A 72089-nucleotide genomic window follows, 5' to 3' on the forward strand; every position below is an offset into this window, starting at 1 on the left:
GCTGTTGTGAAAAAAACAAATATTTTTGAGCTGTTTGGGTAGAACATGGCCTTTAGGCTGCTAAAGCATTTTTTAAGACACATTAAATTAGAAATAACAAACAAGAAAATAATTAATTCTATGCATCCATCCAGGGAGCCCAGACCTCCCTCTCCTCGGCCATCTCCTCCAGCTTGTCCGGGGGAACACCAAGGCTTTCACAGGCCAGCTAAGAGACATAATCTCTCCAGTGTGTGCTGGGTTTGCAATCAGAACAACATCATCTGCGAAAAGCAGAGATGAGATTCTGAGACCCCCTGAGAGGAAGCCACCCCCACTTGGCTACACCTAGATATTCTGTCTATAAAAGTTATGAACAGAATCATGCAGGTAGAGCACCACTTTGCCCTCCTGAGTCGCCTGACAGTTTGCCACACACCCGAGTTTTTTATTCAGCCACTACAGGAGCCACGTTCCACTTGGCCTGTCAGTACCTATCAGCTGCCTTCGAAGTCCCAAAGCCCTGACAGTTCCCTTCACCTCTGGTGTCCATCATCTGGTTCGGGGGTTACCACCACGACAGGCCGCAGCTCAGTGCCGCAGCTTCAGCAATGGAGGTGCAGAACACAGTCCATTCAGACTCAATGTCCCCAGTCTTCCTCAGAATGCCGTTGAAGCTCTGCCGGAGGTGGGAGCTGAAATCTCGCAGATGGGGGATTCTGCCAGGCATTCCCAGTGCACCCTCATTGCACTCCAGGTGTGTCCAGCATTATATTCATATACATATGCACCCTTATGTTTGAACATGGTGTTTGTTATGGACAAACTGTGGTTTGCACAGAAGTCCAGTAACATAATACCGCTTGGGTCCAGATTTGGCAGACCTTTCCTCCCAGTCACGCCCTTCCAGGTCTCACTGTCATTGCCCACTGAAGTTTCCCAGTAAGACAACAGACTCCCGAGTTGGAGCACCCTCAAGCACCGCACCCAGGGACTCCAAGAAGGCCATTTGGCCCATAAGTGCAGATGACAGTCAGGACCCATTCCCCAACCAGAAGGTGCAGGGAACAAACCCTCTAATCCACTGGAAAAAACATACATAGTGTATGTACATACTGTACATACACTATGTATATATATAAAATAATAATAATAAATACAAATACAGAGATAAAATTTTAAAAACTATTAAATAAATTAAAGTAAGATAAAATAAGACCCATGACATTTTTCTTAAAACCCTTCCCATCACAGACCAAACCAAATGCCCTCGCTTTCCCCGAAGGTGACACCACCGAGACTCAGAACTCAGAAAGCATCGCAGTGATTCAGTGATGTGAGTTATGAGTGATGTTTCTTTTCCTGCCCCAAGGAAGTAAAAGCACACATGGTGACTGTATATGTTACACACACACACACACACACACACACACACACACACACACACACACACACACACACACACACACACACACACACACACACACACACACACACACACACACAAATCGACATTACAAACACACAAAAAGGATGTGGACAGATGGGAACAGTGAGCCTTTCCACAACCCCCTCCCTCATCCAGCAGCAGCATTATTCAAAAAATAAAAAAATACAGCTGCAGTTTGTCACTGCACCAGGCTCATTTTTGTCACACATTTTAGATTTGATAGATGTTTTTGGTTTTTATGTTGTACTGCACTCGGTTACGCTTCAAGTAACCTATAGTGGGGTCTTTTATGACCCCAGTCATATATTACTACATATTACACAACAATCTTTCATAATCTTAGACAGGAATTGGCCCATTGCTGGGGCAAGGATAATGGAAAGTTGTTTGGAGATATATGTAAGCACTCCATTGTATCTCTCTCTCTCTCTCTCTCTCTCTCTTTTTTAATGTAACAATCTTACAGTTGGAAGACTTACAGCTCCAGAAGCCTCGAGGCAGATACTTTATGTCGAGACTGTCAATGAAAACAGCTCAACTGACACAGATCAATGTCAGCAATAATCCGCATAACAGTCAGCTTAATCCTTTATGGATAGAAAAAGACTGAAAACCATAATTAATGACATTATTTATGATATAAATGTGCCAACATTTTACAATATCTCCCATGGATAAATGAATCAGTTTAGGTATGAGAAATACAAACAGAAAAAGAAACATCAGCTACAGGATTGTTTAAAAAAATCAAAGTATGTGTGTGGATGCTGAAACAGATATCAGCCTGACTGTTATTATTTGTTAACTGGGCCACCCCCAGCAATTCTACAACATTAGTACACAGCAGTAATGTGAAACTCCATTATTTCATTGCGGTAATGTCCCCCTCTCACTCTACTTTAAATCACCAGCATGACTCCTTGTGGTCAAACGAGGCAGTGCAACCGAGCCATCTTCACCTCCGCTCTGTGTTTCATGGTGCTCTGTGTGCTTGCAAAGGTTCCCTTTGGTGTATTTAATGCCAAGACATTGCAAGTAATCATGCAACATGCCAAAGAAGAAAACGAGAAAGGATTTCCACTGAATTACAAAAAAAAGTAGGGAAGATTGGTCACACACTTATCTGTATGCATTATTGTAGGGTCTACCTTACAATATAAAGCGCCTTAAGGCGACTGTTGTTGTTATGGTGTGTTGTTTGGCACTGTATAAATAAAACTGAATTGCACTGAATTGAATTGTTTAAAACAATTTCCTGATTGCCTTTTTTAATCGATTATTTTACTTTTACTTGTTTATTTATTTATTCGACTGATCCTTTTGGGAAACAATTTTTATCTAGGTCAACAGGAAGTCAGAGCAAAGGTTTGGGTCTATTTTCACACTCATTCAAAAGAACACGTCATCCTGTGCATCAAATGAATTAGACTGAGCACCAGAGGCACAACTTAATCTGTAAGACGATCACAGGGTCACATTAAGGGCACGCACACACACACACACACACACACACACACACACACGCACCCGCACCCACACCCACACCCACACACATAGTTTAATTAGATCAAATTAAAGCAAAGTTGTCTGATGTTGGTGTAAATAGTCTTAAGTCATTTATTGTCTCGTGTTCCTGTTTGGAAAAGTTGAAATTCTTTCTGTTAATTTCCCATTTCCCCCCCCAATTTACAAATGTGCCATATGTGGAACAGCTGTCACGGAGGATAAAAGTATTTATCCCATTCTGTTTTCCTCTTTTTATCTTTCCATCTTTACTTCCTCTCTCTTTATGCTCCGTGCTTTAATTACACACCCACGGACAGACGTCACCAATTAGAGGCTAGACGGTGGCAGCAGGCATTGTGGGTAATCCTGATGGTCTCAGTGTCTCATTCTGAATCAGAAGGCGCTTCTCCAGCTGGCAGTCTAAAGGCTCTGCACAGCAGGACATCCCTAAACCCACATCAGTACCACATCACATGCTTGTGCTTTGGACAAACACACTCAGTGAGAGGACAGGCCCATTCATAATCACAGCACACAAACAAGCAAATTAACAAACACCTTTACTTAATGCCTAAGTAGTGCACAGATGTACATATAGGTGTCCAGAAATCTAATACCCGGATGTGAACAATGTATTTATAGATCAATTACACCAGTAGGCAGCTTTAAAAGGTTCATGACCTACACAAACTCTAAATAATAAACTTCTATTATAAAGAGTATTCATATTTTACATATAAACATCTCCTTTAATGGCATCACCGATTTCACTGAATCCGCTCAGTGCACTAAATGTTTATTCTTCTTTCTTTAATAGCAAAATGATATATAAAAGTCAATAATCTCTCCATAAGACAAAACTGATATTCAGAAATTACTAAATATTCTGGACTAGGAAGCATATACAAAATGAATGAAGGAGGACCCAGAATTGAACTGTGTGGAACTCCATATCAAATTGTTATGTTTTGGTCTTGAACTTATTAAAAAACACTAGTTAGTGATTAAGATGCAAACTAGACCACTGTGTATAATTAACAAGCTAAGATGTTGTTTGATTTGAATAGACTGTGCAGGCTTCTGTTCCAGTTTAATTTGGATTATTAAAGTACTTCTTTGAAGGGCATTGTAACAGAATGATGCTGAGAAAGAGCTGGCTGTCTCTTTTGTACGGTATCAGTTGAGCAGGGAGATAAACCGAGAGGAGAAGAGAGGAGAAACTGGAGTAACTTTGTTGTGTTATCAGGTGTTATCATGAGGACTTAGCTGAAGCACCAGAAAGACAGAACTGTTAACAAAGCGACAGAAAACAGAAGAAAAGAAGATGTTATCAGAGTAATGTGTTTTGGGTTTTTTTGCGAGATGATGACTTGATCAAAGTTAAGGCATTGTGTGCGTGAGTGCATGCGCGCATGCGTGTGTTCATGCGTGCGTGTGGGTTTGATACAATATGAAGGGTAATTGGGCTTCAAAGCAGTACTGGCACAGACCCAGCTAGTGATTTTAGTCCCTCAGACAGTTGATGAACAGACCTACTTACACACACGAAAACACAACCACACACCCACACACAGCTAAGCCTATTACAGTGACGCAAAGAGTCGTGCAAGAATATATAGTAACATCCAAAACACAGTGCACAGATGCGACTTTGTGCTCAGACTAACATCTGCTGTTTGAACCTGGGACCTTTACATGTTCTCCACCTGTTTGCAGTCCATTTTTTAAGAAATCGCGGTTAATGACATACACTAAAATTCCCAGAAAGTTGAGATCTTTAAAAACAATGACATGAGCAGTGGATTATAACGTGAAAGTTTAAAATAATCATGTCGAAAACTTGAAGTGGAGCGATTAGATGCTGCAAAGAGGCGTGAGGCCAGAACTGCGGCAAAAAAAAAAAAAGTTAAAGGGGAATGCTTTGTCTTGTCTATTGATCTGCTCGCACTGAGGTGTCATTTCAGAAGCAGAATAATGGGATAAACAGTGCTGTTTGTCAGGAGTTTCTATAGCCATCCATCTACAGCTGTAGAGCCTGCGCTTGTAATACAGACATGAATCTGACCCAATGTCTGTGATAGATTTTCCCAAAGCTGTGGACATGGAGGCATTCAAACCCTTTAGTTTGGGTCAAAAGTTTGACCCTTCAAATATGTTGCTTCATATCAACATATCTGCTCATAACTCTAGATAGAGGAAGAATCTTTGTCGGGGATGTCAAACATAAGGCATGGGCCCTGGAAAGACTGATTTGGCCACCTGGATGGCTTTGGAACACACGAAGGATGTAATTCATTTTTGTTTTACAACTTTTCCTATGGATGAAGACTTCCCTCACAGCCATTCATACTACATCAAAGTATTAAAGTATCTACTATTGAACTTATTAAAGGATTAGATGTGTAAGTAATTAAATGTGTAAATAAACTTCGTCACAATAACAAAAAGTGGAATTTCACTGATCCGGCCCTCTGAAGATCAAACTGGGACGTGATCCAGGATGTAAAATGAGGTTGACACCCCTGGTCTCTATGCACAATACAATACTATACATTATTTAAACAGCAGTGTCCAACATAGTGATTGTGGGCAGGGTTTGTGTGCAGTGGGAGTGAGGCAGTCAGTGAAAGGGCAGTTGTGGTGGGTCAGAGTTTGTATGTTTGGGGGGCTCAGAGGGAAGAGGTGAGTGCAGGTCTGGAGATCATGTGTGTGAGAGCAGGGAGTGAATTCAGCATCCTGACAACCTGATGGACGAAGCTGTCTTTCAGTCTGCTTGTTCTGGCCCGGAGGCTCTTCAGTCTCCTTCCTGATGGCAGCAAACTGAAGAAGCTGTTGGACGGATGAGTGGAGTCACCTGTGATGCAGAGGGCTTTCTGGATGAGGCGGGTGCAGTAGATCTCCTGGAGGGAGGGAAGAGAAGTACCCACGATACCCTCCGCTGCTCTCACTACCTGTTGTAACCTTTTTTGGCAGGACCCAGTGCAGGAGCCATACCACACAGTGATGCAGCTGATGAGGATACACTCAATGGTGCCTCTGTAGAAGGTGCTCATAATAGGGGTTGAAGCTCTTGCTCTCCTCAGTTTGCAGAGGAAGTAGAGTCGCTGTTGGGCATTGCTGACCAGTGATGCAGTGTTTTTTGACCAGGAGAGCTCTTCTGAGATGTGCACACCCAGGAACATTTTTAAAAAGCTTCACTTTTAAAAAAAAGTACATTATATTTGTGAAATATGACATTTTAATATTATAAAATGCCACGAGTGATTTTTTAAATATTTTCTAAAAGATCCATGTGAGTAAATTCAGCATGAGCTTCAGTCCCTCTAACAATATCAGATGTAGTGTTTATCCTCATAAGCACTTAGCAGTTATTACCAACTGTACTGACTATTTAGTCTTTACCTATAAGTATCTCCAAGTAATGGACAGAGTTCATAACTGCTGTGCTTAGATGTGTGGTACTAGAATCAATATTACCATATTTCCCTCATTAGTGATGACATTTACATACAAAAAATAGATGCAAACAGAATTGTTACCTTTTTTGTATTTTTCAAATGAAATGATGTTTTCTGAAGTTCTAATAGAAAAGACAAACAAGGGAAAAAAACACTTTGCCTCTTCCTTTAACACATGAATGGGCTGGAGAGAGAATTCAGTGACACCTACAAAACAAGGACCTCCTCCATGTATTGAGCGATGAGCTTCAGAGTGTCAGAGAAGAGGTAAAAGTTCAAAGTCTTAACTGTGGTTCGGCACAGGAGTAATCAATCCAACCGAGCATGCAGAACAAACAAAGGAGCAGGCAGAGCAAAAACCAGGAGACTGAACTGGGTCAAAAACACACACAGACTGTCACAAGAAGAATGCCGGGCCACTGTGAACGTGATAGATGTGGCGCAGAACTGAGGCAAAACGCAGTTTAAATACACAGGGGAGACAATTAGACACAGGTGAAACACATTAGGATGGGGAAGGTAATCACACAGGAGAGCAGGGAGGAGGTGGGCCTGAGACAAAAGACAAGGGTAAGTGACAAAGTGAGACACATGAAAACTGATGAAAAATGTGCAACGAGAGCAAAAACAACAGAACATAACTTATAGAACCAGCTGGGATCTCACACTCAGCCATTTCAGTGTGTAACAAATTATTCATGTCATCTTGTGTATGGTATATACAGCTGCACATTTGTAGCGTGAACTTGCTCACATATTTTTTATATAGAGCTTAAAAAAAACAAAAGGAGCAAATTAGATCAGGTTCAGGTTTCAATGGGGGGAAAAAAAATGTATGCTGGATATTTACACAGACTGGGTAAAGTGTTAGGAATGAAAGGATGCCATGGTGCCCAATGGAAATGAAAATGATCAGCCTACAGTGGGCTGAATTCAAGATGCTCTGTGTGTTCACAAACACAGGGCTGCAATGACGGATCTGCCAATTCTGTTATTCTATGACAAACGCCAAATAGAGGATGTCGCGCCACCATTATTAAGTCTGCTTCTGATTGTTCAGAGACATTTACACTAGTGTCCTGCTGGAGGTTATTTTGTAGCTCTGGCAGCGCACATCCTGTTCGTCCCTGCACAAAGCAGCAGATACCAGTCTTGCTGATGGGTTAAGGACCTTCTGTCCGGCTCTCCTAGAGCAACTGCCTCTCTTTTGGAATCTCCTCTATGCTCTTTAGACTGTGCTGGGAGACACAGCAAACCTTCTGGCAGTGGCACGTATCAATGTGCCATCCTGGAGGAGTTGGACTACGTGTGTGACTTCTGTAGGGTCCAGGTATGTCCTCATGCGACCAGTAGTGACTCTGAAAGTCGTGAAAAGATGAGGTGCGCAAAAGGTCCTCCAGGTCCTCCACCTGTAAAACCATTCCTATTTGGGGGGTCTCTCACTATTGCTCCTCGAGTGCACCTGTTGTTTTTTCCATTAACACCACAGCAACTGATTAACAAACTCCTCTGCTACTTAAACTGACCAGTTAATATCAACAATCAACCAGACGTTTAACTGACTTGATGCTGTGCTCTGATTAACATGTGTCCCTTTCATTTTTTTCAGTAGTGTTTTCCAGAATACATGAAATCTGCATACAAGAAAAACCTACAGCTGCTGTTAGGTGACATGCATTTGAATGCAATCAATATTTTCTCAGTGTGGAAAGTGGATTATGGAGACTTCAATGTGTTTGATGGGTTGGAAATGATGGTACAGATTACACCATGTACAGTAGATGAGAGTTTAGATTTGTATTTAAAAAATGTTGCCATTATACTCGTGAAGTATCAGCGTGGAGAAAATGTTACAACTTGTTGCATAATGTGCAAAAAAAGGTCCTTTATACTGCACCATCACCAGCATATTCCATTATCAGGTTGATGGGATTGATCATTATATTATGCAAAGTAACTAGATTACGATACTGTAGGAAGAAAACCACAAATCATTCAGGGTTCTGGATGTAAGTGGAGTGCAAGAGAACAACAAATTATGACCATTGAAGTGTTAAAAGACCACAATTGACTTTTTAAGGATTAATTTGGTGCAGAGTAGATGGTTGTTTACTGATGGCTTCTTAATGAATACACCACATTTGGACAAATCTGGATCTTGCTCATAAAAGCTTGTATTCCCTGCTCGGTGCTGTCCTTGGTCCAAAAATACAGAGAAGGTCAGACTGATTGACTTCAGTGTTCTGTTATTGAGCCCTGTCTGGACAGCTTGCTCTGCAGGCATCAGACCTTGTTAATTCTGTCTCAACAGGTGCTGTTGACGTACTCTGGCACCGAGCTCACTCTGAGGATTTGACGTGTGCAAACAAGGTAGAGTACATAAAGAAGCATGTTTGAAAGAAGGTAAGCAGGTGTGCTGAGCTGCCACAAGAAAGACAGTCCATCAATCGGAGAAACAGAAGCACCAAGATTTGAATTCTTCTGCTTCCCGGGAGTTAAAGGAGCTTTTCGTTGTGTCTGAACAGCAGCTGCAGTATGGAGCCCATCTCTCAGACCATGGAGGCAGCAGATGCTCATCTGCAGAGGCGTGGGTGGAGGTTTGTGACCAAACGGGGAGCTTCATCACAGTTCGTGGGGAGCACCATGATGATCATGACCACTTATGCCGTCACCACCCTGACTATGAACCTGGGGAAAAAAATACAGGAGCGAAGATCGAGACCGAACGGCAACTAAAGATGGCCTCATCAGAGACCCGGACTCACTGCCTTCACCCTGTAACGATGTCGGCAGCAACGCCCGGAAGAGATCAGAAATGGTTGGCCTCAACTTTGATGCTTCATTCAACTCATCTCAACTTTACTTTGTGAAGCTGGGAGGTGGTCTTTCACCTTAACCTGAGGTCATTACCATAAATGAATGATGACAAATGGACATGAATACATCACATGCACTGCTGCCGTATGACCACAGGGTGGAGAACTGGGACTACTTTAGGACCACCAGCCCGCTAGAGGCTGAATGTGTCAGACAGTTCAGACATTAAAAAACAAAGACAGTGGCATTTTTTGAACCCGTTAAATGCATTTAAAGAACGATGATTAGAGCTATGTCGATGTTCTGTGACTAACAAGTAGAACTCTGATAATTTGTCCTTGTATTCTGAGTTTCTTTCTTTTTTTTAAAATCATCATAAAGTTGCCTTTTAAGTTTAAAACAAGCCTGTGTGACAGCGGATTGTAAAAACTGTAAAATATCAGGTCGCTCGAGTGTTTCTCGTGAGACAGAAAATTATTGTAATGCTGTGCTGAATCACTGACTTCAAATAAATCATAAAATATATTCCAGTTTCAAGATTTCTCTTTTGATTTCTGTTCATTTATGATCATCTAGCAAGCATTTCAAGTATATAAATGAAAAAGTTTTGGAGGACACAAGGTGACAGGTGCTTTGAAATGTAACTCCTAATGTAATGAATAAATGAATCATAGTGTGATTCTGTCTTTATCCATCTGCCAAACACTGGACTCCTGGTGACATTTGAAATGTGTCCTGTTAGCAAAAAATGCCAACTTAATTATTTAAAAAAAAAAAAAAAAAAAACCAACAAAAACAAGAATTTGGTATTTGACCAGTGACATTTCTGTCAACTAAAAGGTCACTGAATTTGACCTTTTGTTAGAAGCAGCACCGAGCAGCGGTTCATTCTACCATTTAAACGGTTCAAATTATTATAAACGATGCCTCACTGAGAATATAATGCGAGATCATTTTTTCCTAAATAATGAAGGAGCTTTGAATGATTTCCCCATGTTTACAACATAATGATATCCTGATGTTGTCTTCATATAAACCACAGGGTTCCTATTTTCCACTTGGCTGAGGTTGGTTGTCACATGGCTCGTTACCGCCACATTAGAGGACAGTGGTGAATTCTGTCGACATCACATTTTGACTGAAACTTGTGAAAAAGACAAAAAAACATGTTTAAACTCATGGGATAAATACAAGGAGCATAAAACATATTGATTAAACTTATTTCTAAAGTAACTGATGTCTCTATTTACATTTATTAATCGCCATTTTTTACTGAAACCCCACTGATAACTATAGGAACAGCCTATAAACTCCACATCATGACAACCAAACCCTGCTATGGGGTAAGTAGTCACAAAGTGACAGATGGCTAACTACTGGCACACAAGTTGAACTTCCATCATATGAATACAACATCATTATATACACAAGGTCCAGAAACCTCTTGATTCTCTGGGTCTGAGCTCATTTAAAGGTGGACTGAAGTCTAAGTACCCCAAAACCTGAAATTTGTTTTGAAAATCTTTTATTGCACGGTTCAAAAGCCAGCATCTGTGACAGTTATGGGAGCACATGGCACGGGTCGTTTGAGAATCTGCGAAGGCACCATTAATCCTACTCAGATGCTGCCCTCCAGATGACATCTTTTCTCTTGCCTGCTTCCTAAGACGGTGCCAAATGACATTCCAACAGCGAAAAAAAGAGTCCAAATATGCCCAGACCTGCCACTCACTGAGCACATTTGGCACATTATGAAACGAAAAAAGCAACAAAGGAGGCGGGAAACTGTTGAGCTGCTGAAACAGTATATCAAGTAATAATGAGAAAACAGCTCTTCGAGTGTTGTTAAAAGAGGAGATGACGCAGCACAGTGGGAGGAAAAAGCCCTTATAGTAACATTTCATTTAAGTGACCGGGTTTAGATTGATTGAAATTTATTCTGTGGACACTGTGTTCACAGTTAAGACAATTAGACACTATTAGGTACAGAGGAGTGGATATTGGTATGGTATACCTCCCACACAGCCAGCATTTCAGTGCTTTGGTTTTTTTTGCCTTGGTTAAATTTGCACATGTGCTACAGTGTTGTGCAAAAGCTTTATTGGTTCTGATGACGCAGTATCACCTGGGATCAGTCTGATTATCAGGGAGAGCAGTGATCAGTCTGCAACAGCACCATGGAGTCAGGCTGAGATCACACAAAGAGACAGACTAAAGCCACAGGAACACTGTGTGCGAGTGTACTGAGGAGATCTGGTGATGTTGGTGGTCACAGCCAATATTAATTGTAATTATGGTTTGCTCTTTGCACATGCCATCAAGCTGATAATAAAAACTGTTTGTGAGTGCATCCTCAATTATAGCTCAACTCTGCTCATTTGCTGACTGGCTTTCATGCACTCGGGTTGATGGGAAACACTGATTGTTGTCGATTTCTGCAGTCACGTTTTCCTGTTTACTTCACGTCTTTGTCCAGTTATCTGGGTATGTTTTCATGAACTCACAAATGCAATTTTCAGTCCAGCTACTTGAGCTATTAGCGCAGCCTTTCTGGTGCCCCCTTGGCCACTGTAGCACCCTCTGTTAAAAACGGCTTTTGTGCACAACATAGACCAAGAGTTTTTAGAAAGCTTCTCAACCCCCTCACCCTTTCTCTTTCCAAAATTTCATGCAGCTGCAGGACTGCTTAGAGCGTCTGCCACCCCGGGAGAAATCGGTCAGTGTATCAAATCAAAGAAGCCCTAAATGATGGAAATGAATGTTTGGCACTCAGTTAGTCAACAACGGTGGGTGATGCTGCTTTGCCAGCTGAGGGCCAGCCTAAAGGCTCAAACACAGGCAGAGACCCAACCCTGTTAAATGAGAACGACAACAAGGGTACACGGAGAGCAGCCTCTGTCCTCCCTCTCTCTCCCTTCCCCGAATAGCTCCTCACAAAGGATATTGTTATTCCCTCTCTAATTACCAGCTGAAGAGCTGTTTGTCCACGTCTCACTCACTGCGCTCTCACCCCCAGAAATAAAGTGCTCTGTGGTGATGACCCTCAGCAGTTATGAAACAGTCTGGTGGACAAAAGGGCCCCAGCTAACCCTCATTGCCTTCTTCAGCCGGTACAGTTCGCGTCTCAGCTGAGTCTCCACCGAGACCATTTCATCTGCGCTCAATCTGTGTGATTATTTGACGGCCAGTCTGTCTGGTCCCTTCCTGTCCCTGCACGGTTTTGTTGCCAAAACCAATCATGTCTAAGACGTGTCACCAGTTTCGCAGTCTTGGTTTTAGGCTGATGTATCTAGGCCACAAGACACTCTCCATCTGCTCTTATTTGGTGGAAAGCCTTGGGAGGGCACTCAGAGAGAGAGATGCATCCAGCCAGGGATTAGGTTGGTACAGCAGGTCCAAGGGGAGGTGAGATTAAAAGCCAGGAGCAATAAAACACACGGTGGAGAAATAAGTCATGTCTGTCTACCCAAACTGAGGCCATGCACTATGAGGCAGTCCTTGAGCAAATGTAAAATTTTCCGTTGTCAGCCACTGGATAGCAAGAATTGATAACATGCTTTTAGAGAATTCAACCTCTCCTAGTACTTCCAGCAAGGTCACTGACTCCTATTTTTTATTTTCTTTTACACAAATGACCCACATGCATCCACTAAAACATAAGACAAAAATAAGGTGCACTAAACTCTGCCTTTGAGTTTGCAGTGCGCAGCAGCTTCCCGGTGAGTTCACGGTGTTTTGTTCCCGCAGAGATTTGTGTTCTCTGTCCTCAGCATATCATGCGGTATTAAATCTCAGCTGTACCCTCCTCTGACCCTGTCATCTGAAAAAAAGAAGTCCTGACCTCACTGTGTGTATGTGAATATGGAGGACAGGTGTGACTCAGCACCACCTGTGATTGAGCCTGTGAAAATAAAGGGCAGTTGAGTTGAACGCTCGCGTGTTTTAATGACATTTCATTTCTTCCGTGTTTCCAACCAACGGCATTACTCGGAAGGGTAGAAGGAAAGCTGATAACAAGGAGGATTTGGTAAACATCCTATTGGGAGATTAACAAGGAGGGAGTCCGGTCTTTTCTGTGTGTGTGCGTGCGCGCATGCAACGGAGGGAGGGATGGAGAGAGAGAGAGAGAGAGAGAGAGGGCTTCCCAGAATGGGGCAGAGCAGGGAGGGGGTGAGTTGCCTGCTGGACGGGACTGAAACGTCCTTCATATAAACCGGTGACAAAGTGGCGAGCAGTGGGCCCCCGGGCGGCAGAGATCAGAGCCAGCACACAGACGCAGAGACCGACAAGAGGAGACCGAAGCACCGAGCAGCGCGCACGGCGGTGACAGGAACCACAGCAACACAACGAGGAGACCCGCAAACAGAGGAAACTAATCCGGACGGAGCCGCATTTATTCCCGCCTACAGGTAAAACCCACATGGATGTGCGGAGAGACTAAGCTCCACCGGGCTTTTGTAATCTTGAGGTACAATTTAGGATGAGAATATCCACACAGAGCACAGAGGGTCACACCTCTTGTAGCCTACCTGTTCGCGCGATGTTGGATGGATATTTTGCAGCAGATGGGGTTTTGTCTTGTCCTGTCTATAAACTCACTAATGAGCCCGCAACCCCACCCCCTTCCCCCATAACTGCGCTTTTAAATCTTTGACTCGCAGCTTTTGAAGCATTAAAAATGATCTGCGTAGACTTTTATTTGTAGTTTTGAAGCCTTCACGTGTATTTTGTTTCCTTCTTAATAATTGACAGAATAAAAATAAATAAAGAAATAAAATCTGAAAAGCTGTAAGGAGAGGAAAAGGTTATTTCTACATTACATTTTCAGCCTCTCTCTCATGCGTAAAGTCGGGGCCACCTGTTCGGGGCCATGTCCCCGCGTCCAGCAGATATGTTTAATTCGCGTCATGTAGGCTACACATCGACCACAAGCCTGTCAGATTAAACGACTACGCATGTCATCCATGTCAGCACAGTGCCTTAGTTCCAACTAATTAGGCTCACCCTGTCTATACTAGGTCACCACACGGAGAGCTCAACATGGAGCTAAACAGCCGGCGCTGGTATCTCACTTATACTCTGTAACTCAGCGTATGCCATATGACTGACTCTGTGGGTGGATGGAACAGATTCAATTACAGCCTTTGCATCCATTATGTTTGATTCTCCCCTCTAGCAAACCTTTCAGTTATTATTGTTATTATTATTTGACGTAGTGCAAACCATTTAGTTCTATTTTTATAATGATTCGGGACTGTGTGTTTTTTTTCTATGCTGAACTCTCCTGTTCATGTGTTTGTATCTACAGAGATGGACCTCACCTCATCCCCTTCGCTATTAATTTGCGTGGTTTTGGCGGCCGCCCTGATTGGCGGGACCCGCTCGGAGGGGGTGTGTCTTCAAGATGGTAAACACAAGGCCACGCCCAGCCCGGAGCCACACCTGACGGAGTGCTCCCTGTATGCAGACAGTAAGTGATCTCATCTTCATAGTCTATAAATCTCAATGTTGGAGAACAAATCAAATCTCAAATTAAATCTAAGAACAGGCCCACGTTGATGTGTTTCTCTCTTCTTGCTGCTACAGATAGCTGCTGCACAGAAGAACAAATCCAGGACATGTCTCATGTTCCTTCTGTCAATAATCAGAATGAACCCTGGGACAAGTGTGGGTCACTCAGCCCAGAGTAAGCCTTAACCACCCTTCTGGTTTCCTCAATATGTTGTTCCTCTGCTCTTTTAGCCCATTGTTGCCTCTTAATGGTCATATTTTGCTGCTTTAGTCATCCATTTGTATATTTATCAGTATTTTCAGTCTCATCAGACTGCTGTTTTCAGAAAAAAGCTGAAAACCACCAATTAATGACTGGTGGAGACCAAAAATGGAGCTAAAAGAGAGTCACTACTGAATTTAAAGTCATCAGGTGTCCAGAAATACAACTAGAAATGACAAGTTTGAACATCAGCTGTTTAAGCCGAGAGATAATATGTAAAATAAGTCAATATTATAGTTGTTTTTATTTCTACACATTAGCTTAAAATCACTAGTGCTTGCTTTTATTAGCTTGTTTCCCTGTTTTGTTATTATGTCACATTTAATGGGTTTGTATTTGATCTAGTTCTTCATTCGCTCTGTATAATCTATGGTTAACAGTAAGGGCCTGTGCATGTAGTCAGTACAGGATTTTAGTGCGTTAGTGGAGCCAATAAGGATGGATTTTCTGAAAAAACAAACAGCACCTTAGACAAAGAGGCTGCCAGTTTACAGACAGCAACAGCAAACACATGATCAAGTAGGTCAAATTGAAAGAGGCATTTAAGTAGCATTAGCCAAAGCTGGGCAAACATACTTAAGGGATCAACAGCAGCAATGATACTAATCAACTGCTCGTACTCCCCATCTTTATTTAGCGTTGTTTTCTTGACCTGTCTTGTGACCGGCTGTTCCGAGTCTAAATACAGACTTCGCTGGTCAGTAACAAACATGACCTCTTGTGTCTCCCCAGGTGTGAAGGCTTCCTGAAGCGCGTGTCGTGTTTTTACCGCTGCTCCCCCGACGCTGCTCGCTGGCCTCATCCTCAGCGCCGCTCGTACATCCAGGCTGTTCCTCTCTGCCACAGCTTCTGCCGTGATTGGTGAGGCTGCCAAGCACGTTACCAAACAAACTAAAGTCTAAATCCCCTGTCAGCGAAAGGATCCCTATCTTGGACAACAGCAAACTGTGCTAAGATAGAGTGTCCAATAAAACTGTATGACACAGATGAAACTGTGCTGCATGTATCAACCTATTTTTTTAAGAAGGTGGCAAACATATAAAGCCTAGCACAAACAGCTTCATTTCATGGGTCCTATATAAAAAAAGAAAAAAGAAAAAAATGAGACAACACTGGAAAGATAAGTGAAAGTGTTGTAAAGAATTAAAGGGCTTCTCTCTGCAAAGATTCTTAAAAAAATACTTAACATTTTGGAAATTATGCTTTTTGGCTTTTCTGTTAAGAGTTGGCTGAGATGACTGATGCTACTAGAAGCTTGTTAGCTTAGCACAGACACTAGAAAATGTGGCTTCATTCAAGTATATTTGAAAAATATATATAAGTTCAGAAAGATGCTCCAGAAAGTTAAAGATCGTAGAGTCTAGCAGCTCATAAAAACACCACTTGTCACTTTCACACTGGATTTTTGTGAACATTAGACAAACAACATAAGGATTAACGAGCTTACGATGTGCTATTTCCAGTCTTAATACTCAGCTTATGTAAGAAGCTGCTGGTAACTTTATATTTAGCATGAAAGTGAAATCTTTTCATTTTAAGCTCGGAGAGAAAGTCACTAAGTTGTTCTCCTTTTTATTTGTTTTTGTTAAATTTATCTAGCTCAGGTAAAAAATTTAAAAAAAAATCTCAAGAGAAATCATTCACATAAAAGAGTAATTGGTTGTATTTTTTGTCATTTAAATTTTTCAACATTCACATTTGTTCTTTCAGGTTTGATGCCTGCAGGATGGATTTGACTTGCGCCCGTAACTGGGCCAGAGACCCCAGGGGACAGAACTGCACTGGAAACTGTGTTCAGTATCAGCAGGTAGGCTTTAAGCAAGATTAACAAGTTAACCGGATATGTTGAACCTAAAGCTGTTTTTGTGTTTAGACTGGGTTTTTTTTTGGGGGGGGGTTTCATGGCAACTAATAGAAAATGGATAATAAAACTGATTAGTCTACTGGATTTTCTTGCAGAGAATAATCAATAAATAAAATAAATTTCACTTTGAACAGCCAAAAATATCTCTTTTATCATAAGCTAGTTTTAGAGATACAGTTAGGGCCCTTCATGAGTATTAGAGTCTTTAATCACTTTAAGTACCCAAAACTCTCATTGGTCTTTAAATATCTGTGTAACTAAGGACATTCTTGTCCTAAACTTTGTAGCAAAAATTAGCATGCTAAAAACTGCTAATATGCTAAAATGCTAAACTGATGGTAATACACAATCATTCCTGTTTAACATTAGCAAGCTAGCATCACATGACACCGTGAGGATGGTGGCATAACACCAGCATTGACACCTATGTGTAAAAAATGTAGAATAGAATAGAATAATCCTTTAACTGTCCCACAAGGGGAAATTTGGGTGTAGTCACGTGCTTTATTATTAGCAAGCAGAGCACAGTACAGTCACAGCTTAGGTAAGGTTTTCTGGTAAGCAGAGGTGGGTGTCAGAGACTTGAATCCCGCTGAGTGACCTCGGGGCTTGTCATTTGAGATCTTTGTTGCAGGCAGAAGGTCAGAAACTGTGGCGTGGTGCCTTAGTGGTATAGAGAGACGGCGGTTAAATGAGGGGTTAACGGCACCAAGGCTGAAGTGTGAAAAGGCTGGGCCCTGCTTCAGTGGGCAGAGGCCAGCTGGGTGATTGAAAAAGAAAAAGAGTGACAAACGGGTGCTGGTGTGCGCAGCTGAGACCAGCAGCAAAATGACTCACACTTCACAGGCAATCACACTCTATCTATAGACCATGTCCAGTGGTGCAGTGGTGCCTGAAGAAGTAAATATACACATAAAGGGACCTGTTTTTCTCACTTTTTTATTTTTATTTTTGGATTCTCACCTAATTCATAATTCAGAAAAATATCTGTTCCATCTTCGACCTTGGTGCAATCTCTTAGTCCATCTACTGCAAGAAACAAGTTGTTTTAACTCCTCTCACATCTTTCAAGCAAGCTTTCTTCTGATTGAGCCAATCAGGCTCTTACAGGCTCATATTCCCCCTCTCTACAATGTCAAATTTGTCCTCTTTGTTACACATGAAAATTAGACATCTGTTCTCTCGCTTTGCTAGTCTATTCAATTACAATTAAATTATTTATATAACACCAAATCACAATAATAGTCGCATCAGTAATGCAGAGAAAACTCGAGGCGACCCCCTATGAGCAAGCACTTGGAGACAGTGGGAAGGAAAAACTCCCTTTTAACTGGAAGAAACCTCCAGCAGAACCAGGCTCAAGGAGGTGCAGCAATCTGCAGAGACTTGTTGAAGGTTGGGAGTATACAATAAAGTACTGTAGTTTATATAATAAGCCAGAGTTTGTCCTGTTACGAGGGGCTGCTGAGAAACATTAGTGGTCCTAATTCATGAATCTGAGATGTATTTACAAAGATGTCACACAGAGTTTAGCTCATCGTGTTTTAAAGTGAAACTTGACTGTTTTCAATAGATTTTTCTGACTATCTGAGGAGAAGCAAATACTTCCTGGGTCCTCTGATTGGTTTCCCAACATCAGACAGGGATATCATGCCTTTGCTATACTTAGAAGGGGAAAAAATAGCACTTCTACCTGTTTCTGCACTCTCCAATGTCGGGATGTCTGTTGTGCATCAGAGGGGATTTAGATGTGAATATATGCAGAGCCAACTAGAAAATAAGTAGGTATACACCACACACCACTCGTATATCTTAATATATCTGAGAGTGTGCTTTCTCTTGATTTCACTCGCATTTATCTCAAGCACGAGAGAGGAGAGAGGACCACAGTGACAGATGAGAGCACACCCACAGCCATCAGGCCTATTAAGGCTGTCTGGGGGATATTATATGATTATTGGAAATTACACATTTGTGAGAAGAGAGTAAAAGCAAAAAGAGACGTTTGGGGAGTGTTTGAGTGTGTCTCTGTCACGGTGTGTTTTCTGTGCTTTTATTGGCCCATTTTAATGTAGGGCAACACTAATGGTGTAAAAAATACTTCCAATAAATTTAAGCAGCTCTCAAAACAGTGTTTCAAACAGCTCGTCGGTACGCGTTCAGTGTATTCAAGCAAAATAGCCCTCTTTACAGGGGCCACAAACAAGTGCCCGCCTCCCGTTTTTGGAGGTCAAAACGGTAACACTTTGTGTTTTCCTCCTCAGCCAGCAGAGATGGAAGATTTCACCTCAGACCTGCTGCACACAAGCAGCCGCTCAGACATCACACTAAAACACTCTCAGCTCCACTCCACCCAGTGTTGGTGCACGTGGGTGTCTGCGGGATAAACACACACCCTCACAGTTATTATTTGTAAAAGCTGAAAGCGGTAGATGTCGATTTGCATAGAGACAAGCGGATACTTTTAAAAGCACGCATAAGCACCCGCAGACACATCCTTTGCATGCAAAAATCCCTCTGGCACGCTCACTGTCTCGCTCTCTTTTTGTACTCATTGGTTACATTATTTGCCAGCCAAGGTCTGATTTATCTCAGCATTAGACACTTTTTTTTCTGCTCCTGATGCAGTGGGAATGAGGTTATGTCTACAAAGAACAGCACAGAACGTCTGTGCTTGAACAACAACAACAGCATCTGTCGATAAGATATAGTGAACTAATGGTTTGTAGGGATTGGGGGGGAAATGCTATAGATTTTAAAGATACCAGTAGAAGCTTAGCTTAGATAAAAGGGAAGAAATGGTAGCAAATTTAGCTGGACCTGTGTCCTACTAAATTACCTGTATAATTAAATAGTAGTAATACTTATTTTGCAATATATTTACAAGGTTCTTATGTGAACATGTCCAGAAAAGCTCAATAATTGCCCTTTAGTAATAGCAGATATATTGCAGCCTACATTCACTGTATTGCTTTGTAAGTTTGTGACCCTGAAAAATAAGAAAACAAGAAACCACAAACCTACACAGTAGTTAGGATTTTTAGTGTTCTGTCATTGAAAGATAACAATCAACCCTGGCTCAAAAAAAAAAAAAATAGAGGGAAAATGATGTGTTGTTTGAGGAATTTAGTTGTTGTTCATCATAGTTGCTTTTCTATAAATGTGGTGGTGTTTTCATCATTGTTTTATCTGCCTGTCTCATGGCTCCATCTAACCTGTGTTCCCATTCTTAAGTCTAGCTAAAGTAATTAAGTACAATACAGTAATGCTAAGTCAGCCTTAAAAACAAATGTAATTCTTTGTCGCTTCTTCTTCTCCTTCCATTCATCCACATTTGTCATGATGTCATTTATTCGAATTATCGCATTGTCATTTAGCAGCTTAGAGCTAAAGCAGGAGTGTCAAAAATAAGGCCCGAGGGCCAAAATTGGCCTGGTAAAGACACCAGTTTGCCCCTCTGGACGGTTTTGGAAAATGTTTGGAAACTGTATTTTCATGGTTTTTCGAATGATGAAGACCTCATACTGCACCAGAGTATTAACCAATAGATAAACAGTTACTTGCAGGAAAAGGGGGCGGGTATTTTCTTAAATTACTGAACATTCTGTCCAATGAGCTACAAGACCTTTTTGTGTAATTTTACCCCGCACTTCTTACAATTTCAGCCCAAAAAGTCATGCTAACAGATTTCTTAAATTGCTACAGCAGCATTTCTTCATGACACATAAAAACGTGAGATGTAGTGTTGAAACTGCACTTCTTTGTGCACTTTTCTTCTCTTATGTTAGATATCTCAGGGGTTAAATGTCCAGTGAAACTTATTTACACTGACAGAAAGGCAAGTTTCTCACTGGTCCGGCCCTCTTAAGATCAAAGTGGCTCACAATGTAAAATGAGTTTGACATCCCTGATTTAAAAGCACTATCCTTTCAAATAATGGACATTACAACTGTCATTTTACTATAACTGTATGTTATGAATAATTTGATCACAGATTCTAATTGTATTATTCCAAATTTCATTTCTTCAGTCATTCATATACTGAGATTACTTTTTATTGGTTTAGTCAAAAGACTCATTGTGATCATGGCTTCAAGCTAAAATAATTTCTTCCGTAGCTTTTTTTTGCACATCACATCAGGTGTAATGTGTTCGGTTTCGGACAGTGAAGGGCAGAATTAAATAAGGGCGTAGAGGACAGCACAGAGCCCCAGGAAATTTCTCTATCTCACTTATTTGATCACACCATGTCATCTAAAGCCACTCGTCCTCATACTGAATTAGCTTTGGCAGCAAACCACGTCTGCCTGAGGAATAGTGGAAGTGTTTGTGTGAATGCAGGAGAGTGTGTGTGTGTGTGTGTGTGTGTGTGTGTGTGTGTGTGTGTGTGTGTGTGTGTGTGTGTGTGTGTGTGTGTGTGTATATACCCTTGTTTGTGTTATAGGGTTGCTGCGATAAGACCTAAGTGTCAGACAGAGAGCTTGTAGTGGCGAGAAATAGCCATCATCCTGTTTGTCCTTCCAACACGGTAAACATATTACTTTTTTTCTTCTTCTTCTTCTCTGAGCACTCTGTGTGACTCAGTCTTAATCCCCCAACAGACAGGAGGATGAAAGGAAGCAGACGTTTGGGTGGGGGTGTGCTACAGAGAAACAGGGGAGAGATGTACAAACAGTGAGTGCAGCAAAAAGCAAGGGGTGGTGGAGGTGGGAGGGGTACAAGAGTAGGTGATGGTTACTTGGCAGCACATCTTAATGACTGGTTATGAGGCTGTCACTGGGGAGAGAGATCGAGAGCTTAAACACAGAAAAGCGTGTGTGTGTGTGTGTGTGTGTGTGTGTGTGTGTGTGTGTGTGTGTGTGTGTGTGTGTGTGCACAACTGAAACTTTGCTAATTTGCTTTCCTAACTATTTCTAAGCTCGTAGGCATAAACCATTTACAGCTAAACGGCTTAAATGTTGAATTGTGATTTGGTGTTACTTGCGCAGTATCCCCCCTTTAATCCGCATTTGTGTCTTATTAGAAGAGGAGCGCCTTCTTCCTTTTTTTTCCCTTTTCACGCCCCAGAAACTCTGGCGCTAATGTCAGCAGTAACTAGACTTTCCCCTCAGAGTATAACTTTATAAAGACAGAGAGCACGGTAATGAATTTCCTGTCAGACGGCGACACAAAAGGTGCTGCCAGCAAACTTTTCAGATTAGCGCGGATCTCTCCGTTCTGCTCTGCGCGGCTTGTCGGGGACTGCAAAGGTGGCACCGAGATGAATTCTTTCAGATACAAGTGCGAGCTTTTCAAGGTCGTGTCTTGTGATTTGCTTTCAAGGCTGGTGTAGGTGAAGGGAGGCAGGAGAGGCAGACAAAAGCAGCCTGTGAGAGCAGCTACCCAGCGCCTGCAGCTCCCCTCTTACACCTGGAACAGGTGCTTTGTTCAAGGCCAGTGCTGCTCTGAGATGGAGAAGTCAATAAATGCTAATGTTACACAGTGGCGGCGTGTAACAATAATGCTTCAGTTAATGGATTTTACACTTTTACATAAATCGTGTAATATATGCCCTTTATCATACATCTTTTGCACGATTAAATCCCAGAATCTGAAATTTTGCTTCCTCGTAAATGTGCTGCTGGGCTACATATGAAATGCTGTGTTTGTAATATGTTCTGTTTTATTTGAACGACAGTTAACCCTTGTTATTCTTTTCTGAACCGAGCATCTTTTATCATATTTCAGGCCTGCTTTCAGGAAAAAAATGGGTGTGTTTCAGACGTTGGCGATCTCTGCTTTTAAAGCTCACCTTTGGTCGTCAATCCATGTTTCTTGCCACATATTGAGGTGTCAAATCTCATAATTAAGGGCACATGGGGAGGTCGTTTTTATGGGGGAAAGAGTTAAAAGAGTAACACAATTCTGCAGGTCTGACATAAAATTAGAAAATTAGATGGAGGAAAACCAAAAAGCAAAAAGCTGTGTGAGAGATTACACAGCTTTCCTTTCCAAGCATACCTGGGCAAGATGAAGGATTCATAGCTTCACTTTTAAATACTGTGCATGACTCTAACAGTTACTGTGGCTGGTAATACTTGTACACTACTACTGTTCAGTGGTAAGTTGTAGGTTTTACTTCGCTACATGTATTTAATAGCAGCTCAAACTGTTAGTTCCATTAAGGCAAAAAACCATTTTGCTTTTAAATGTGGTGCATTTTTTAATCTATGACACATGAGATTGTTTTTAAGAAAATGTGTCCAAAAATGCACATTTGGATGTTTGTTTAACCCTGTAAAGTCTGAACCCTGAAATAATTGCCTGAATTTTTTTTAAGTTGGAGTGTTTATTGAACCTTCTGACAAATTTAGAAAAAAACAACAACCAAAAAACATAAATTTGCATAAATTAGTTTTAATTGTATCATGTTTGTTATACCTGGAATTTTGTGCAATTTAAAAATCACACTGATGATGTAGAGGCTTTAAATATAATACATGTTAAAGATTTAAATGGTACATTTTCCCCTAGGATTTTATTCAAGTTAGTCTTTAAATGATTTAATCAAATTAAATAAAGAATTACATATAATACAAGAAATACATTATTTAATTTATTCACAAGGAGTTTGTCTATATTACTTTGTATTTTTGCCTTCTAAAAATAGTTTCATTTTTTTTTAAAAACTTAAAAAAATATGTTAGTTTTAAATTTTTTAAACTCCTGTGGTTTAATTTATTCTATAAATCAGACTCTTTTAATCTTAAAACCATGCAGAAAAAATGATTTTTCGTCTTGCTCCTCTGATTTACATCATGATAAAAAAAGAGATGTAAAAAAATCCCATCAATGGAAAAAAAACACAAAAAACTTTGACTAATGTTCCAGCAAAATGAAGAACAGCTAGCTCTAAAGCCAGCACGACCCAGTGTTCGGATTTCTGTTATGGAAATTTATGCAAATCTGGGCATTAGCAGATTGCGCTGAATCTGAATATTTAAACATTACAGAAAACTGTGAATAGAAAAAAATAATTGCCTTATGCTTTGAGGTGGTATCTAGTTAACATTTTCCCCTTTTCATTAATTGAATTTTTTTAAATAAAAAGCTCTGCACGTCCACACGGGTGTTTTCAGTCTTGTAACTGTAAGGTAGCGACTTTTCTACCATTTACGTAGTGCTAAATCACAGCAGCTGCCTCAAGGAGCTTTCTATTGTAAGGTAAAGAACCTACAGATATAAAGGGGAAAAACCCCAACAATCGAATGAGTGACCAATTGGCAAAAGTGGGAAGGAAAAACTCCCTTTTAACAGGATGAAACCTCAGTTCTGTTGGAGGTGAGTGCAGAGAGGCAGTATAAAGCTCTTCTGTGGTTTGTGTGAGGGTACCAGCAGAAATGATAAAGATGTAATAAAACACTTACTTTTTGCTTTCTAATATTTGGTATTAAAGCTGAATTCTGAATGCTGGCACTAAAAGTCGTGGTTGTATTTCTGTGGATGGCAGAGAAAAATAATCTGCGTAAATTTTGTGTTCTGCACACCTACAGATGTACCAGCACGGCAGAGATCTCTGCGAAAGCCTGTGGGGTGACGCCTTCATGACGGTCGAGGATGAGCCGGAGGAGGTTGGAGAGGCCGGAGAAATCGGAGTGGATGTCGACGGCGTTCGTCCCTGCGGCTGCCTGACTCTCAGCCCCTCGGACAAGGACGTGATCGCCGCTCTCAGAGCCCAGCAGGACGACCCGGAGGAGCTGGATACCACCAAGACCGGCTTGCCTCAGTACCGGGCCCCTTGCCAGGCCAAGCTGCCCGTGCAGCCCAGGATGGGAAACTCCGTGCTGCGTAAGCGCTCGGTGGAGGTGGAAGACGTGGAGGGGAGTGGCAGCGGTTTGTAGATGGTGATACATGTATTCTTAGAGATAATCCTCTAGATCATCATATACAAAAATCAATCCCTTGAAAGGGAGTTGTATCCTTTCTCCTCTAACTAAATCTAAACCATACAAATTTAAGCTCTCATTACTATCTTCAAATCGCAGGCATAACTTCTTTGATTTACAAAAATGATCTGATTATCTGATTTAAGTGACAAGCTTATGAACACCCGATCGATTCTTTGAACAGCCAGGATTAAAGGAAACACCAAGAAAAAATTTGCGAATGAATTTAAGAAGACTTCTCGAAGCTGAAATCCTCGATATTTTTGAAAGGGCTCAATAACAAATACATTTAAGACATCCCATGATGGCTGCAAAATGTTTTTATTGCCAGCTAACAAGAGCATCTTTAGTGGGAATTTGCTTTTATGGCTCAGTGTAACACTTGGTCACGTGGTAAAAGTCCTGCAGTATTAGCACTTCTGCATGAGTCAAACATGTTAAACCCAAAGTACTACTTTTCATGACAATGTTGAAAACAATATATCACCATCCCGCTACTTATCTCAACTGTCTGCTAGCTGGCTTTGATCTGTGCTTTAGTCACTTGTTAAATGCATTAATTAGTCCTGTGAGTCCATAATGTGCAGTCTGCTTGTCACGGAGTTTATGATAGTGGAGAACGTCAAAAGTTTTAATCATAATTTTGAATGTATCTTAGATTTTTCTAACACAGTTAACTGACCTGAAAGCAAGTGTTCTGGTTTGAGAACAACAGCGCCTAATACCTGAGGGGAAGGTTTAGTATTCAGAAACAACATCGAAGTAAATCAGCAGGGGCAGCATCCGTACCAGATAAGGTTGCTCCGGTAGTTCGGTCATGTATCACCGATGTACTGTGGGTGTTTTATAAGTAGGCCATGTGGTTCTACAGTTGGGAACTGTTAGATGTAAATGTTTTATAAGAAAACAAAAAGGGAGAACTAATTTGTTTGATTTACCATAAGCTTGCTGAAATGGGTGTTTCTGTGCTTTTCTTTTCATTCTCAGTAAAAACATTTCTAAACATTCCCGATGTTTCACGTTCCTTTTTTTTGTGGTTTCTCTCTCTTTTTTCTTTTAGTTTAGATAGTAGGTGAGATTTCATACATCCTTTCTGGTAACAGCAGGTATCTGCATCCACAGCATCTTTTAGAAAAGTGCTTTATTCATGCAAATGTGCAAACAATTCACAGGTCAGAATTAGATGAGCAGTTAAGAAAAGAGTTAGGGATTATTGGAGTGATTATATCATCAACAATTTCGAGGTTTCCAGGTTATTGAAAAGTTTAACAGTATTTAGCTATAGTGACTCTTACATATTTAACAGGGATCAAATAAATCCAATATACTCATTATTAACCATCAGAGAAAGAGTCCCTAATGTGGAAAAACAGGGAACTGTATAAACTAACCATTAATATTTACGACTGTAGGCTTGTGTTAACCCTGTGATGGTGTGGGGTCCTGTCCAGGGCTGTCTCACTATGGGTGAAGGAGATTACCTCGGGACTTGGAAATAGGTCTTTTCATATCTTCATTTTTTTTTAGTTTTAAGCTTTTAAGCTTTTGACTCTTTCAGGTCTCTCCATAAACTTCGCCGCTCCTTTCCCTACTTTGAAATGCTCCTTACCTCTTATTACACCACCTGCTTGCGTGACCACCGCGGGCTTCGGAGCGTTAGGTCGAGTGGCCTCTCGTCTTTGGAACGCTCTCCTTGCACCATATTCACAATCAATCTCAAATCAACATAGGCTTTCTGCTCGACCAGATCCCATTTCCCATGTTATGGTACTTGATGTATCAAATACTTCTTAAGATATTGTTTTTTTTGTTCCAGCCAGCTGTTTTCAGGCCCCCTTTTTCCTGCAAATTGAAATCTGATGTAATGTTTGAACATGAATATCTTAAAAACTATAAAAGATTTTTTTTATTATTATTTTTTAATGACATTTCAACTGGTTTCTTCTACAACGGAAAATAAATGAAAGTATTGGCTAGTTAAGTTATGAAAACAATATTTTAGCTGTTCTATAAAGTCCCATCTTTGAGCACGCACTACTAAATACACTCCACATTGCAACAGACAGCTAGAGACAGTGTTCGAATGGTTGGGACGGCACAGAGCCCTGCAGAGTTCTGTGCAGCCCTCCGTGGATATGCCTCCCTAGACCATCACTGATCCACCACAAAATTGTTCATGCTGAACAGTGTTACAGGCAGCATGACATTCTCCACGCCTTCTCCAGACCCTTTCATGTCTATCACATGTGCTCAAGGTTAACCTGCTCTCATCCTTGAAAAGCACAGAGCACTCTAGAAATCCACAAACACGCCCACTGAGGATACAACCCTAACTTTAACCCTAAACCTAGGCAATCGGGGTAACAACAAAGTCAGTTAGTAAATGTTATTTCTTTAGCACATTTAAAACCAAACTGCTTTACACTAAAATAGAACAGAATAAAAAGAGTCCTAGGAGCAGAGATAGACTCTTTCCAAAGGTTAGTCAGAAATAGTTTGTCTTCAGTTTCAATTTAAAAGCAGTTATAGCTGATGACTGAGGTCACTCAGAGGTCATTCCAGAGTTTTGGTGCAACAACAGCAAAAGCATGAGCCCCTTTTAAACTAAGCTTCAGCCATGACATGATCAGGAGTGATGAAGATTATTGATCATGACCCTTGATCATCTTGATGGAGCGTATGGGCACAGCCTGTGTACTGCATATACAAGCAATGCTACTTTATACAATTCTGTAATGAGCTGGTGCGAGGCTGCTAACACTGAAGTAACATGATCGCTCTTTTTATGTCCCAATCAGCAATCTCGCTGCACAGTTTTGGACTAATAATAAACAGGCAAGAGATGATTGACTGACTCCGGTGAACAGCGTGTTACAGCGGTCCATTTTAAAGGCATGCATATCCCTTTATGTCATTATTAGATGATGTCTTTTTTGTTTTTGATTAAATTGTTCTTCTGAGTCATGGCAATAAGGGAACACACTTCAAAAACTTTTTTCTTTTTTTCCACCAAAGTCTTGCACACTTTTCTCCAATATAGAGCGTTAGTGTAGGGTCGGGTGTGATGACTTAGCCCACAGAGGATTACTGGGCAGAGCAGGCTGAAGCTGAAAAGCAGGCGTCACTTGCTGGTAGCTTTACTCCCGTTCCTCCAGTCTTACTTCTTTCCTTAGTGGCTGTATATGCAATACTCTCTTCCACCTGACAGGACCCACATGGATGCTTTCAAATCTCCCATCACAACACACACTAACATGATGGTGTCACATGCGTGAAAACAATACAAATCAGGATAGAGAAATCACAGTTACTGAATTAGTTCAACTTGATTATAAATAAGCCCTTAAATTAACTCAAAAACAAAGAAATCATCAGAGAAATGAAAAAAAAATGTTTCTAGTTTCGGGCATTTTAATGCTTTTTAATTACTTTGTGCTTAAGGGTTTGTAGTGTTATGCATTTTTACTATATTAAGTTCTGCATGCATATCAACACCATTGTCCTGCAGCCCTTTTCTAGATGATGCCCACTCGCCGGGTTTCTGATTAAAGGCTTAAAGGACTGAAATAACACAAAGATTTCTGGGGAAGCAGATCCACAAGCTTTCAAAAAACATCAATAGCTCAACAACAATCTATGAAGGAAAAGTAAAGCTTCATTTACTGTAATTACAGCTTATTTACATTTTATAAAGGATGACTTGTGATAAAGTGATTGAGCAACATTTTGTGGTTTGATGGAGGAAAGTTTAAAAATGTGTCACAGAACATTTCTTGCCTTTATCAGAGGAGGTTAAATTTGTATCTAGTATCCCTGTGAATAAATACTGCAGTGCAATCCTTCCTTCAAATACCAGAACCCCCCACTGAGCAGAGCTACGCACAGATCTCTGCGTCGTGTATCGGGAACCTCAAAGCTCTGGAAACAGACAGCCTGCGGCAGCTGACTTCCTCCTTCTGTGTTCTCGCTGCTCGCTGATGTTTGAGCTGAAGCGTTACCTTCTCGCGCATCACCAATTATATTCCCATGTGTTAATTTTTCATGAGTAAGGAAAAGTTGTTTTGGCTAAATAAAGATTCATTTTCACATCATTCTGTCCCTGAACTCATTAAGTCAAACCCAGGAGAAGCATTCATAACCGCAGGCCTGCAGCATCAGCATCTCAAAGCGTGGCCTCCACCTCTTCCTCCACCGCTCTGTCTGTGAGATGTCTTCTCACCACTGTGAGCCCCTAATTTGCTGATGCTTCATGTCAAGTGTGGTTACCCTCCCACCCAGACAGCTGTCACTCTCTCACCCGTCTCCAGCCCATCGCTTTGAGGGAATCCAAATGTTCTTATAATGAATACATGTAGCCGAATGCTTCTCAACAAACAAGTGGTATAATTATTTACTTACTAAACAATTTTTAGTCATATGCTTGATGTCAGTGTCCTTTATGTCCTTATTTCATGTGTGATTGTACTATCGTGTTTTGGAAGTGCGAGGACATCTTAATACTTGCCAGAGAGACAAGATATCTGGGGTTGCTGAAACTTAAGAGATAAACATCTAACACATCTAAACGATATTCTCACCAGTGCTGATTCCAGGACATTTCCAAGTATAACAGTATAACGAGATCTTGTTTCTTGGCGCAAGCTGTCCTGATCCTGCAGATCAGACAGTTTCTTTGAAGAAATATGAGCAGTCCATATACTGAAAACTTCTTTTCTACATTTTGCATCAATGTTTCTAGCACTGTGAGGCTCTGATTTAAACAGAAAACATACAGGCTTGAACTGGTCATGGTCAAGGTACAGTCTGTCGATTCTAAGGTTTTACACATTAGGACAAAATAAAAACTGTCTAGTTCTTGGCAGGTTTTAATATGACAAATTATACCATAGCATTATTTAATCAAAACTAAGCTAAAACCTATGAAAACCTAAGTACATAATTATTTCTCTTGGAATTAGTGCAACAAATCAAATGCACTTGATTAACTGATGATCAGGATGTGTGAGCACCTCTATAAAGGCAGGAGTTCTGTCACTTTGCTGGTTTGCAGCCACAATTTTTACAGGAGTGGAGCAAATTCAGCCCGAGGTCACACCACGACCACAATCCTCAGAGAAACTGAAAAGAAACAAAAACACAGCCGCATCTCAGACTCTTTTAAAGTTCATAACAGTCCAATTAGAAAAAGGCTGAATGAGTACGGCATGTTTGTGTCTAAAAAGTACATGGCAGCACAGATTGGTTGCATCCGAACAAATCAGACCATCAAAACAGATCAGACCAAAGAGGCCACAACGAAAAGCACCACATTTGGCGAAAACCAAACCGCCTATCAACACAAACACCTCATACCAACCGTCAAACACAAAGGTGATGAGGGCTTGTTTTGTTGCTACAGAGCACATTGAGACAACCGTGGGGCGATCTGTCCAACAGATAAAGTTTAGCTGAAACTGGATCATGCACCAGAACGATGATCCCCAGCACGGCAGCGCACTCACAACAGGACGACTGACAAGGGAAAGAACCAAGGTCAACGTGCACGCCTCAATCTGGCTGAAACTCACTGCTGTAGTGGGACCTTAAGAGAGCTGTGCATGAACGAACCTGAAAAACTCTGAGTGAAAAAACTGAATGTTGTTCAATACAATACAATACAACGTTATTTGTATAGCACATTTAAAACCAGCGGTACACCAGAGTGCTTTGCAGTAATACAATAATTTATAGAAAGGAAACATTAACTGGGAATAAACGCACCAACAGGTGGAGAGCACTAATTAGCCGCAGCGCAGTGAAAATATGTAAAAGAAAATACAAACACAACTCGACTAGGAGATTATTCAACAATAAAATAAAATAAAATGATTAAAACTACATAAAAGAACATCTGCAGGATACAGACACTAACTAGGGAAGGCTAGATTGAATAAATGGGTTTTCAACCGCGATTTAAAAGATTGAACTGATTCAGACGCACGAATAGCAGTATGGAGATTATTCCAGAGTTTGGGTGCAGCTATGGCAAAAGCACGATCACCTCTGTGCTCTGTACAAGCTGAGAAGTTCAACAAGATAAAGATTTTAAAGAAGACTGAACCAAAGTTGCTCCACAGCAAAGCAACTAAAAAAGTCCCACAGGAAACAAGAACTCCACAATGTTGCTACTAAAGGTGGTTCTACAAGTTTTTGATACAATGTTTCTCCATTTTGGCTTTTTTCTAATACATAAATAATGACACGGTGTAATATGTTTGATTTTGTAGTTCATCTGAGCTTCTATTTACCCCATTTTGAGACCTGCTAAAGACAAAATTATTTTTATTATGTCTTGATGTGTAAAACCTCACAACTGGAAGATGTCGTACTTTCTTTTTTACCATGACTACACACATAAATCAGAACCAGGTGATTATGGTGGCAGTGTGGCGTATCTCTCTAAAAGACTTTCTAATTTAAAATGACTAATTTGTGGATTTCACACATGAATCATCTTTTGTCGAACAGTGGGTTCCCTCTGCAGGTGAAAATGGAGAGAACGCAAACTGTGCGTCATGTCGATAATGCCACACAGCACTTGACATTTGTCTGTTGAAATGACAGACAACGAGGCACAATGTGAGCGACTGTGTGTGTGTGTGTGTGTGGCTGTTCACTTCGCCACTGCAGCTATTTCTGCGGTGAACTGGTGCCTCTTGATGATGTTAGCTAATAACATGTCCTCTGTGAAAGTCATCATCATCACAGTAAATGACAGAGCAGAACAGAGAGGGTCACAAATGACTCCGCGTGGAATTGAGCTGATGACTGCAAGTGTGCCAGCACTTCAGTGATAAGATAAACTTTGACATAATTGCAGCAGCATTTATCTTTTCAGCTTGGGTCATTCCAGACCATTGACAAGTCTCGTGTCTGAAACAAACTGTAACATAAATGAGATTATCTTTTTTGTTTTGTTTCGTTTCTGCAAAATCAAAATCTGACCTTCAAAGGCCAGAACACGAGTTATCCGTTCCTCTGCCTATCACTTAAGTTCATCTTCTCTCAGAAATACATGCACAGAGGAGCTGAACGGCAGTTCTGTGCATCCCTGTTCCATTCACACCCTCCATCAATGGATTACCTTGACATCAAAGGGAAACTTTCTGCGGGGAGCTGCGTTTGATATAACGCTGCATACAGTACAAAATGGAAAATATGCTGAACAGTAAAAGCAAAGGTTCTTCTTATTCGTGATTGCGAACAGTTTTTACATTGTTACATTGTTTCTGACTGAAAAGAAATAGCTGCTGTAATCCTGACACTTTGCACACAGGCAGGTTTGCTGGTGTTATATTACAAGCAAGTGTCCCAGGACTGGGAGGGTCAGTGAATAACTCTGTAATCAGAACTTAAAAATTGCATGATGCCTACATTATAAATTGATATTCTGTATAAATATATATTTAATAAAAGAAGAGGCATTTTCAAATATATCATCTTTATAGGAAATAACACTATTTTGGACACATTAAGCAAAATGTGCTCATTCAAATACCCATTTAGAATAAAATCAGGTGCTTAATAAATATCCTGACAGGCCGGTGTCAGATCCACGTTCAGACCTGAGATGGTAATGAACAGACATCCTTCTACAGAACACAGTGGTTAGACCATATGAGCAAAACGCCTTCAGCAGCAGTCCATGAATTGGGTGGGACCTTTACTGCACATCCAGGGGTGTGTCAAGAAAGAAGGCATGGAGCACCAAAATATCTATTTAAATTTATAATTATAGTAATCTACAGCTGCTTTGTGACTGCACCACCTGGTGGTACAATGTTTAGCGCTGTCGCCTCACAGCAAAATGCTCCTGGGTTCAAATTCCCCAGCGTTGTATGGAGTTTGCACACTCTCTCCGTGTCTGTGTGGGCTCTCTCTGTGAACTCTTCAGCCATACTAAATTGGCTGTAGCTGTGATTGTCTGTCTTTCTGCAGTAGCCCTCTTGCACAGAATCACTTTTCACACAATACAATTTGTGTAAGAGCACTGGCATGCACAAAGCTGTTTTATACACCAGTTTTCTATACTGCATTTATTCCTGATCGAGCAGTCCGGCGCCACGTACAAACGTGTGTTATTTGTAAAACATTCCACTTTGATTTCTGCAAAATGCACATACAAAACATTTTTTTCTATTTAGGAAATTGCCTTTGGCTAGCATAAATGAGAAGATGTTGAATTCTATACAGGGATGTTTTTTATTTGATAGTCGAAATAAGGAAGTGTTAATGACAAAATACACATATATAGTCACAGACTAGACCACACTTTTTAAAAGGTCGGTGCAATGAAAAATGGTTTGCTCCTTTTCTAATTTTTCTCAGTTTTTTGCATTTTTGTGAAACCTGAAGGTTTCAGATCATCAAACAAATTTCAGTGTCAGTGTTAGACTATTCTGTACCTTGTTAAATCATAAATTAGCTGTGATTTACCCGCTCTTTTGGAACAGAAGGCATGCCTTCAGTTTTACTAGCCATAACCAGGCCTGATTACTACCAGATACAACCAGTCTGGGCTAAAAGATCTTCGAAAGCAACACATCATGCCACGATCCAATGAAACTCAAGAACAGACACAAAACAAAGTCACTGACATCCTTCAGTCTGGGAAGCTTTACAAAGCCATTTCTAAGGCTTTGGGACTCCAGTGAACCACGGTGAGAACCATTACCCACAAATAGAGAAATCTTTGAACAGTGGTGAACCAAAATTACTCCAACAAGCTAAAAAAGAACACAGAACAACACTTTAAAAAAACTGCAGGCCTCACTTTCCTCAGTTAAGGTCAAAGTTCATGATTCAACAATAAGAAAGAGACTGGCAAAAATGCCATGGAGATGAATGGAGACCCAAAACAACACAAAGGCTCATCTCACATCTTGAAGATCTCCACAGCTTTTGGGAGAAAATATTCTGTGGACTGATGAGACAAAAGCTGAACTTATTTGAGGGTTTGAGTCCTGGCCTAAAGCATTTTAGCGTTTCAGAAAAAGGTCATCATATCAGAAGTCAAACATGGTGGAGGTAGTGTGATAGTCTGGAGGCTGTTTGCTTCAGGATCTGCGAGTTGCTGTAATTGATGGAACCATGAATTCTGCTCTCTACCAAAAAATCCTGGAGGAGAATATCCAAAACTCAACCGCACTTGGGTTACGCAGCAGGAAAATGATCCAAAACACACCCGCAGTCCACCTCTGAAAGAAGTGATCAAAGTCTGGACTTAAATCAGACATGATTGACATGACCTTAAGCAGGCTGTTCATGCACAAAAATACTCCAATTAGGCTGAATTAAAACAATTCTGTAAAGAAGAGTAGAGCAAAATTCCTCTACGGCGATGTGAAAGACTCATTCCTACATATCGCAAATGCTTCCTGCAGTTCTTGCAGTTAATACGTTTAGGAGGCAATTTCTTTTTCACACATAGTCAGGAAGGTTTGGCTAACTCTGACTCTACTCTTTTCTTTTAATACATGAAACCATCATTTAAAAACAGCAATTTGTATTTACTCAGATTGTATTTGTGATATTAAAATTACTTTGATGATCTGACGCACGTAAATGTGACAAAAATCTAATTTAAAAAAAAGCTCAAGAACTCATGAACAGATGAGATGGATAATACTCTTTGCATTGATATAAAATGTGTAGATTACTGAATTCTGTACCTCAGATTGTATACTTTTCTTTTTGTACTCTTGCTACATTGTGGGCACCTTGCTCTGTCTACACAGTTACATTTTAGGGAACCAGCATCCTTTTCAATACAATAAACCTCATTTCATTTGATTCTGAAACCATGCTTTATGGTTTAAGGTTTAAGGGTAAAATAATGGCCACACCACTGTTAAGAAGGAATTTCATTGTCCAGGGAAAGACCACGAAGGACGGTGTTGCTTTCGAAAGCTTTTCCGTTGTAATTCCAGTAGATGGCGATGTGCTCCTACAAAACCCTCAGAAGCGTCACGACAGAGCCACCTTTCTGCTGTAGCGTTAACGCGCCATCATACAGTATATCAGAACGTGAGCACATTCCAGACAAAGCTGTTTAAACGTTCCCCGTATATGTAGCTACAACCTTCACAGCTCTGTCTTATGTAACACAGAGGGCCTCCTCTGTGAGGCCCTGATACCGTCCTGTTAATGGCAGCACACATGACACAGATAATTAATCACGGTTTTTTTTGGTTTTTTCTGTTTTTTTTTTGGGGGGGGGGTTGTTATTTTAAGAGATGAATGTATAGACTATATCATAGACTATGTCAGATCTGTGTCATTTCCAGGTGTAAGCACACACTTTACAAAGCTGTAATAAACACTATGTGGACAATCCGAGTGCTTTTTCATGACAGCCACAAACTTTTCCTAAATCCGCTCTCATTACCCATCCAAAACAAGCCACGCAACTTCTGAGGGATCCTCAGATGGCCACCGAAAGGTGGGAGGAATATTCATGGTTCTCGAGAAGACAACAGAAGATCGGAGAGAGGGAGAGAATGAGTGAGAGCGAGAGAGAGAAAGCCAGGCCTGCGAGTGTCTGTGGGAGGGGAAGGGGGCTCGTGGAGAGGAAAATCAAACCCACCCAGGGCTCTTCATACGTCACCGTTCACATCACAGATGTTCCCACAGACACTCAGTGTGGGTTGTGGGCCGAGGCGTGTGGAGAGCCAGTATGGCTTGAAATTGACTTTTTTTTTTTTTTTTTTTTTGTCTTTCTTCTTTTTTTGGACTGTGTGTGCCTGCATTGTAATATGTAGGCCTGCCTACTGCGTAAATGGAGACTTAAGCGCTGGAGTGATATTTAAAAGTACTCATTCTGAGAGTTGGAGCTGTATAAAAGTCATGAAAGCGGTGTGATGTTACATGGTCTGTTTCACTGCTCACAATTTATATATAACTGTACATATATAACTGTACACAAAACTGCTGAAATATAGGAAACAGGTACTGATCTCAGTGTACATCCCCTTGAATATAGGTTTCTTGATAATAATAATTACAACAACAAAAAGTCACAGAAAAAGGAGAACTTGTGTGGGCGAGCCCGGTTCTGTTTCCACGTCCAAACGGCAAAAAACAAGTGGAGTTGTTATTGATGGAAATTAAGTATTCAAATACGTGTCAAGTTAAAAGAGAATACGGGCTACCTCTCCAAAACAGCTTGAGGTGAGAGTGCGCGCACAAAACCGCAACCTTACCTCCTAGACTCTTTTGAAGTGGCTTTCGTGAGTACTGAGAGAGAGAAATCGCGTTTTTACGCCCAACTGTCTTGATTATTTGTACGTCACCGAGTGTGTTCACAGGACAGAAATCCCCCTTCGGTTTTCCTGAGACCACTTCGTACACAGCTGCTCTCTCGGCCAGTAGTCACATGGTCAGGAAAGTTTTTCAAGACCTGGTTTCCGTGGAAGCTGAAGATAGTTCCCTACGCAACATTCAACCCACCACCTTATAGCACACACACACACATACACATATATATATTTTTTTTAAAACCAGTGGCATTTGAAAAGCTTAAAATGTTTAATGATTCATTCACATCCTCTTAACGCGGGACTTTTCCCCACTCTCGCTCTCTCTCCATCTTCTGAGATCCTGCTGCCGCACATATTTGGCCGCTGATGCGTCCCACCAGAATGTTGTCCTTGGCAGCGCACACAGCCCCATCCATCCACACAGATGCTCCTGCGCGCTCCGGACGCCCACTCTCGCCTACTGCTCTGCCAACCGGCGTGGCATCTTGAGACGCCCCCGGCATTCCTGAAGGTACTAAGTCACTGTCACTTCCCGTCGTGTGCGATCTTTCAATTACACTGACACCTAAAAAATGCTGCAACAACTTTGAGGCTCGAGCGCCACCAATAGGTGGCTAGCGTACGAGTTTAAGAATCTTCATTTATTATATTAAAAAATAACAATATTAAAAAGCACCACGATCACAGCCGTTTTATTACTGCTTCCTGTTATCACGCCAAGCTCTTGTTTAGCTTGTCTAGCTGATAAGAGATAAGAGGATCGCACTTTGCTCTCTTCCCGTTTAAACACTTTATTTTACAATTGCACAATAACCAAAAGGAAATTCCGCCACCCTCATGAAGTTCGCAAATCTTATCGATACAGTATATAGAGGGAGTGAGAAGGAACCTGTTTGCGTTACCTGGGCGGGGGTTCCCAGAAATCCTCCCCTGTGACGAAGTAGTCACCAGTATGCCCATATATGGATAGCCCCTGCGTAATTAGGAAAGGCCTACATACGCAAGCTACGCTCTGTGCGTAAAAACACCGCAACCAGAATGTGCTTGTGTAAGAGTTCCTCACTGGGAGCTATAGTAACTGTTATGGTTACAGTATGGTAGGAAAGAAAACCTCGTTTGCTCTTCCCACTCTTTCCCGGTGCTGTTGTTGTTGTTGTTATTGTTATTCTAAATTATGTGTAGATGTGTGAAAACAAAAACGCTCAACTCCACCATTTCATTTTTCATTTTTGAGACACTTTACTTAAATATACAACACAATTTTTTTAAAAAAGAGACACTGTAAACATTGGACATCATCAGTTTGTCTGGATCAACCGGACACATGAAATAATTTACACAATGAATAAATGCAGCCAACAAAAAAAACTAAACAAAGGGGGAAAAGGAAGATGGTACAAAGTAAAACAAATTATCGTTCCCATTTTCTACCATTAGTAAACCCGACTTATGGGCATGTGCGCCCACTGTGTTGCTCAGTGTCTGCTCAGTCTGGATGCTGCCCTGGATTCTAGGGTTGAATGGTCCTGTGAGGGGTGTCCAGCATCCGGAAGTACCATTACAATCAGTCTTTTCACCCTAAAATAGCCTTCAGTATCGTCCACACCTAGCCCTCGGCCCTGTGATGCTGACTACACACGAGCCGGTAATTCCAGTGCTGCGCATGCAGAACATGACTCCAGTGTTATCACTTTTCAGTCATTTTTTTTTTTCTTCTTAGTAGTCTCTGGTATTTTTAAAACGCCTCCAGCTTGCTTGTGAGCATCAGCTGGCAGCCGCTGCTCACGTGTGTCAGGACCTTCTGTTTGAGCTGAGCTACCTGATCCCGGAGGACCGACGCCGTATTGGAGAGGCCCGCGTTGTCGTTCTTCAAAACTTTCACCTTCTCCTCCAGCCGTGCGATGCGCTCGAGCTTGCGCCTCCGGCATTTGGTAGCGGCTAGTCGGTTCCTCAGCCTCTTGCGCTCCGCCTTGATCCTCTCCTGGGTCTCCAGGTCAATCGGGGACATCGGAGGCGAGCCGTCGCTGCTGAGCAGGTCGGGCACGGTCTGAGGCTCCTCTTTCAGAGCGACCAGCCGCTGCGGATGGAGTCCGGAGACGGGGAGGGTGTGCTGGAAAGCGTGCGCGCCGTGCGTCGAGCTCTGCTGGTGGTGGCTCTGCTGGTGCGGCGGCAGGTAGCTGATGGTGGCTGTGGGGTAGCTGGATGAGGAAGATAGGTTCGTGTTCGGGCAGTAGGCGTTCAGTGTTGTGTAGATGGGGGGCTCGGGCTGCAAGGCGGAGCCGAAGACGCTAGAGGCCGCCGGCGAACACGTCGTAACTCCACCGGCTCCGATGGACACGTTAGGGGGGGGCATCTGGTTCATCTTGTGGAGCTCGTCCAGTGCTTTCACAAAACCCTCAGCGAAGCCCTCCTGCTCATCGGTGATGCCCCGGTTGTAGAAGTACTGGCCCGGGGTGGGAGTGGTGATCACACCGTTACTGTTTTGGATGATGAGCTTCTCGAGCTCTGGGGATGCGAGCTTCAGGGACCCCACGTCTTGCTGGCCCCCTTGGTACAGGTCTGTCTCGGCCCTCAGCTGGGATTTCAGGTTGCGATAGGGCTCTGTCAAGTTCAAATTCATATTCTGCTTTAGCAGTTTGCAGTCGTGCATTGCCGCGTCTGAGTGGCCGTAAGCCGACAGAAAAGAGTCGTCATGATAAAAAGGCTGTTCCATCTTTGTAGACATAAAGTCGTAGGAAAAAAGTGAGCTTACCGGCCGCTTACAGAAACACAGTCTCTGGGTAATCAACAAAAGTCAGTGTCAGCAGAGAGCATGCATCAAATCGGGCACTTGTAGTCTCTCTTAAACAGTGTTTCCAAATTTCAAAAAATGAAAATCACTCGAGGATGAAGAGCAAAGGAAACAAACTAGTGAAAGTCCAGCAAGAGTTCAGTATCAGCGGATTTCAAAAGTCTTTCCCGGAGCCTGTTTGCTGTGGTTTTTTCCTTCAAAATCCTGTGAAACAAAAACTTCTTTCTCGCAATTCCTATTTACCGCTGTGTTTGTCTTGGTGCTTGCTGAGGTGTGTTCAGGCGGGTTCATGTGCGCCGTTTTATATACGGTGCTTCGCTGTCATTGGACAGAGTGTGTGTCTCCGCGCCCATCGAATGCGTCGTCAAGTGACGCTAATGCCGGGAAGAGGCGACTGTAAACAAGCCTGTAGGCAAGAGAGCGCTCCGAGGAGGGCTCGCAGCGGAGACCAATGTCAGAAATAGAAAAGTCCGACGTATTTATGCACGACTTTGCGCGTTTATGGGCTGAATAAATGGTTGTTGGGTAAGCGAGGAGGTGAGATTATTCCGTTAGAGCAAATCGCTGCTTTTCTAATTCATTTGTAGGTTCTTTAATGTGTCTTAAAACTGCGTTAAATGCGCCGGTTTGGGTTCATTTTATGTCATTATAGCTTCATGGGATGCCCATTAGTTCACGCGCAATCTGTTGTTGGATCCATTGGGTATGAAATATACAACAAACATCAGCTGTTTACTGCAATCGGTCCCATGGAGGAAGTCGAGACTCCTTATATGGGCACACTGACGTATAAGTTCCTCTTCTGGACAACCGGGAAGCCAGGCCCACTCCAGGCCTCATTCCAGCAGCATTCCTGCTCCTGTCTAAATCCATGTGGCTAGGCAAGTTAGGGACTTTCTGCCTCAGACAATAAGTTCAGTTCTTCTAGAAAAATAACATTCATTATTTTATATGAACCATCTTAAAACATGAAAATACACATCCTAACTTGTGTTAATATTCATATATTTTTTCGGGGGGGTTCACAGGTATTGACATGATATATTCAAATGACTTGACTGCTCCACTTCTAAGTGACGCCTGAAAGCACACAGCAGTGACACACATCAGCGGAGCAGAAAACTGTGATCAGCCACAGAGCAAACACTTCCTCCTGTAGTAATCTGATAGGATGCTGATGTTGGCCATGTCGCCTGAAGTAAACAGCTTTGATCATGAAATAGAGGAAACTGAGGAAATTCTGTCCAACACAGCCAAAGAGGGGGGATTACACCGGGCAAGATTCACAAATAGTGTTTTACCCTTTTGATGTCAGAAGGCCATTAAAAAAAACCAAACAAAAACACCCTTTTTTTCTTTCTTTTGTTTAGATTTACATGTAGAGTTACTGTGATTTGCTCGGTAGGATCGTAGCATTGAGAGAAAAGAAATATGATTCCTCAATAGAGCACCTGTCTCAGTAGCGGAGAAGGAAACCTTTGTCTCCTGTTTGTACTTCTTCCAACGCCCACACAATCAAGCACCACTGCCTTCACTACTGTATCCCACATCCCTCTACACACAAATCAAGTCAGGTAGGATGCTTTGCAAAATCCTCTGGCTGCTCCTGAGGGATGAATCTCTGGTCTTGTGTACTGAAGACAAGGCCGTGGCAGAATGTATATTACAATAACAGAAGCATATAACAAAAACTGGCTCTTGAATCTTCATTAACATGTGCAGATGATCAGTGTGACAAACCGCCTATAACCCTATCAAATATTCACACCACCCACCATGCTCCAGATGTGTTCCCATTAAAAGGATTATAAAATAGATATTACTTAAGAATTAATAAAGGCAGGTATTGTTACAGTGATTTTTATGCCTTTGCAGTGACAGCAACCATGACTGCAGGTGTTATGCTTCCAGATTATTGCTAAATCTGTAGACCTGTTCCACCCATTCTCGCGAACTTGTCTCCTGAAGTGCTTCGAGGAAGTTTCTTCAAACTTGGCACAAACATCCGTTTGGACTCAAGGTTCACCTGATTTGAATTAGGCGATGTCGCAAAAACACATTCTTAGCCAAAACTCAAGAATTCTAAGGCGAAATATTAAATGGCACACAAATGTCTGATGGGATGCAATTCTGACATTAATTTCTAAAAGGTCAGAGGTCAGCCTCAGTGTGAGATCATAATCTGGAATCTTTCAGTTTCCTGATTCAGGAACAGAAAGGGAGACTGCAACTATATTTCAGATTTGGTCAGATATTCAGACGTGGATGTGAAGTTTGGTGCCAAAAGTGTCAAATTCCTTTGAATATGTTACTGTTTCTATGTGCTTGGACAGACCTGAATTTAAACTGAAACTTGACTTGTTAAAAGAGACAAAGAACCACAACACACTTATTTTTTTTTTGCATTTTTACATCTACCAGGCAGCAACCTCAAGGGCTCAGAAAGAATGACAGTGCAGAAATGCAGTTCCTTTAATGGCCACTTGAGGCGCTTTCTAAAAGTGAGCCAATCTCCATAAACCTCCATGTTAAAATACCAACTTACAACATTAAAAACCATCGTGGTATAACAAAGGTCACTGGTCTTTATGGAGACTTTCCACATAAATAACATCTGTACTGTTAAGTTTTTTCATAACGCATCCATTTGCATTATGAAAGTTATGACAGCTGCTAGCATGGGCAGCTTTAGCTAACAGCTTTCTTGTGTTCGCTGTTCGTGTCATTTTAAAGGAGTTTTAATGGAATTGTCTGATAAATAATATTGCCTTCTGTAAGGTAAGGACCGTGCAAGGTTTTGGTAAGAAAAATAATAGCATTTTAATTGTTCATATCAGCAGTTTGCTAACCAAGTGAGCTAGCTTTAGCAGCTCACGTTGAATTTGAGAAATGTTTATCTTGGGACGCACCCACTGTGCGTCACAAGGGTTTTTTTTCAACCGTTTTTTTTTTTTTTTCACTTGAAGTGACCGAATGTCATTGACTTTCTGTGGTCTCAGGTTTCCAGTTAGCTGCTAGTCACTTCCTGTGTGGACACACTCAGCTTTAAGCTGAGACTTTAACAGGCGGTCTAAAATCAGTGATCTGTGACTACAATCTGGAAAAGGTGGATGTTTCACCCATTTATCCATCGTAGTAAGATAGCTGTTTCTATTTATTGTTATTTAATAAATGTATAGATTTGTATCTATATAGAACAGTTTATGCCTCACATTAACACAAACCTTTATTATTGCTATTATCAACCATTTGCTTACTCTTATCACTTTTCCCTCCATTCATTTGCTTCCGCTTATCCGCTTCAGGGTCACAGGGAGGCTGGAGCCTACTCCAGCTGTTAAAGGGAGAGAGGTAGGGTCCACCTGGAGAGGTCGCAAATCTGTCACAGGGCCAAAACAAAGACATAGACATCCATTCGCACTCACTTTCACACCTACAGCCCATTTTGAATCACCAGTTAACCTAACCCCATGCTTTTTTTTTGGACTGTGAGTGGAAGCACCTGGAGACAGAACATCCAAACTCCCAGGGCCCCAGCCAGATGGTGGATTCAAACCCAGGATCTAATTGCTGTGAGGGGACAGCAAGCTAACCCCCGCTCTCAGTTTTCCATCTGTTAGTTAAAACAGAGTTAATTAGCCCAACTTTCCCACGAGCATGCCTGGAAAAGTATAAGTTTACACCTTGGTGGTTGAGGCTGTGCTGTATAACAAAAACAAAACCCAGCACAAGAATTACACAAGAGTACAGTCATATTTGTATATTTCAAAACAAGCACAGCCACACCTTTGATTATTTAATCTGTGACTTTCTCATCCGCAGAATCCACCTCTCAGTGTATTTCCGACCTGTGCCAGAGCAGGGGGAGGGGGGCTGAATCAAGCTTTCAACAGGTTTTCCCTTTGGGTATGAATAGTGACAGCCACCACCCGGTAATACTATGTACTTGCCTTTTAAAAACTCATCGTCAGTGGTGTTTAGGCCTAAAGCGGAGAGAGCTTTTAAACCTGTCACAGAAAGGAGAACGTTTACCGTTGACAGCCGTTTGCTATATTCTTGACATGACTGGGAAAGTTAACTGAAATCACCACTTTTAGGTTCTCCATGCCTGATTGTAATTACCTCATCTCAGGTAATTTGCTGGTATTCAGAACAACTATTTTAACTCTATGCCTTTTTGTGAGTATCCATGGGAATATGGCTAAACAGAGGAAAACAACAATTCCTGGCAGTGTCTTGCCTCCACTTTGCCACCTCCCTTATAAATTCTGTCCTCTGTGCAGCTGCCTGTTTCTGATGCTCCGCTCTTGCTTGGGTTTAGGTTTTATTCAGCACTGGGGTTTGAGGTTGACCACACTTCCAGTGACATTTTGGCACAGAACAACAGCACAGGGTCCAGAGCGGTGAGTGTTTACGGGAACACTCGTGAGGTGGCACCGTGCCATCCTGCCAAATGTTAGTCAAAAGCACTAATGTTTGCTAAGCAGTGGGAGAGACAAACGTGTGAACGTTGCGACAGATGTACGGCGTGTCTAATATGTGATTTTGCTTCTGCTCAGAACAATCTCTATTAATCACCACCCTCAATTATAAACAGAAGAGCTGCGAAATTTGGGTCGATTTAGCTCTAAGCGATGACGTGGTGATTAGTTGAAGGGAACCGGTTTCATCTTTTGCAAAAACAATAAAAATCGTTTTAAAAAAACGTGTCCGACATCTTAGTCACATCTTGATTAGTCACATCTCTGTTTAGTCTGTTAAGATTGTGTGTGTACTCTAGTATAGAAATACCTTCAAGTTCTGCTTTTTTTTTGTACAGGAGTTCTACTAATACCCGAAACCAGCTCTAAGATTTAGTGTTCATATTTTTTTTATGCATATTTTTGGGCAAACTTTCAAAGAGTTCCAGGGCAGGACGAGCTGCTTGGCAACAGACTCAGTTTAAACAGTCAGGATCACATGGATGACTGCCAAAACCAACTGAGTGTTACCTGCTCGGGATCCTGGGTGAGTTTGGGAAAGGCAAAGCCTGAGGGTGGGAGGAAGCTGTTTACGGTAAGAATAAGAAAAGTGTATGTGTCTTAAGTATGTGTGTGTGTGTGTGTGTGTGTGTGTGTGAACAAGCACGTATATCACTCGGGGTGGAGTATGAGTGTGTGGTGTTTTTTTAACCACAATGTGAACATCTGCAAGAAGGGAGGATATAACAAAGACTAAAGTGTTCGCAGTGAAAATGTTCAGATTTGTGATTTTGATTGAAAGTCATTTTTGCATTTGAAATATTTTATTCAGTAGATGTGTATCTATGCAGATTTCTAGGTATATTTTTGCATTATTAGTGCACAGACACATAGCATCATCAATTCTTACCTTGGATAATCCCTGTAATTTCTTCACCCTATAAACTCTGTCCTTCAACAGAGCAGGCTTTCACAATAAGCCTACTTATTGTGAGGACTGAGCTCTCCTCACCTCCTCCTCTCAAACTGTCCCATTGTCCCTCGCCACCTCTGCACAACTCTCCTTTTGTCAGAGCCGGGCTGCCAGCCTACTTGCCGTCTGCTTCTCCACAACGTGTTGTCCTTTTGGTTGGGCGAGATGGCTCCGTCTATGTGACTCACAGAAGCTAGGGCAGCAGGGGAGGGGGGGTGGTGGCAATCAGAGGTCAAAGCCCCAAGCTCGCTCCACGCTTTAGAGTCTTTCTCTGACCTTCAAAACTTCGCAAAAACACCCACTCAGCAGAAAAAGAGTCGGGGTTAGCGCTGAGAGTGGAAGGGCAAGGGGAAAGAGAAAGACGGGCTCAGTCAAATGAGGTTTGTTTGTGAGGTGCCCTCTTGACAAAGCAGCTGACTCCTTCCTCTGGACATAATGGGGCCTCTCATCCAAGGCGATGCTCTAATCTGTTGTGACTATGGTCACTTCACTGCCAGGTCTATTAATAGAGTGATCCATCATCATCATCATTTGCATCATCATCAACATCACATGATGGCCCGATGATGTTTTCCTCCTCTTCACTCTGTCAACCCCAAATGGCCTGTTTTGATCTATTAATGGTTCATCTTCAACCTTTTCAAGAGCCACTAATTTGAAGGCTAGAGTTCATGAACTTTTTAACGGAGGATGCATCACTGCGTCCAACGCTGCCTGGCAGCTTCAATAAAAGATCGAGGTTTTGCAACATCCCATTATTTTTAGAGAACTTGTGTAAAATTATACAGCATTTTTCTTTAGATTATTTAGTTTAATTTCACATAACAGACCAATATGAAACCCTGTGATAGACAGGCAACCCAGTGTACGTCCATGTTTCACCCTGTGACAGCAGGAATAGGCTCCAGTCCAGATGGATGGATATTAAACCAACAGTGAGAAACTAAATACAAAGCTCGTTCAGTCGTCAAATAAATTACTGTTGTACTATTCCTGTACTATTCACCAAATATATTTCCAGCTTGGTTTGCCCTTCAGAAACTCTGTGCCTATTTCGCGACACAATTTCACCACGTTTAAAATGCATTTCACAGACGAACTAAATTATTGATGGAATATTTTATTTCCCAGGGCCGAACTCTTTAGTATTTTATTTCTACTTTATAAATAGGATTTATAACTCGCTTCTAACACAAGTTGCTCTGGAATCATCAATTACACCAGGTTTAACACCAGATATATGTAAGACTTGGTGATAGACACATAAAAAACTCAAACTACTGCCAAAAGCAGAATTAAAAAAAAAAAGAAAGAACTTGCTGATCTTACATGAGGAAATAGTTGGAGGGAAGAAGCCTCGCGCCTACACCCATGCCCGAGGCAGTGTACCAAGGGAGTGCATGACAAGTCCAAATGAGCCAGAGTGGAAAAATCTGTATATCTATCACTTGAAGACAAGCTGTACATTATATGTCACTAATATTAAAAGACTGTCCGTCTTTCCTCACAACGAATGTATGCCAGGAAATTCATGCTGGCACCGAACTACTGCACGTTTTACTGTTTCCCAGGAAAAGCTAGTTTTTCTTTTACCCGACTACAAATGGTAAATGGCCTGTATTTGTATAGCGCTTTACTAGTCCTTAAGGACCCCGAAGTGCTTTACACATGCAGTCATCCACCCATTCACACACTGGTGATGGCAAGCTACACTGTAGCCACAGCCACCCTGGGGCGCACTGACAGAGGCGAGGCTGCCGGACACTGGCGCCACCGGGCCCTCTGACCACCACCAGTAGGCAACGGGTGAAGTGTCGTGCCCAAGGACACAACGACCGAGACTGTCCAAGCCGGGGCTCGAACCGGCAACCTTCCGATTACAAGGCGAACTCCCAACTCTTGAGCCACGATCGCCCCAAGACGGCAAGACTTTTTAACATCAGTGTGGGTCAGCCCAAACTGGGAACAGCCTCCTTGTTCTTATTCATGATAAAAGGAGGGAGGCAAAAAGCCTGTTGGCATACAGCCACACGGGCCGTCCTTGGCCGTGCAAATCGAAAGGACTCAGAGACCTCCTCGGCAAGGTCGCATGGCCGTCATGCTCGGTGAACCTGAAACCGCCTGTTGAAGCTGTGAGTCAGGTAGCCGACCAGAGCTACGGGGGGCAGAGTTGCTGGCAGGCAGTGGGCCGCGTACTGCAGAGACAAGAAGTGATAGAAAAAGCTGTTAGTCAAAAGTGTGGGTCACCGATGTTAGCGCCAGAGGTCAACTCGCTCGCCTCGCCTTTGTCCCCTGGCTCCACTCATCCCTCTTTTGCTCTGTTTACTCCCCTGTCCTCCTTCTCGGTTCATTAGGCTACAGTGCAGGAACACGCAACCCCGGTAATGAATGCTGAGTGCGCTCTTAATAATCTCGCCCTGTTCAGAGTCATAAGTTAAAAGCCAGGACATTTAATGTAACACAGGGGAATGCGGGGGTGAATGTGTTGTGGCATGAGAGAACAATTGGCTCCAGATCTTTCCTCACTGCTTCTTCTGTGTGTGTGCGAGTGCATCTGTTCATCTTGTGGGGGAAGGGGGGGGTAGCTGACATTTCATCCTCACAGTCTTGAAGTGGCAAATAAAATATACTGCATGAATTCCTCTTCTCTGCCGAAGTCTACACGCATTTGATCCCAGTGTGTTTGCCGTCTGCCAAACAACTTTGAGATTTTCTCTGAGTGGGTCCTCTCAGTTATGGTTTGGCTCAGTAAGCCAGCCGCAGCGGCTCGACTGAGTGTGTGTTTTCCTTTGGTTCTTTATCTGCCACATGGTCAAAACACGGCTTTGGCTTTTAATAAAACAAAACTCGTCTTGTGCGTTGCCATGTCGGCCTCCCTGGAGCTCATAATCATCATTTGGAATTGGAAAGCCGCTACTCCATCATTTTCCGCTCTCACTTTGATAACGAATAAATTCTCCTTCAGAAATCTTTGTGTGTGTGTGTGAATAATCACATATGCTTCCCAAAACTCCCCTTTCCACTTTGCTGCCTGTCAGCAGTTGTTTCTTGTCTGTGCCGAGGCTCATCTTCACTGTCTGATCTACTTCCCGGTTTCCTTCCCAGTCCAAACAAAAACAACTCTGCAGTTCTAGACAGCGGGATGTCATAACGTGGCTAAAGCCAGACTGGGGAATCCCTCAGGGAAGGGTGGAGGGGTTATGAATGAAGGTCACAACCTTGATGGGAATGACATCACTGAGAACAGAGAGGTACAGCTTCCAGATATTGTGAGTAAGTTTGTAGTCACACAAACACTTTCATATGTCACACCTGAACAACAGCACAGCCACTCTTTGACACGCAGCTATTAGTGCTGTTAGTTTGTTTCTGTGCAGGTGTTTGTTTGATAGAAATCCACCGAGATCTTCTCAGGATAGCAGCAGCTCAGAGAAAAGCTGCAGTGACAGCACTTTCTTGGGGCAAACACTCACATGCAGTTTTCACTGTCAACATAAAAGACCGCAGATTTTCTGACTTTGTCTGCGTCTGCAACTCCTGTTAAGCCTCAGGGAGCCTTTGCGTGATCCTGTAACTGAGCACCATTCCCGATGCCCAGGACCCGGCATGTCTTCAACAAGCCTGGACATGGATGCCCTGGAGTGAATCAGTGCCTGCAAAAATCATCCAACTCCCCCACAAACACCCACATATTTCATCCACTCATACGTGCACACACGCACACACACACACACGGCACACCGCTCTCACTCACAGTCACACTCTTACTCACATATGTAAATGCACTTTTGCTGGTGCACCACCTTGTACACAGCTTGAACTGAGCACACATGCTCACACAGCAACAATGTATTCATACGGCACCTTTCAAAAACAACATTACGAGGATCTGCTCAAAGCAGAAATTAAAATACACCTGATTTTTTTCTTTTTTTAAAACAAGATATATAAAGCATATCTGGACCAATCGCAGCGCCCTGTGCCTCAGCTCAGCCTGCTATCAGGCATGTTTTTGTATCTCGCCCTCAGCTGACAATTATTGTTTGCCGCGCTCGGACAAAGATCCCGTTGCTAAATAGAAGCGGAGGGTTGGTATTAAGAGCCGTCTGCAGGTTGTGATGAAGGCAGGCAGAGGCAGCCACAGGCAGCACAATTAGCACTTTGTGGTCTGTTAGTGGCACACTAATTTTCTCACATTTAATGTAGTTTACCTTAAGTAGTGCGTTTAGGAGGCCCCGAACCAAATATAGACTCTCACTGGGTTATTTGGAAGTCTACTTCAGTCACAAATTACTGTCTAATTGTTTGCAAGGCACACTTGTTTACTAGTTTTCAGACAGAGAGTGGTGTCTGGCTTCCTTTGACGCTGACAGATTTAAAGGATGTTCTAGTCGCACATTTTTCTGAAATGAACTGATTAACTTTTAGATTAGATCAATTAGATGAGAAGACTTGTAGACAGAGAAGACTGAGTCCTCAGCTATCATCAGCTAACATCACAGTGTGACATTTATCAAGCAAAGCATAAGTTCAGGTGAGCTGCAAAGTCAATCTGGTTTCATAGCCAGCCCACACCCTCTGGATGGCTCAGGTAATACCTTCATGCACATCCACTGGGCTAATCTCCTATATGGCTCTAGTTAAGCTGCTTTAGCCTGCGCATTGATGCTGCTGCCCCTGCAAGCTGCTTTGCAACCCACCTGCAGCTCAGCTACTTGCTTTGTCCTGTCTGACTTAATTGCGGTCATATCTGCTGTTACTGATGCCTGTTCTGGGGTCTTACTGCTGTTCTCCCTGCTGTATGCTTTCTACTTATGACTGTGCAACAGTGGGAAGGTCCCAGAACAGAGGGATACCGCCAATTATATTTCACTACATATGGAAATAACAGTTTTATCTATACTTTATCCAGGTTTAACGAACAAGACTTGTTAATTACTGACATTTTCAGTTGTAGAGGTCTTTGCTTTGCACCACCACCACCACCACCAGCCCTCCAGTTCCAGTTAAACAAACCAGACCAGCTGTTAGCTGTGGTTTCATATTTAGAGTATACGCAAGCAGGCTTGATCTTCTCGTCTGGCTTTTTAGCAAATGTGAAACTACTCCTTTAATGTGGGAGGCACATGTAATACATTTTTTTAACCTTTCAACTCGCACAAACCTTTCAAGTCATTAAAAAAAAATGTCAGGGACTTTAAGACAACCAGCTGCACACGACCACCAGAACGCAAGACAGAAATCGAAGCCCTGAGATAGTTTTCCCTGAAGTCAAGAACAAACAACATCTTCCCCCTTCATATCTCACTCTGAAAGTTTGGACTTAGTCATCTTCACAGTGCCTGTCAAACAGTTTGCTGCTTTGTCATTCCTCGTCGTCGTGTCAGCTTGGGCAGAGAGGTCTCCTCATTTCTAACCACATCTACCTCCGCGACTGAGAAATGTTTGTCGCCGTGAAATTTTGAAGAATTATCTTATTTCCAGCGCAGATCGGTCTTGTGTTTTTCACGAGAAAAGAAAAAAGGGAGAGCTTCGTGTTCGGGGGCCCCGATGCTTCCTGCACATGTTTTGAAGTGCAGGTTTTTTAATGGAGCTTTTGCTCGATGTTTGGCTGTAAAGCGCAAGGACAGAAATAGCTAAACAATGCCTGGCGGCTAGAGGCTCGCATCTATAATGACCCCCGCCTTGTGATTGAAGAGGCCCCTCTAAAAGGCATAGCAGGTGGAAGTGTAGGTGGTCTCCCCCTAGCACTCTCCTCATACTGCATATGCACACACACAGCTGCCCCGCAACCTGCACAACACACACACAAGCACGCTGGCGGTGTATGTGTTGCTGCTGCTGCTGCTGTTTTCACTTCACTTCTTGACACTCATAGTTAAACACACAACATGACCCTAAACATGTACTAAGCAGCTAAAATAACTGAGAAAGTCGGTTCTTACTTTATGATTATTTTTACTCTCTATGGCTTCTTGGGTTTTTCACAGTAATAGCAGTAGAGGAGACTGATTCTGATCACCAACTCACAAACTTACTACACTACTAGCCAAGCTGCTCTCTACTTATTCATCATTTTACAAGCACGTAGGCTTGCATCTCACTCGGCGATAGATCCATGCATCTTGCAAGAATATGTGTAAGAATACGGGCACGTATTCTTGCATCTTGGCTCGTCGCAGTAAAACAGAGCGCCTGCGATGAGCCGTCAACTTTCTCTTCTGCGCTGAGTAATATCGAAAGTTCTCTCATCCCATTGACGTTCTGAGATGAGGATGCGGTGTAAAGTGACTGTTTGAGAGAATCTTCATTCATCTATTTGAAAAGCTGCAACACCCCATAACAGTAAAGAGGGAAACGAGTTTCAGTGTCACATATATACTGGAAGCTTTGAGCGCAAACGTAGCCAGGCATCTTCACAGTCAGTTAGATATGTCTTCGTCCCACTTCGAGCGTGTGGCTAACGGACTCTGACCTTTTGCACTTGATCACCCAGGGCATTGCTCCAGCTGCATGTATATACTGGATACTTTACTGCATGTATACTGTACACTTTCATCTGTTTTTGTGCAGCTCTGACTTCTTGCCAATATAACACGTGTTAACATTATGTAACTCAGAAATCTGATATCTGATCCTGACTATATGGGCACATGTTTGGTTCAGGGCTGAATTTGGGGCATTTAAATGTGGTGCTATATAAGCAGATTGAGTTCTTTATGATGCTGCCAAAAAAAAAGGATGCTGTGTGTGAATTATTGTATGCAAGGGCATACAAACACAGATGTTTCTCTCTCTGCTGAGAGTGTTGAGCGCGTGCGCACACACACACATACGGCAGCTATCTTCCCCCATCCGCTTCTTTCACCCACACATTTGCATACCCTCACATTACTACATATAAAGATTCCCTTTGAAGAAGCGGTATCTCAGTGCAGCTCAGGCTGGCAGATTAGTATTTGAATACTAAATTTGATGAGCTGGAAGTTGACTATTAAAGAGTTAATGATACTGTAGGTCTGTGCGGTGTAAAGACGGTATTTTTGTCAAGGGGAAAAAAAATCCCTCAGTGCAGAGGAAGTGATGCTTGCTGATAAATTCATGCTGCTGTCTCTAATATGAGCACGTAAAGAAAGTATATGAAGAAAGCTGGCATGTCAGTCCTCACAGACTCCCACATTAATACATTATGTGAAATTAACATTGTTTTTAACAATATTAGAATCATTTTGGTCTCTACAGCTACTGTCCCACTGGAAGGTGAAATGTAGCCTTTTAATGTTAGCTGAGACTTAAAGTTAGCTTTTCCAGTGGTCAGTAGATTCAGTGACTGTAGCCAGTAGCTGACTGCTAGTCCTCACCTTTCATTATTCAAATGGATCTCTCATCTGTGTTTGTGGTGCTAAAGAAGTTTGGACTGCACACTAGCATTAAATCTGAGATGCACCATGCTAACTAAGTTAGCTAGGTTACTACCTACATTCTGAATCCAAGAGATCATCGTGGTAGCACCAAAATTGCTAACAGTATTGCATCAAAACAAACCGCTGACATTTCAGTGGATGTGTGCATCATTTATATACAGTCTATGGTGCTGTGCACAGATTCTCCAAATGTTAGACGGGACTTTGTATGATGTGGAATGTGAAAAGTATGATTTAAAAAACAAACAAACATTAGCATCTATACTTGCACACATTTCTGTTTTGTGCTTTACTTTATGTCCCCTTCCCTGCCCTCCCTCTCCACTCCATTTCACCTTTAACTATCCTTGTTTACAACATGCACCTGCACTCCAACTCCCTCAGACCAAACAACCGGCTTACTATCTCTGCTCTGCCCCCTGGATAATACAAACCATCTTGCCAATAGCCTTGATCAGAGGAGCCATGTGCTTGCAACCGCATTTGCTCGCAGCAGGGGCAGCACTTCAGACTGATGCGTGCGTGAGTGCAGCCACTTAAACTGGGTCATTCAAAGCCATGTGTACTCAGCAGGTGCTTCTTCACCCGTCTCCACCGCGTGTATCATTCCTCCTTTCTTTCCTCTCCTTCTTCTTCATCTTCCTCCTCCTTGCCTTGCTAGCTAGCCAGAGCCACCCACATCTGTGCAACAATTATGAAGGATCAGAGAGTAAAACAATGTCCCGAGGCAAATCATCTGCAGCATCAAGCCTAATCACATTAGTAAAGACTCTTTCACGCAGGTTACTACACTCGGCACTCAGCTGGCTCAGTGGCTCATTCAGTAATGAATAGATGCTATCTAATGCCTGTCAGACACTTTTCATCTGCGGGCCTGTTTTGTTGCGAGCAGGAAGTTGTATTGAACTTAAACTCTATTTGTATTGATCAGAATGTATGCATCAGCTTTTTCATTCAGCTCAGCCCGCTAGTTTCTCTCATGTCCCGACTAACCCCAATGTCCTTTCTTCACAGACGTGACTTCCTGTGCTGCTGCGGTAGTAAGGTTTTCATACAGGATGTTGAGGGGGCAGAGAGGATGTGCGAACCCTCATCGCATCCTGTGGTTGAGAATGTTTGCGTGTATTTGTGGCTGTGTTGTTTTTCATTCAGTGGAAGACGCAAAAGATAAATGGCAAACGTAAAGTCGAACGTGTGAAGTGATTGTGCCTGTGATAAGCTTCCAGCGTTTCACTGCTGACTTCAAACACAGATGTTTCACTTAATAAAGCCACTGAATGTCAGTTAAGACAGGTCAGTCTTTCCGACTCCCACCTGTTAATAATGAACCAAGGATTTTGTGTGTTTATCTACCTGGCATTTTGTATTTGTTAACGTCATCCGTCTTCTTAAGCAATTATACACTTAAGGGTCAAGACAGGGGCAGCTGGAGGCTATCTCAGATGTCATGGGTCAAGAGGCGGGGCTCATCTTGGAGAGGTCAACTCAATTTTATTTATATAGCACCAAATCACAACAACAGTTGCCTCGAGGCATTTTATGTTGTAAGGTACAATAACAGATAAATAACCCCAACAATCAATCAACCGCCTGTGAGCGAGCACTTGGCGACAGTGGGAAGGAAAAACTCTTTTTAACAGGAAGAAACCTATTGCCAGTCTTGGCAGCCGGGGATCGGTCCGCCAGGGCCTCCGCTCCTGGCCGCCGCCCGACACACATTGCACCCGACCCCTATGGCGCCTCCTGCGGGTGGTGGGCCTGCGGGAGGATGGGCCCATGTCTCCTCTTCGGGCTGTGCCCGGCGGGCCCCATGGACTAAGGCCCGGCCACCAGACGCCGCCCTCGGGCACCCTCCCCGGGCCTGGCTCCAGGGCGGGGCCCCGGTAACCCTATCCCGGGCAGGGTAAACTGTTCCCTCGATGTTCTTTTCATACGGGTCTTCCGAGTGTGAAGCAGCGGGAATGAGGATCAGCACCTCCAAATCTGAGGCCATGGTTCTCAGCCGGAAAAGGGTGGAGTGCCCACTCCGGGTCGGGGATGAGTTCCTGCCCCAAGTGGAGGAGTTCAAGTATCTCGGGGTCTTGTTCGCGAGTGATGGGAGAAGGGCCGGAGATCGACAGGCGGATTGGTGCTGCGGCTGCAGTGATGCGGACGCTGCACGGTCCGTCGTGGTGAAGAGGGAGCTGAGTGTAAAAGCGAAGCTCTCAATTTACCGGTCGATCTACGTCCCGACCCTCACCTATGGCCACGAGCTGTGGGTAGTGACCGAAAGAACGAGATCGCGGGTACAAGCGGCAGAAATGAGCTTCCTCCGAAGGGTGGCTGGCCTCTCCCTTAGAGATAGGGTGAGAAGTTCGGCCATCCGGGAGGGGCTCAGAGTAGAGCCGCTGCTCCTCCACATCGAAAGGAGCCAGTTGAGGTGGTTCGGGCATCTGACAAGGATGCCCCTGGGCGCCTCCTGGGTGAGGTGTTCGGGCATGTCCCACGGGAGGAGGCCCAGGGCAGACCCAGGACGCGCTGGAGAGATATATCTCTCGGCTGGCCTGGGAACGCCTTGGTGTTCCCCGGATGAGCTGGAGGAGGTGGCTGGGGAGAGGGAGGTCTGGGCTTCTCTGCTTAGGCTGCTGCCCCCGCGACCCGACTTCGGATAAAGCGGATGAGGATGGATGGATGGATGGACAGGAAGAAACCTTCAACATAACCAGGCTAAGGGAGGAGCAGCCATCTGTCACATCCGGTTGCGGGTGATGAGTTACTATCTTTTCTTCAAAATAAGCACAGGAGCGGCAGAAACAGTTTTGAAACTGTAGTCACATGATCAGCATGTTTGTTGGGGCTGGGAGACTGGGACGGAAATATTGACAGTAAACAATGTAATGGAGTTCATTTTCAGGTCAACTACTTCTTGGCCCGTGATAGACTCCAATCAACCACTAACTGCAGAAGCAGTTAAAAAAACCTATCATCTGTGATCAGATAACTGCAACTCAAAGACATTCTCATTAGTTAGAGCTGTATTTTGCTAACAAACTAAACTAACACAATTAGTGAACATTTAAAATTGTCATTACCTCATATGTGCATCGATGCCCACATGTATGTCAATGTGACTTACACATGCATCAGGACAAACTGTCTTTACCCCTATTTAATGCAATTCCTGTGGCTTTAAAAAGATTTTCTGGCATGCCACAGATCAGATGCTGAAAAAAACCTTCATGGCTCATACCTGGTAATTTTTAAGAACTATTAAAAATGGTTCCAAGTTGAATTTTGCATGAATGAAGACCAGTGCAATAGTATCAGAAAAAGTCCTGTTTGTTCAGTTTCCTTAAAAAAAAGAAAAAAAGAAAAAAAGAAAAAGAATAAGATTGCTCAAATCAGTTTCACTTCATACTTTTGCAAATCTTGTCCCGCCCTTACCAATGAGGCCTACTCCACAGTTGGAGAACCACTGCCCAAACCTGTGACACACCAAGTCGAGGCAACGGCCAGATGGGTTGCATTCCAAAGCTCTCCCACATAGACTCTTGGCCTCATATTTAAACACAGTTGGTACCTGTGAACGGGGTCAGCAGCAGATCATATAAACTTGAAGGGCAACCACCTATGACGCGGGGGAATTTGGTTCAAGTTATTCTTCTCTTTGGTATATTTACAACCATAAAGACATACTCATAGAGAAATGTAAGAACACTTCTTAAAGTGTAAAAAATTAGTCTTAGATTACAGTGCAGCGACAATTTCTCCAATGCAGAAGTGGGTCAGTAAACTCACCACACACTAGGGCAGCTGATTGTGAGCACATGGTAGCCTCAACACATTTCCATTTGTTTTGCAATTTTCGAGTAGGGTCACACTTTAAGACTAGCTGCACAAGCTAATGAATGAGCTGTTTTTTAGTCTCAAAGAGGCATGAGGGGTACTTCCCAAAGTCTGACATGCACTGGCCCATCTGCTCAGTGTCCTCCTCGGCCATGCTGGTTACCATGACGCTGCAGAAGCACGAAATTACTGTTGTTGAAAAATTATGGGTGTTCAATTTTTTCTTTAAGCAAACTGTATGAATCAGTTTAACTTATAGTTCAAGTGTATCACTAGACTTCAGCAGAGGGGGCAAAGTGACTGGATTAGGCCCAACGCTGCCTGAATGAATCAGTTTTGTGTAGATCAGGGGTGTCGAACTCCAGGCCACAAGGGCCGGTGTCCTGCAGGTTTTAGATCTCACCCTGGGTCAACACACCTGAATCAAGTGATTAGTTCATTACCAGGCCTCTGGAGAACTTCAAGACATGTTGAGGAGGTAATTTAGCCATTTGAACCAGGTGTGTTGGATCAAGGATGCATCTAAAACCTGCAGGACACCGACCCTCAAGGCCTGGAGTTCGACACCCCTGGTTTAAGCTAAAGACGTTTATATGTTCAACGCTAAATTTTTTATATTATCACAATGCTGAGTTCAGTAGTATTTAAAGGTGAGGCCTCGGAAAACACTTTACATGTAATTATTCATACAAGCCCAAGAGTCAGTCAACTAACAACACATGGGGTTGTTCTTTGGGGATAAACGTTTCTGTGTGATATGGATCGCTAGTGCACTGTTAGGCCAGGGGACACAGGACCTTGTGCCATGTGCGATATAAATCAGGGAAACTTGTTGTTGAGCTGCTAGAATGGATGTAAACTAGCAGTCTTACAAAAAAAATCTAAATACATTTTTAAGCTTATCTACAAACATCAGCTTGAGCCCACAGCTGTGTAATCAGTTAGATGGGATAGAGGTGGGTGGAGATATCATTGCCAGATTAGAAGGAAACGAACACAAAAGCAAGACAGACAGACGGGCAGACGTGGAGACAGACGGACCAATGGGCAGAGACAGCAGCAGGGAGGCAGAGCCTAGATGAGAATAAGGCAGACAGGAAGGAGGCAAGTCCACAATGAATCTTCTGCAAGAGTGCCAAAATAAGGAAGAAATAGGAAGAACACCATTAAAAGAAAGGAAAAGGCAGGAGCCACCGGGTCAGACATTACACAAACACCAGACTGGAATATTTTACACTGTTTCCAATTAAAGCAGCCCATCTTTTCCCACTACTGTAACTACTGGTTACAGAAACTGCATGGCAGCTTTAGCTAAAACAGGAGAAAGGTCATGTTTTTCTCTGACAAAGGCTCATTGAGTCAGAGGTGATGGTGTGGTGTTGCCTGCAGATGATACCAGAGGGTTTTCACAGGAATGTCAAGAATGCCTGTTTTAATGTGTCCCTATGTGTGTGCGTGTGTGTGTATGTGTGTGCATTTGTGCTAATGTTGCTTGTGCATGCACACCATCGGGGAAAACATGTGTGGGTGTGCTCGAAGCCCTAGGAATAGCATTTGCGTCGTAAACGCTCTGTTTAAAACAATCAATACCCACTCCGGTTTATACACAATAAAAGAGCATGAATTGTGTGGCTTCATGTGTGTGTGCGACTGTGCGCTTACATGATGGGAGCCCTGATGCGGCAGGGTGAGTATGCGTGAGCGTGTGTGTGGGCTGAGGGGCCACCCTCTGATCATCTCCTTGGCAGCCGCTGTGCTGAAGTGCTCTCTGGGTGCTGAAGAGGCCTCCCAGAACGAGAAGAAAGGCGCGCACACTCCAAACTCTTTATCGGAGCTGACAGCCTCTTTTTCTTCTCTACACTTGGGTTGGACCGGCATCGCCTCGATGCATCTCTGCAACTTTGTGCCATGTTGTGATGCAGACACACACATCTCTGTGCATGTGTACATGAACCCAACGCAGCTCTCTCCCTCCCCCATTCGCCTCTCCCCGTGTTTGATGTGGTCTTCGGAGAACTACGTTTAAAGAAACTCTTCTCCAGCTTTGAAGTCGCTCTGTGTTTCAAACTCTCCTTCTGCTGTGTTTCCTCTTTTATCTTCTGACGGTGTGCGAGCTGGGAGGGAATCGGGCCAGTGCGGAACAAGATACTAGGCCCACATGCTCTATTTACCATGTGTTGTACCTGTGAACTTGAATTGTTTCTCAAATAGAAGCTATTGTTTCTTGTAAGATACGGGCATACCCCCAGCTCTTGCCAAAAAAAAGAATGGCAGTGGCTTTCAAGTACTTTAAACAAATGCCTCGGGAACAGAGTGTTGATATCATTCTGGGCGAATTTCCGAACAACTTGTATAGACGAAGCAGCATTCGGTCATCTCTGGTATGCTCAGACAAGATGCCATCTTGGCTTTTTGCTGTACAAAGAAACGCTCATTTCGTCTGTCGCTCAAGACTTTCAGCTCCGCTCACATAAAAGTGATTCACAAACAGGTTATGAAAAATGCTTTCATTTTTTTTTCAAACATGCAAGAACAAACAATCCACTAATGCTGACACATCCTTTTTCAGCTATTAAAATTACAACACAGGTCAGGCTGACGAGAAATCAAATGGGCTCTGTGACGTAGGTGTTGCAACATTACAATGACTGTTCCACTGAATTAGGTTGTTGTGCAAATTCCCAGCTGGCTAGCGATAACAACGCAGCAGTAACTAAATAAACTCTGAGGCCAACATCGTGTCGGGAACTCTGCAAGGATTTAGGCATTGTCAACAGAGTATAAAAATTTACATGGAAGTTATCCAAACTGTGACTGACAAATAATATACAGTGTTTGTACATGAGTCTTCATTAAGTAGGTCATCTGCATCATTTGATCGTTTACTTTGGATAGATACTTTGCATAGAAAGCCAATAATAGCAGAAACGACCTGCTCTCTTAAAAGAACTGTGAGGTCTAATTTGGTCCAGCTGACTTTGCGCTGACCTTCCTCACTCCAATAAGCTACTTCATCTGGTTTGTCAGCAGTGCGCTGCATTTATGTATCCAGAGCACAGATGCTGCTAATGATTATTTATGCTGATGATCTGTGTGGGCTATGTAGAAGAGGACAATGTTTGTGCATCACTGGAGTATTACGCAGCTCATATCACAGGCTGGTTTATCTAAAATAAATTGCAAAGTTTTGTTAATAGGTTGACAAATCACAAAACACATCATGTAATTAGTCATCTTTTACAGAAAGAGGGTTTTAAACTTTGCGGTCATGTGCTGTTTTCTGATTTCTAATCTGATGGATAAAAACTCACAAAGAGGGATTCAAAACACTAAAAAGCATAAAGCGTGTTGTTTTTTTCCTTCACTGGTTCTCTCTAAAAACATAAGCGATAAAGAATAACCAGTGGGTTTGTTTGCTTTAACCCAAGCTGAAAATTTTAGCATGCTTGGCTAACTAGCTTCCAACTGACCATAAACGCAAATTGAGTGTCGTTAGTTGACACAAACGTGTTTAGGCATGTAACATCTACTGCACAAGAGCTTAGGCTTTAATCACAAGTAACCACATCTGGACAATGCCAAGTTATGAGCTAATGCTAATAACCTGCAGATAGCTGCTAAGTAATACCAACCAGCACAGTTAAAATGCTTGAATTTCACTCACCAAAACGTCTTCAACTGGCTTTTGTTAAAGTTAACCACACATCAGGTTTAAATTAAAATGACCAACACTATTGAGGTTTCTTATCTCGTGCTCACATTGCTCGGGATTTGTCCGCCATAGTGAAAGTAAATGGAAAATTTGTATTCCTTTACTGGTAAGCTGTGGTTCCTGGAGATTGCTAGCTCTCACTAGGTGAAGGTGTTACAAAGAAGGTGCGCACTAAACGTGTGCACTAAAAGCCAAAAGCAGCCAGCAACCAAAGTGATTGCTTTGGATGCTGCCAGGTTCCCATGTTTGCCTGTAGTTTTTCAGGTTTTTCTGCAAATACTCTGTTGCTATTAGCCAAGCAGTAGTAGAGCTTAAAAAAGGACTTTGCATGCCAGAGGGAGCCCTTTAAAAGTAAAATTTGTGCCACAGCACTGAAGCCAAGACGTTTAAAAGGGGCAACTTTTACTTTGAAGGCAAGTGGTCCCTGTTTCCAGTTTGTGTTGCACTTTTTACAGTTTCGCTTTTCATGGCAGCTCTGAGAGCAGCCGTAGAGTGTTTGTAGACAAGTTCGCTTGCATTAAGCTAGGAACCAAAACGACAACTGGTTAAGAAAGACAGGTTTTTCCCTAGCAATATGTCGCTACTATGGTGTCACTAATTGGTCTGTAGGCCTGCATGAGTGTGACCTTAGCAGTCATTTTACCTGCTGCTGCTATCAACTCTAGCAAGCATTTGCAATCAGTTAGGGAATACCCTTTTTTTTGACAACCAGTGGTTGTGGTCCAGGCAGCTCTCTATGCCTGTGTCCCTGAGGTCTTTTTCACTTGTCACCATGACTGTCACACATTCAGAATGACGGACAAGTTAACGTCAAGTGGTTAGTGGTTAAGTGTCTGCAAAACCTCAATTAGAGACCACAAATAGCTGAGGGGAACCTAGCAGACACCAATTACTCAAAGCAACCTCTATCCTAATACTAATTAATTTAAAAAGTTGTTAAAAATGTTCCCATTTCTACATTAACTTAAAATTGAGCTATGTGTATTGTTTATTTTTCCTGTAAACATGGGTGTTTTAACAATAGAGTTGATGGGAATTCAACTGCTTTTAGTGCCAGCCTTGAGTGGAGTTGGTGTTTCCTAATATTAGAGTTTTGCTGGTATGAGAAAAACAACACATCTGTTACTCCAAGTAATACACTGCTGCCTTTGGAAAATGCATAGTGTAGTCATGTACACATTTGCCCAGCATTAAAAGCTCCCTTTTGGAAGGAGATCCAAATTCCTTTAGGGTTGTGTCAGTAAGGACATAAAAATGAAAAATGTGGAGCTACCCATTCTGGTAATCTCTTCTGAATAAGGGAGCTGCTGAAAGTAGCTTTTATTAATTGCTCCTCCTGTTAAACAAGTTATACTTGTCTAATCCTGTTCCTTTATTTCCATTTTTCATTTCTACTATATTTATGTTTCTCCGGTAAAGATCCCTCGGTCTGTTGGCATCACTATTAACCATGGTTCCTCTTTTGATATGAATTAGCTGAAAGCTGAAAGATTTTTTTCATGTAATTTTTTTCATATGTGGAGTTTTATTGTTTAAAATGCGAGTGAATTATAAATGTGACACGTGTACTGTGCAAAATCAGAAAAGTTTGACAGACATAGCAACAGTATCCAAGTGGGGAAGGGAGTACTGGGCAGTCATTTTGGGTCAGGAGAATTAATCGGCCCTGAGAAACCCTGATATAAATTGAAGGCAGAGCTGTAAAGCTGTCCACAGGGTGAATGGGATCTTCACAAACAAAGGGGGGAAGAAAATGAAGGTTAGTGTATTACTGCTCCCTCCTGAATGATTTAATTACTCCTTAGAATAGATGAACAAGGCCCTGGTGCCACTCCTGTGTGATGCAACTATTCTAACAAATGTTTATCAAGTGAACCCTAAGTCCACTTCAGGGCCACTTTATTGTCATTACTGAGCCGCCTGCTGCCGCCAACATCGCCCTACCCCTTCCTCCATGGCAACACAGACAGACAGACAAACAGGAAGCAGCTGTTGCCAGGGAAACAGCCAGAAGGTCTGCAGTGCTACAGTGTGGCATAGAGTGTTAGTGAGGTAAGAAAAGAAAAAAAAATATGTGAAGAGGGGAAAAGCATTGCTGTGGTGGTGGAATCTAATTAGTCTATGACAGAGGACAAAAAAAAGGATCTTTCCTTCTTCCAGCTTGTGTTGATGGAGTGAGAAAGAGTGTTTTTTTGTGTGTTTCTGTGTGAGTGTGTGTAAATATACTCACATTTGCGCAAATACTGTGGGCTACCTGCGTCTGAGTCTGGGAATAGGCTGACTGACGCACGGAATGACAGACAAGCTTCAGAGTCCTGGCAACCCTGCTATTTCTCCCACACCTCCCCTCCACATCACCCCCCATCGCCCACCCCCACACCTCCTTCTTCATCTCCCATCCCTCTGCCTCCTCTCCACCATCTCTCCTCCACGTCTGTCTTCTCCCTTGGCATAAAGTGATTGCATATGGATCGTCACATAATCCGATTCTGTCACTGAGAATAGCTTTGCCTCCGCAGCCCTCCCATTTCATCCACAACGGGAATTCAGAGCACTTATCCACAGAAGTTAATATGGACAAACCTTAGCATTCACCGTGTTACTGCAAGGGCTCGCTGTGGTAATTAGTTTCGTGGAGGCTGACACGGCTTTCACCTGTGAAATAGTGCTTCAGAGCGGAAAGGCTGGTTTTTGGATCGACATTAAAGGGCTCACTCTCCTCTCTCACTGGTGACATACAATACAAATCCCTCAGAGCTAATATTAAGGCTACCTGACCTTGATCTCATGCCGAGAAAACAAACAGGAGTCTATCAAAAGCACTTTAAAGCTTTCCATGGGTTACACACACACACACACACACAAACACACACGAACATGAGATGTGAGAATCAGGTAGCACAGAAAGGAATCTCAAACAACATCATTTCTCATGTGATCTCCGTATCACCATGTCATGTATTACTGTATATAGTATCACTGATTCACAAAGGACTTCAATCAAAAGCATTTTTTTCTTGCCCTTGGGAGCCGAGCGCTGCTTCAAACCACACAGGAACAGAGCTCAAGGATTTTTCCCCTTCTATTGGCAAATACCCTTTTTTTTCCTGTCTTTGTATTTTTCCATCCTTCTCTCAAACAGCAGCTGAACCATACTTTCATTTTTCCTCGCCCGGTCAGACTCCCCAAAGCTTTCACAATGGATTTACGAGAAAGGCCCTGAAAGCAGCAGCTCCCGTGGCAGGATGCCGAGCTCAATTCACTCCCACTGCCACTTCAGCAAAGGTGACTGTGGCATGCTCCAAGGCGAAAACATTTTGGTGTGAACAGAGTTAATAGAGTTGTGTAGATGGCAGGACAAAACAGAAATAATTCACCTGACAGCAACACAACCTAACGCAACATCGGCACAGACTCTGTCAGCGGTGTGGCTGATGGTCAAGCAGATTTTATCAGTGGCGTGTTGAAGGCTCTGTTTAAATATATGTTCATCTTTTATTTTGAAATTAAATCATGGTTTCAAGCTTTTTAATGGTTTGCTCAAAATGTTAGCATGTTGAAGAAAAGCTACAAGATTTAACAGCGGGATATCAAATTTATTTTACATTGTGGGTCACATACAGTCCACTTTGACTTTAAAAGGGGCCGAACCAGTGAAACTCCTGTTTCTGTCAGTGTAAATAAGCTTAACTACACATTGAATCCCTGTGATAGCTTCATATAAGAAAAGAGAGGTGCAGTTTCAGCACTACGTCTTAGTTTTTCTACAAAATAGAGAAGTGCTCCTGTGATAAATTGAGGAAATCTGTTTGAAATAGATGTATTAAAATCACAGAAAAAAATTCTGGCTGTCAGATTTTTGTCAAATCACAAAAAATGTGCTTTTGTTTCATTTTATTATTTTTATTTGGTTTTTTTTATTTTTTTATTTTTATTTTTTTTACTGTGGATAAACTAGAATTTGCCATTGCAGACGGTTAAAAACAGGAACTACTCTGTCAGTTAAATGTTTCTCTGTTACTTAGCTACTGTAGTGTAGTATGAATCACCATAATAGCCGTCTTAATCAGTAAGAAAAGCTGTACAACTCAAAAATAAAGTTCGACGTCCAACATCATTGCCCCTTCCAATGGGCTGGATTGGAGTCTTTGGTGGGCCAAATCTGGCCCCTAAGCCTCATGTTTGTCACTTGGAATTTAAGATGTCAGCATGCTAACATCTCCTTATTAGTGATAAAACAATAGTATCAAATGATATAAAGCATATTTGTAAAGCATTCTTCAAATTCCAAAAGGCATTTCTGGGGAGGTGGAGCAAAAACATAGTTAGGGTGCACTGTAGAAAACTGTAGAAAAATAAAATTATATCAGAAACAAAAACCAATACGATCCACTTGGAAATTGATTTAATATTCAGGAAGATGTAATGATTATGTTTTGGCGTGACCTCGAAAAGGCCGTTCCGGCTCAATAACCCTCCAGTGTGGCCGAATTAAAACATTTCTGGAGAGAAGAGTGAGCCAAATTCCTCCACAGCCATGTCAAAGACTCACTGCCAGTTCCTGCTGCCAAGGGTGGAACAACCACTTATTAGCTTTAGGAAGCAATTACTTTTTTCACATAGAGCCAGGTAGTTTGGATAGCTTTCCCCGCCTGAAAAATTAAATAGTCATTTAAAAACTGGATTTTGTATTTACTCTGGTTATCTTTGACTATTAAAATTTGCTTGGTGATCTGAAACATGTGTGACGAATATGCAAAAATTGGGCAAAGACTTTTTATCACTAGAGACGACAGCATTTTTCCCCAGAAGAACGATATCTAGACCATCTTTTCTAATGCTTGTAATTTCTACCCATAGTTGCACTGATGTGACAATGATGATGTCAATGCCACTGTTATGATCATAGTTAATGATTTTTTTTTTTTTATTTCTTCTCCTCCACTATCAAGAATTTCACTATCTCCTCCTGATTAAATCCTTTGCGATGCGCTGCTGGACTTGACACAGACACACCAGAATTTTTCAGTAGTCGAGTCATCACAGTTAAAGATATCTGCGTCAATGAACATTGTTGCTCAATCATTTCAGAAACCACAACCGATGGAAGTCGTGACCTCACCCATGTTCAGGTTCGGGCAAACTAGTAGAGGAAGAGAGTTTTAAGAGGCACGGTGCAAAGTTAAGTGTAAAGTAAATGTTTCCATTTAGAAAGGAGAGCAAGGTTTAGCCTCCTGTTATAGTCATCGGGCTGCTGAGACGGATTTTTCCTAGAGAAAAAAGTGGCACTAAGCACGTAGTCATAGACAACAAATGATGGGAACTTTTCCCCCCATGTCTTAATCACATATTTACAGTTTTGTATTTTGTCTAAAAATGTGTGCACACAGCCTGGCGTGGTGTGAATCATGCGGCCACTGTACTTCACAAGTCAATGACTCCAGATTGTTCAATTACTGATACAGTAGGTGTGGCATGATGTCTGTTTTTTCCCTTCGGACATAAATACAACACAGCAATGACATAAAATGATTATAAAACATTCGATCATCTTAGCGCACCAACCGCTATTCAGCACGCAAAGATCATGGGTGCATCTGACCATAACAAAGTTATTTTTGGTGTATTCCATGACCGAGTCTGCTAATAATAAACACAAAGGGAAGTGATATCTTTCCATTCTCAGCACCAACGTCAATATAAAGAGAAGGTCACTCATGTCATATGTCTTCCACCCTTTCTTTAAAGAGTCATATAGTGAATGAATTATGACCTTTTACTTTAATCTGAATCTCAACTCTTCTAAAGTAAACCTGCTGATAAATTTTAAAGGGGTCCTATTGTTGCCGATTTCCAGCTGTGTATCTTTAATCTGAGAACCATGCTAATATAACTTAGCATGATTCACAATTCACAAAGATCCATATTTGGAAATTAACTGTAATCAAAGACTTACACCGACTCACAGACAATATGGTAGGCGAACTAGTTTGCTGTGTACTGTATGACTTGTATATATGGGGTAAATATTTGTTTATAAGGAAAATAATAATCATAATAAATGACGTAACATGTTCAAAAAGGAGTAGGAAGAAAGATTAGCTTATTTAATCCCACCCCCTTTCCATATTAGGTAACTCTAACTTATTGGATAACTGATGCCTTGCCCAATCATAAATCCTCCCTTAGAATTTGTTACATATATTTGGTTTTATAACCCCAGTAACACACGGAGAGCGACACATATTTACAGATATATATATATATATATATACACACACATAGACTTGTATGCTTACATAGTGTTTACCTTGCAAAAAAACACATATCTTTGTACGACGTTTTTAACTGAGTCATGCTGATGTCAGTCTGTTCCACAGCTTCACTTTACACATACAGAGATACATAAACTGCTTTAAAGGCCTCAGTCATTGCAGATATATGCAAAATGCTAATGTTATGTATGCAAGTTATCTTGCAACTGTAGATACAAGATAACTTGTGTACCTACTGTACCGCCGCTACCACTGTGGCTTTTATTTTAGCTTTCGCTATGAGAGGCATAAATATTCATCTTCCTAGATAACAAACTTGGGCAACACAGGTGAAAACCCCTTTCTCTCTCTCTTTCTGTACGTGTGCTCTGTGACCCAGTTAATGTCTGTCCTTTTCCTTGGCTGACCTGGAGGACCACCAGATGTCAGACCGCCAGATGTTGACAGTATCTTGGGCCTTGGAGAAACCCCTCACCGTTTCTCTGCCTGTTAGTCAGCTTGTTTTCTGAATAGCTGCCACTAGCAAACAGAAGGCTGGGGCTTGTGTGCTCACAGCCACACCTGTGTTCCTGAGATGACTCCTCATTAACATTACAGAAAGCCAACATTAGAAAAAGAAGAAAAGAATAAATCCTGAAACGTAACCATTGTACCATTGGAAGGGTATATGACAGAGTAAAGGGAGAAACATATTAGAGTTGCTTCAATGACTCCTGCCTACTTTCTTAATCAATACAGCCTCTGAACAGATGGGAACACCTCCTAAATGTCAGCAGGTATGATTGCTTCTTTGCCTACTGACCCATCACCAATCAGATCGGCTGCTTTTCAGTTCAGCTCTCGAGCATTTTTTCTTCTTTTTTTTTCTTCTTCTTTCTTTTCTGTAACGATATAAACATTAACAAGAAAAGAAAAACATATGAAAAATTAAGCATTGCATAGTTTCCAGTCTCTTTCAAAACACTCAACATTCAACAGCAGAGGTGCTCCAAGTGAGTAAAGCAGTGAGAGCTCCAAAGTTAGTCTCCAGGTTATATTCTCAGTACACATCTTTTCAGTTATAAACCTTAATTAATAAAAAAATGCTCTGTTTAAACTCCCATAAGCATTTGTTTCCAGTTTCACACATATCTACAACATCTGGAAAGATTTGATATAACATACTAAGTGTAAAAAACTTTCAAGACAGTCCTTTTGTCAGTAGCTTTGACATTTTATCATAGCTTTCTGATCTGTACTTTGTCGTTTCAAATCCTTTTATTCCAGTGTTTATTTTGTGAGCAGCTAAAACCTAACCTGAAAAGAAAAGGGACATAAACAGGTGGAGATTTCCAATCTCTTTCGTAACTGCGGCATTTTTGTAGTCGAAATCAGTAGCGGCTGAGTGTTTATATTTCTCAATAGTTTGCTCTTTTTCCCAATTTTCTCAAGAAATGCTGCAATGAGTGACTGATTAAAAAAAAAAGTCCTTAACATTATGACCGACATATGTGTTGCTGCGTTGTGGTGCAGTTTGTGGTTATACACTTGTGCCTTTTCTCGTTTTGCTGTTTTCTTTTTAAAACTTTGTAATATTTCTATCTATGCAAGATCTTACTATGCTTTGGGTGTTGCACAAATAAAGTTATTGACTTATTGATTGATGCCTCATATTTGAATGTTCTTCCATGTTCTGGATGGCTGCCTGCAAATGGTGTTTGCAGAAAGCGGCTGGTTTCAGTTCATGCCAGAAAGATGCAAATCTACTGGCATAGATTTGAAACTTGTAGCAACCAGTCTGTCACATCTATTCATGCTCCTAAACCTATATATTCACTGTGAGGAAATAGAACTGGAAGCGCAGACACGGAGTTGAACCCGAGCAGCTTTGAATCTTCTTCCGCTGAATTCCTCCAGACTGATTAAAGCAAACAAGATGCAAATGACCACAATTAGGAGTGCGACAGCAAAGGGGGCTTTGAGCAAAAACATGCCAGTTCTATTCATTTGAAAATAAGTTTACACAGCTATGAGATGTGCACAAAAGCAAAGGAATCTGAATACTTTCTGAAGTGGCTGGTATTAAGTATTACATACAACTAACATGTTTTGTTTTGGCATGTTTTGTTCCTAATGTTCTTTTAAAATGATTCAGACTAGCTTACATCATCCTCAGCATTCAAACGCTGTAATAAAAGCATTATTCATGGTCATCAGTCTCTTGCGCACCTCTTGTCTGGGTGCACAAATATGCTGTTTATCCTCTTAGAACAGCACAGAGATATTCTAGGTCAAAAATAATGGCATATTGTATATTTCAAGAGATTGTGTTTTGTTCTGTTTGTTGTTCATGGTCCTCTTTTTCTTCTTCTTTTTCCAACCGGCTGTCCCTCGCTGAGCCCAGTTCTGCCCAAGGTCTCTCCCCGTTCAAGTGGAGTTCTTCTTTCCCACTGCTGAAAGGTGTTTGTTCATAAGGGATCATGGTATTTTATTGACGTAAACGGAATATAAAAGGATGCAGTGATATATCTGCAGTATTGGGGAATTCTGTTTTCCTTAAATTCGAATGTGTCATTGTTGGAAAAAAAAACTAAAATGCTCTGTAACACCTGCAAAACCCCAGGCTCAAAGCATTAAAGACGCTTGGAAGCATTTATAATGCAGTTTATCATCGGTTATCGTGGCAATTTTCCTCTTGTAATCAAGAGTAAATACCAGCCATAAAATGGTGAGTCAGAGATAGCCATGTTATTAAACCTGTTCTGAAAATCTGTGCAGCTCCACCAAATTTCATGCAACAGAAATGAATCACTGCAAGTCCTGCATCCATCTTAGTCATAGTGGTAGCAGTGGTAGGTAGTCTCTTGAGTGAAAGTGCTATGCTTGACAACCTTCCAAAATTATGCCAAATGCCAAATCTTCTTGTTTACCAGATGCAGCTCCATGGATGGACTTGTTTGTGCAGCACATCCCACAGATGCTCGATTGGATTGCGATCTGGGGAATTTGGAGGTCAACTCAACACCTCAAACTCGTTGTTGTGCTCCTCAAACCATTCCTGAACTATCTTTGCTTTGTGGCAGGGTTCATTATCCTGCTGAAAGAGGCCACAGCCATCAGGAAACACAGATTCCATGAAAGGGTGTACATGATCTGCAGCAGTGCTTAGCTAGGTGGTACGTGTTAAGGTACATGTCAAAGTAACATTCACATGGATGGCAGGACCCAAGGTTTCCCAGCAGAAGATTGTCAAATGCATCACAATTTCCCATAATGCATCCTAGTGCCAGGTGTTCTCCAGGTAAATGACGCACACACAGCCCGTCATCCACATGATGTAAAAGAAAATGTGATTCATCAGACCAGGTCACCTTCTTGCATTGCTCCATGGTCCTTTTCTGATGCTCACATGCCCATCTTTGGTGCTTTTGATGGTGGATGGGGGTCAACATGAGCACCCAGACTGGTCTGCGGCTATACAGCCCCATACACAACAAACTGTGATGCTCTGTCTATTCTGACACCTTTCTACCAGAACCAGCATTAAATCTTTCAGCAGTTTAAGCTACATTACCTCGTCTGTTGGATTTAACCCTCACTCGACCCATAACCCTGTCTTGACATCTTTTGATAGATACTGACCACTGGAGAGCAGGAACACCCCACGAGAACAAAAAAAATTATTTTTTTTTTCTAATTGTGTTCAAATATGCCATAGACTTGACTGCAGGGCCCTCTGATACCCTACAATGTAATCTATGCCATACAAGGAAAAATGTCCCAACTTTTTTATTGGTTTCTATTGGCCAATATTGGCCACGGCTCTTCAAGATTAAGTCTAAAGCTGCCAAAAGGGCGAGCCCAGACACCCTTCAGAGGAAGCTCATTTGTGCTGCTTGTATATGCAGTCTCCTTCTTCGGTCACTGTCCCAAAGTTCATCAAAATAGATGATGGTCAGAACTTGTTCCCAACCTGGAGTAAGCACTTCACCTTCTTTCCAACGTGCCACTCATGGCCTCAGACTTGAAGGTGCTCATTTTTTCCTTACCTCAAACCACCCCAGTGCAAGCTGGAGGTCACTGTTGACAGAAGCACATCATCTGCAAAAAGCAAAGATGAGATCTTGAGAGCTTGAAAAGAAGACAACTGGACTTGTTGAGATTATTGAGGACCTTTCGTCTCTCATCCAACAGGCTTCTACAGTTCTAGAACAACTGGTGGAGAGTCCCAGGTAATAAATCACTAGTTGGGGCTGTCCCAGATGCTCCTGAGGGTCGTTAACCCACTATCGATAATATGACTTCTCACATGAGTCAAGGTGTGAAAAAAGGCGTAGATCATTCCCATCACCCAGACTAACAGGTGATACCTCTGTGAGATTGCCCCACCCACCATTATGTGAGCAAATAAGAGATCCTGAACCCAACAGCCTCCAGCCCTGGCACAGTTAAACACTCAGTGAGGACAAGCCTGACCCAGCAACACGAACTAAGGCCTTGCTGTGATTATACAGGATCTAGATGACTTTTTATGATATAGGTGATATATAGAAAAAACGTGTGTTTCACATATGAAAGAACCACAAAAGGGAGTAACTCACAAGCTCTTTCAGATATTTTAGGCCATGCACTTAAATACAGTTCAATACAAGCTCTTCATCAGGTCCATCTAGTTTCAAAATAAAAATAAGGATTTTCTCAAATTTCAAGTCTCTGCAGTTTGAGTTGTATAACATCAAAAGGTTAAAAAGCCTTAATCACTACAGAATGTAAAGTAAACAAGTTATTCATATCTATAGATCATACTTACTCTACCACAGCTACAACTGTGGCTTTTATTTTAGCTTTCACTATGAGAGGCATAAATATTCCTCTTCCTAGATAACAAAGTCACTCATGGCAGGTGAAAACCCCTCTCTCTTTCTCTTTCTGTATGTGTGCTCTGTGAGCCAGTCAGTGTCTGCCTTTTCCCTTTGCTGACCTGGAGGACCACATGGCTGTCGGACCACCGCAGTGTTAATGTCAGACCACCAGAGATGGTGAAGAGAAACAGGAAAAAAAACTTAATGGGAAAATAAAGAGGTGAAAAAAGTGCAGAGGGAGAGAAGTGCTTCATTCAGTTGATTTTTAACTGAAAATCGGCCATGCGGAGAGAGGCTGACTGTGCACATTTAAAAAGTAGATACTGTGCAATCAAACGGGACAGACCCAGCTTTTAACGTTGTACACCACCGAACAAAGTGGTTAACCAGGCTGAAAGCAGTGGCTTGAGTTGAGATAGTGATGAAGCATGACAAATAAAGGAAGTCTTCTGTGTGCATTTCTTTGTATTGTTCTTTTGATTTAGGATAGCAGGCCTGCAACAAACATTTAAAATTTTCTTCATTAATCAATGACTGTCACTGTGTTGGATCACAAACGCTGATATCACTATGAAGACTCACATCCATATTTTGTGTGTATTTATATAATTTTGTTTGCATATATATATACATAACATGCAATATTAGCTTTACCCCTTATTTGAATATGCAAGATTATATGTTTGAATCTGGGATGACTCGAGCGATGCGGGTCCTTGTGAGTGAGTCGCATCGGTGAGTCATGGGTGAAAACCCAGAGTCCCCTATCATACGAGGTGGCTAACCCGCAGCTTTTTGAACAGGATATTGGAGAGCTGGAATTGTTCCTGTGGAATCTGTCTGCTCTCTATTTATGGCAACCCGCTGCACTTCCTCTCCTGGCACTAACCTGACTCACATGGATGCACCAGATTATGCTTACTGACCAGTCTCGGAGTCGAATGTAGGTGATGATTGTCACAGGATGAGAGCCCTGTTTAGTTTAGTTACTGCTATGACACATGATAATGGTTTTGGGGGGAAATTATTCCGCTCGGTTAACAAAGGCATGCTTTTCATTGTTAGCTGATGATCATTGAAGATGCTATCAGGGCAAGTGAGAAATGCTGCTAATAGATTTTATCAGCTGTGGCTAGGTAGCATAAGCTAAGACCGACTTTCAGTTGCCTAAAATAGCACTTCACAGAACTGCTGTGCTAATGTGTTAACCTAAGTCAGCCAATATACTGACTGATCACGGCCTATCACAGATAGTATTCATGTATATCCCATATTAATAAAAACCTTTTTAAATTTAGAAATAGGGTCGTCACACAGTTTACCTTGAACTCCAATATCAACTATATTCTCAGCACAGTCAGCAGCACGTGTAGAAGATTAACAACACAGCAAGTTTTGGTGTCTGGACAAAGATGTTACCAACAGATTCTGTAAGTCCTGTAAGTTGTGAGATACTGAGCACTGCAGACTGGGAACTCCCCACATGGGCTCCAGTTTTGGAGAAGCTCCCACTCAGATGTCTAGTCATCACAATTCACATTTTTCCTGCTTCTCACACATCAACTTTGAGGAAACATTTTTTCTAAGCTCCATAATATATCCCACCCTCTAACAGGTGGCATGATGAAGAGATAAGCAGTGTTATTCACATCACCTGTCAGTGGTCATAATGTTATGCCTGATCAGTGTATATTGCTGGAAAGATAGTAGAGGTGACTT

The 72089-nt window shown here is 42.1% G+C and overlaps 2 protein-coding genes across 2 annotated transcripts; one reads left to right on the forward strand and one right to left on the reverse strand.

Annotated features, from left to right (window-relative positions):
* The first annotated feature begins 13347 nt into the window (after positions 1 to 13347).
* Positions 13348 to 25780, forward strand: rtbdn (retbindin). Its single transcript, XM_031748289.2, has 6 exons — positions 13348 to 13619; positions 14519 to 14680; positions 14797 to 14896; positions 15716 to 15844; positions 16694 to 16790; positions 24380 to 25780. Exons 2-6 carry the CDS (start codon positions 14521 to 14523, stop codon positions 24725 to 24727), a joined length of 834 nt encoding a protein of 277 aa, XP_031604149.1. The 5' UTR covers positions 13348 to 13619; positions 14519 to 14520; the 3' UTR covers positions 24728 to 25780.
* An 11499-nt stretch (positions 25781 to 37279) lies between these two features.
* junbb (JunB proto-oncogene, AP-1 transcription factor subunit b) lies at positions 37280 to 39145 on the reverse strand. The gene has a single exon (XM_031748331.2). The coding sequence runs from the start codon at positions 38792 to 38794 to the stop codon at positions 37805 to 37807; it is 990 nt and encodes a 329-aa protein (XP_031604191.2). The 5' UTR covers positions 38795 to 39145; the 3' UTR covers positions 37280 to 37804.
* Between the last annotated feature and the right edge of the window lie 32944 nt (positions 39146 to 72089).

Source organism: Oreochromis aureus, linkage group 4 (assembly GCF_013358895.1).
Source record: "Oreochromis aureus strain Israel breed Guangdong linkage group 4, ZZ_aureus, whole genome shotgun sequence".
Taxonomy (NCBI): domain Eukaryota; kingdom Metazoa; phylum Chordata; class Actinopteri; order Cichliformes; family Cichlidae; genus Oreochromis; species Oreochromis aureus.

Excerpts from the sequence above, each read along its gene's own strand:
- rtbdn (XM_031748289.2), top strand. The coding sequence starts at position 14,521 with ATGGACCTCACCTCATCCCCTTCGCTATTAATTTGCGTGGTTTTGGCG. Across the intron at positions 14,897-15,715 it reads TGTGGGTCACTCAGCCCAGA|GTGTGAAGGCTTCCTGAAGC; the intron begins GTAAGCCTTAAC and ends GTGTCTCCCCAG. Across the intron at positions 16,791-24,379 it reads ACTGTGTTCAGTATCAGCAG|ATGTACCAGCACGGCAGAGA; the intron begins GTAGGCTTTAAG and ends GCACACCTACAG.
- junbb (XM_031748331.2), bottom strand. The coding sequence starts at position 38,794 with ATGTCTACAAAGATGGAACAGCCTTTTTATCATGACGACTCTTTTCTG.